The 72,089-nt window shown below is 43.5% G+C and overlaps 2 protein-coding genes across 6 annotated transcripts; one reads left to right on the top strand and one right to left on the bottom strand.

The window, feature by feature from the left end:
* Window positions 1-17,099: 17,099 nt before the first annotated feature.
* Window positions 17,100-18,261, top strand: LOC127332996 (uncharacterized). The gene is made up of 3 exons (XM_071822976.1): window positions 17,100-17,245; window positions 17,391-17,820; window positions 17,911-18,261. The coding sequence occupies exons 1-3, from the start codon at window positions 17,100-17,102 to the stop codon at window positions 18,259-18,261; spliced, it is 927 nt and encodes a 308-aa protein (XP_071679077.1).
* Window positions 18,262-40,993: 22,732 nt separating this feature from the next.
* LOC127300419 (uncharacterized) lies at window positions 40,994-55,369 on the bottom strand. 5 transcript variants are annotated; one of them, XR_007851237.2, is made up of 33 exons: window positions 55,066-55,369; window positions 54,048-54,135; window positions 52,987-53,095; window positions 52,797-52,895; window positions 52,161-52,203; window positions 51,556-51,627; window positions 51,373-51,468; window positions 51,042-51,275; window positions 50,789-50,972; window positions 50,527-50,638; window positions 50,350-50,436; window positions 50,002-50,140; window positions 49,129-49,219; window positions 48,940-49,002; window positions 48,738-48,847; window positions 48,522-48,629; window positions 48,203-48,276; window positions 47,276-47,351; window positions 46,742-46,960; window positions 46,201-46,272; window positions 45,269-45,340; window positions 45,114-45,178; window positions 44,930-45,032; window positions 44,734-44,865; window positions 44,467-44,610; window positions 43,778-43,885; window positions 43,643-43,693; window positions 43,026-43,103; window positions 42,830-42,943; window positions 42,037-42,233; window positions 41,838-41,907; window positions 41,409-41,715; window positions 40,994-41,331 (listed from the first exon to the last, which is right to left on the bottom strand). XR_007851237.2 is itself a non-coding variant. In XM_051330535.2 (32 exons), exons 1-32 carry the CDS (start codon window positions 55,150-55,152, stop codon window positions 41,527-41,529), a joined length of 3,483 nt encoding a protein of 1,160 aa, XP_051186495.1. In that variant the 5' UTR covers window positions 55,153-55,369; the 3' UTR covers window positions 40,994-41,526. The 5 variants fall into 5 exon arrangements, 4 of the variants coding, with proteins under 4 accessions (XP_051186495.1, XP_051186487.1, XP_051186502.1 ...); XM_051330535.2 differs by having other exon boundaries at window positions 40,994-41,715; window positions 48,522-48,626; XM_051330527.2 differs by having other exon boundaries at window positions 40,994-41,715; window positions 55,066-55,359.
* Window positions 55,370-72,089: the final 16,720 nt, after the last annotated feature.

Here is a 72,089-nt window from a genome sequence, read left to right as displayed (position 1 = left end):
CACGCCAAAGACGCACTTCAGCGGATTCAACATCATCTTGTACCTGCGGAGGTTGTCGAAGGTTTCTGTGAGGTCGTTGATCAAGTCGGATCCTTTCCGGGTCATGACCGCGATGTCGTCGACGTAAGCGTGCACGTTCCGGCCGATTTGGTCCTTCAGGCACCGCTGCATCGTACGTTGGTAGGTGGCACCTGCATTTTTCAAACCAAAGGGCATGGTGACATAACAGTAAGTGCCGAAGGGGTGATGAACGAAGTTGCCTTTTGGTCAGACTCCTTCATCCGGATCTGATGATACCCGGAATACGCATCAAGAAAACACAGAAGTTCCGCCCCCGCCGTCGAATCAATGACTTGGTCAATGCGCGGCAAGGGGAACGGATCCTTCGGGCAATGCTTGTTCAAGCCGGAGTAATCGATGCACATTCTTAGTATTTCAGTGTTCTTTTTGGGTACAAGGACGGGATTTGCAACCCAATCGGTGTGGATAACTTCTATTACAAAACCTGCCTCTAGTAACTTAGCTAGTTCCATTCCTATGGCGCGGCGCTTCTTATCTCCAAAGCGTCGCATAGCTTGCTTCACCGGTTTAGCCCCCGGATTTATGTTGAGGTAGTGCTCGGCGAGTTCCCTAGGTACTTCGGACATGTCAGAAGGTTGCCATGCGAAGATATCCATGTTAGCACGGAGGAACTCAACGAGCGCGTCTTCCTATTTGGGGTCCATGTTGGCTCCGACTGAAACCTGCTTGGAAGGGTCGCCTATGATGAGGTCGTGCTTCTTGGTTTCTATCGCGGCCTTGAAGGAGGTCTTCTGTTCAGAGATCTGCTTCTTGGTGGTCTGCATCTCGATCGGATCCACCGCGGCTCGCAGCCTTGCAGCTCCTCTCCAGGATATCACAGGACTACTGCGAAGGCGGCTTCGCCTAACTCGCACTCATGAGCCTTTTTGTAGTCTCCGGATACGGTAATCATACCCTTAGGACCCGGAATCTTGAGCTTGTTGTAGATGTAGCATGCTCTTGCGTGGAACTTGTGGTAGGTGGGCCTGCCGAAGATGACGTGGTAGGAGCTCTTGAAGGGCACAACTTCAAACGTGATCTTCTCTTCGCGGAAATTGTGAACATCGCCAAAAGCCACGGGAAGTGTGATGCTGCCGAGGGAATTCGCCTTCTTACCCGGAACCACGCCATGAAACTCAGTGTTGCTGTGTTTGAGCTGTTCCTTGGTGAGGTTCATCCGCTCTAGAGTCTCCAGGTACATGATGTTCAAGCTGGCTCCACCATCCATGAGGCACTTGGAGAAGTCATACCCGTCTATGCGGGGACTTACAACCAAGGCGTAGCATTCTTTTGGCACAATGGCAAGGTGATCCTCCCTATCAAATGTGCACGGGACTTCCGACCACACGACATCTTGCGGCACGGCCGGGCATGGCGTTCAGGATCCAGGTAGCTGACTTGGCCGCGCGGACTGTTGGGGTTCTGAGGAAAGTGTGGTAAGCCCCCACGCTCTTTTTCTCGAATGGGTTGGATTTACCTGCGGATCCTACCTTGGGATCCGGCGAGTTATCATCCTCATCCATCGCCTTGGAACTATCTTCCTCTTTGTCCTTGTTCTTGCCCTTGCCTCCCTTGCCGCGTGGGCGGTGCTTCCGGGCTCGCTTGTATCCTGCCTCCGGGTCGTTCTTTAGATCATTGACCCACTTGCAGTTGCGGTTGGTGTGAGTGGACTTCCCTGTAACCGGGTCCAAGTGGGCCAGGCAGGGCATGTCTCTGTACTCCTCGTAGGTTTGCGGGGCGCGGGATCCGCTAGCTGTGACCTCAGTGGCATGCTGCTGACCCCTGCCGGCTCCGCCTCCACGGCCGCGTCCTCTTCCGCCTCCTGAACCTCCGCGTTGAAACGCCATGGCGACCATCTCGGAGCCGCCACTCTTCTGGTCATAAGGGTTCTTGCGCTTATGGCTGCTGCTGTTGCCGTTATCACGGTTCTTCTTTTGTTGATGTAGGGGGATTGTTGTAGCTGCGAGATCACCGCCTGCGTCATCATCGGCGGCAGTATGATCACTGGCAATGGAGATCATTTCATCCAAAGTCAGTTTGTTTGAGTTAGCCAAACGAGTGAGCGTATGCCTCAGCAATCCTCCCCTCTGCAGTCCACCAATGAAAGCGTACATGGCGGTGGTGTGGTCGACGTTTTTGCACTCGTTCCTGCATGCCAACCATCGTGTGAGGTAGTGTCTTGAGGTTTCTCCCTTCTTCTGGATGCAGGCTTGCAAGTTGCTTGCCGTGGCAGGTCTTTTGTAGGTGCCTCTGAAGTGTTTCTCGAAAGCGGTCTTCAGGTCGAACCAGCAAAAGATGGAGTTCTTCTCGAGGTCACTGAGCCAGATCCGGGCTGGACCTACAAGGTACAACTGGAGCATGCGGCAGGCGATGTTAGGGGTTCCTCCGGCAAAGGTTACTGCATTATAGTAATCCTCAATCCAGGTATCCGGCCTTTCGGTGCCATCATAATGCTTCAGGTTTCCGGGTAGCTTGAGGTTCATCCTTGGCTTTGGTTCCTCTCGAATCATCCTCCCAAAGCACTTCGGACCAATGTAGTCGGTTCTGTATTCGTTAAGGCGTTCCCGCGCGTCGCGCGGGCCGTGGCGAGGAGATTGTGAGCGAGAGCGAGATCTCCGACCATCGCCTCCGCCTCCACCTCCGCCGTCACCGCTAGGTGGTGGTGAGGGAGACCTGCGAGGTGGTCGATCCGACTTCTTGCCTCCGCCTTCCGATTCTCCTCGACCTTCCCGGTGCTGGCTCCGGCTTCTGTGGCTGCCTTTGCCATGGCGCTGGCTGCCCTGGTCGTTCCGGCTCCGGCGAGGCTCCGGGTCGCGGCTCCGGCGAGGCTCTGGGTCGCGCTCCTCATTCCGACTCCTCCTGGGCTCGGGCTCACGATCGTTGTTCTGGTTCCGGCGAGGTTCCGGCGAGCGCTCCCTGTTTCTGTTTCTTGGCTGCACGTTGTCGCGGATAACAATCCCACCATGCCCTGGGGGCCTGGTGTTTCCGGCTGGACTACGGCGGCGAGGGGGTCGCGGGTAACCATTAGGCGGAGGAGAGGGGTTGCGGTACTTGTCTCGTCCAGAGTACATTGCATCCTTTCCCTTTCTTGGATCTGACGAAGGCATTTTTGACGGCACGGGGATCGGATTTGGGTATTCCCTGGCTTTTCTTCTGCGCTCCGAGGATCCGGTGTGTGATTCATCGTCGGGATGTCGATTGGCGCGAGCGTCCTTCTGCGCGGTAGATACACAGTTATCCGGATTGGATTCTAACCTGCGCGAGGTATCCGCCTTGCTTTGCTGCTGCATTGCTGAAGCGACAAGTTTGCGGAGGTAGTTGATATCAACTTCTTCGTCTTTCTTTTTCAATAGCTCCGCAGCTTTTAGCATGTTATCCTTTGGGGTTTCAGGCTGCTGCTTCCGCGGCGTGGCGAAATTGATTCTGCGGGGCGGAATTGCTTCTCTAACGATTCGATCGGCCTCCGCCTGCGCATAGGTCATCTTTACTTCCCACTCTTGCCTCATGCTCTTGACATGCTTGAGTGTGTCGGCAATTTCGCGATCCTGTCTTTCGAAGTGGTCCATCAAATTTGCAGCTTCTGCCCTTTCATCCCTTATTGCGGCTGCGGTATTGGCGAGCTTCTTGGCTGTGGCCAGCATTTCCTTTCTCGTGGCCTCTAGAGCCTCCGGATCTGCGGCGTCGCCCGAGGTTATAGGTTTGTTAAGAACTGCTCGTGCAACCATCTCTTCAGGTGACAGGAGTTCCTCCGAGGAAGAATCCCTTCGGGGTCGCTCCCGTGACATTGGAGATCCTTGGCGGGATGGCTGAGGGTCGGATTGGTTGGTTGCCTCTTCTGATCCAGGTTGTCCCAGCGCTGCTACGGTTGCGAGAACCTGCTTAGGCTGGGCGGATTCAACTTCAGGCTGGTCACCGTATCCATATTCCCTTATCTTGCGATCGAACTCTTCAGTATCCATTGAGGGGGTATCTCCCAAAATTGGGCTTAGATTGCCCAAGATCGACTCTTCAACCGGAGTTTCGCTTTCTCCGACAGGCTCAGCCTGATCCGGATCCGCGTCGTTTTCCGGTGCCTCTACCTGCTCAGGACCAGCTCCGTCTCCTTGAGGGGCGGTTCCGGCGGTATGGGCCAAGAAGTGTACGAAGTGGCACCTCTGCTTTTCTAACACCTGGGAGACCCAGGCGGATCTGCATTGGTCTTCCACCGTTGTTTCTTGCTCAGGGGCGGATTGGGTGGGCTTTGAAAATTCCAGATCCGAGGCGGAATCTTCCTTGGGAAGCTCCTGCATCTCAGATCGGATCTTCGCGACAGCGTCCAGCTCTGCGGCGGTCGCGTCTGCGTTACTTAACAGTGGGTTTCCGTCGGAATCGACGGTTTCCCCGATGAAGATGTGTATGCCGCCAACTGGGACGATGGAGAGCTTGACGGGGTTTGTCCTAGCCGGAATCCAACACTCGTCCGGAGGGACGATCGGCAGATTTCCGGCGTAGAGGACGCGCCCCACAGCGATGGTGTCGTCGTAGCCTCCCATGGCGGAACCCTCCCGGTTCCGGCCTCCAGACGCCACAGGCCCCACGATGGGCGCCAACTGTCGTTGCCTAATCGACGGTACCCCGGAGGAGGGATCCTCACGAGGGGGAGAAGAAGTAGGGGCCATAGGGCGGAGTGCATTCGGGACGTTGGTACGCGATTTACCCAGCTTCGGAACACCTGCACGATGACAGGGCCTACTGTTGCTTGTCTGGAATTATCTGGGCGCTTTCGCGTTGTTACAATGAGTTGTGGTTATGCCTCTAGGGCTCCCAGGATCCGGCTTATATAGGCGCACGGATCTAGGGTTTACATGGAGAGTCCTAGCCGGAATACAAGTTACATAACTACGGTACAATATCTTGCCGTGTACATCAAGGATCCGCCTTCCTTCTAGGCCGTGCTGGATCCGGATACTTTATGGGCCTCCACGGATCCGGCCTCCTTCGTAGGTCGGTAAAGATCCGGCTCCTCGTTCCTGGACTGGACTTCATCCTTCACGATCAACAACAACTGGGCCGCCCGATGGGCCACATGCCACCATCACCGTCGGTGGGCCACCCGGGCTTGCCGGATCCAGGCCATGTCGTCGATATACCCATAAAGTATACCCACAACAAAGACCATCAGAATTCAACATAGGCAAATCTGGATCCTTATGGTTTCATAAAAGGATTTGTGTACTAGATGTCGCTGAAATCAAGGAATTAATACTTCGAGAAGCACATGAAACACCATACTCAATCCACCCTGGTAGTACAAAGATGTACATGGATTTGAAAGAGTTGTTCTGGTGGAACAACATGAAAAGAGAAATTGCCAAGTACGTGTCGTCATACTTGCCAACGAGTAAAAGCAGAACATCAGAGTCCTGCTGGTCCTTTGCAACGATTAAAGATTCCGGAATGGAAATGGGAAGAGATTGGAATGGATTTTATCACAAGATTACCCATGACCAACAAGAAGAATGATATGATTTGGGTAATAGTGGATCGATTGACTAAGAGTGCCCATTTCATAGCAGTAAATCAAATGGATAAATGTGAGAAACTTATTGACATATATATCAAGGAGATCGTGAGCAAACATGGAGTTCCAAAGAGAATAGTATCAGATCGAGGATCTGTGTTCACATATGCCTTTTGGAAACAGCTAGCTACAGGAAGCTTTAGGATCCAAGTTAGACTATAGCACATCATATCACCCTCAGACCGAAGGACAAACCGAAAGATCCAATCAAATTCTTGAAGATATGCTAAGAGCTTGTGCATTAGACTTCGGAGGATCATGGGAAGCACATCTTCCTTTGGCAGATTTCTCATATAACAACAGTTATCATAGTAGCATCAAGATGGCACCATTTGAAGCCATGTATGGAAGGAAATGTAGATCACCCATCTATTGGTATGAACCAGGATCAAGCAAGGAATTTAACCCTAACTACATCAAGGAGAAACAACAGGTAATAGATGTCATCACAGATAGGCTTAAGATAGCTCAGAGCCGACAAAAGAACTATGCGGATCAAAAGAGGAGGACATGGCAGCCAAAAGTAGGAGAAATGGTATATTTGAAGGTAAGCCCAATGAAAGGACTGCAACGCTTCGGAGTTAAAGGAAAGTTGAGCTCGAGATATATGGGACCTTTCAAGATCTTAAGCCAGAATCGAGGGTTAGCACTTGAATTGGCCCTAGAGAGATTGGCGTTAGTTCACAATATCTTCCATGTTTCACAGCTTCGACAATGTCCGAAAGCACCCGATGAACCTGTGTCACATGAAGAGTTAGATCTTCAATCAGATTTAACATATGGTGAAAGATTGGCTAAGATTATGGAGGAAAATTGGAAACAACTTTGAAACAAAGCAATAAAGTATTGCAAAATACAATGGAAACACCATCCCGAGAGAGAAGCCACTTGGGAAAAAGAAGAAGACCTGATGAAGGCATACCCAGAGCTATTCAGGTACATTAACCCCAACTTCGGGACGAAGTTTTCATTAAGGGGGAAAGACTGTAACATCCAAGGATTTCAGACAAGTGCGGGGTAGAATTTAGAAAGGGATGTGCATTGCATCATAAAATCTGGGGAAATTTCGCGCTTATTTGCATATTACATCATAGAGGGGTCAATTTTCTCTCTCGACACTTGTAGGATAACGTTGCATAGAAAACAAAAATTTTCCTACCGCGAACACGCAATCCAAGCCAAGATGCAATCTAGAAGACGGTAGCAACGAGGGGGTATCGAGTCTCACCCTTGAAGAGATTCCAAAGCCTACAAGAGGAGGCTCTTGTTGCTGCGGTAGACGTTCACTTGCCGCTTGCAAAAGCACGTAGAAGATCTTGATCACGATCGGTTCCGGCGCCACGAACGGGCAGCACCTCCGTACTCGATCACACGTTCGGTTGTTGATGAAGACGACGTCCACCTCCCGTTCCAGCGGGCAGCGGAAGTAGTAGCTCCTCTTGAATCCGACAGCACGACGGCGTGGTGTCGGTGGCGGTGGAGAACTCCGGCGGAGCTTCGCTAAAGCTACGCGGAAGATATGGAGGAGAGGGGGGCGGCTAGGGTTTGGGAGGGGGTGGCCGACCACTTCAATGGGGCGGCCAGCTTGTGGTCTTGGGGTGGCCGGCCCCCTCCCTTGGCCCCTCATTATATAGGTGGAACCCCAAGTGTTGGACTCCAAGTCTTCGAATAAGACCCGAAACCAAAACCTTCCATATGGAGGGGAAACCTAGCCAAGCTAGGACTCCCACTAGAGGTGGGAGTTCCACCTCCCATATGGGGGAAGTCGACCCCCTAAGGGGGAGTCCACTTGGGACTCCTCCCCCACTAGGGTTGGCCGGCCATGGAGGTGGAGTCCCATGTGGACTCCACCTTCCTTGGTGGTTTCTTCCGGACTTTTCTAGAACCTTCTAGAACCTTCCATAGAACCTTCCGCGACATTTTAATTCACATAAAATGACATCCTATATATGAATCTTATTCTCCGGACCATTCCGGAACTCCTCGTGATGTCCGGGATCTCATCCGGGACTCCGAACAAATATTCGAACTCCATTCCATATTCAAGTACTACCATTTCAACATCCAACTTTAAGTGTGTCACCCTACGGTTCGTGAACTATGTGGACATGGTTGAGTACTCACTCCGACCAATAACCAATAGCGGGATCTGGAGATCCATAATGGCTCCCACATATTCAACGATGACTTTAGTGATCGAATGAACCATTCACATACAATACCAATTCCCTTTGTCACGCGATATTTTACTTGTCCGAGGTTTGATCTTCGGTATCACTCTATACCTTGTTCAACCTCGTCTCCTGACAAGTACTCTTTACTCGTACCGTGGTATGTGGTCTCTTATGAACTCATTCATATGCTTGCAAGACATTAGATGACATTCCACCGAGAGGGCCCAAAGTATATCTATCCGTCATCGGGATGGACAAATCCCACTGTTGATCCATATGCCTCAACTCATACTTTCCGGATACTTAATCCCACCTTTATAGCCACCCATTTACGCAGTGGTGTTTGGTGTAATCAAAGTACCTTTCTGGTATAAGTGATTTACATGATCTCATGGTCATAAGGACTAGGTAACTATGTATCGAAAGCTTATAGCAAATAACTTAATGACGAGATCTTATGCTACGCTTAATTGGGTGTGTCCATTACATCATTCATATAATGATATAACCTTGTTATTAATAACATCCAATGTTCATGATTATGAAACTAATCATCCATTAATCAACAAGCTAGTTTAAGAGGCATACTAGGGACTTCTTGTTGTCTACATATCACACATGTACTAATGTTTCAGTTAATACAATTATAGCATGATATATAAACATTTATCATAAACATAAAGATACAAATAATAACCACTTTATTATTGCCTCTAGGGCATATCTCCTTCAGTCTCCCACTTGCACTAGAGTCAATAATCTAGATTACATTGTAATATACCTAACACCCATGGCATCCTGGTGTTGGTCATGCTTTGCCCTAGGGAGAGCTTTAGTCAACGGATCTGCTACATTCAGATCAGTGTGTACTTTGCAAATCTTTACTTCTCCATCTTCGATGTACTCGCGAATCGAGTGGTAACGCAGCTTAATATGCTTTAGCCTCTTGTGTGACCTTGGCTCTTGTGCATTGGCGATGGCACCCATGTTATCACAGTAAATGATTAATGGGTCCAATGCACTAGGAACCACACCGAGCTCTACAATGAACCTCTTCATCCATACCGCTTCTGATGAAGCCTCTGAAGCCGCTATGTACTCTGATTCTGTTGAAGACTTCGCCACCGTGCACTGCTTCGAGCTTGCCCAGCTTACTGCAGCACCATTCAATATAAACACGTACCCAGATTGTGAATCAGTGTTCCAACTTGCATCGGTGTAACCACTTACAACGAGCTCTTGGTCACCTCCATAACAAAGAAACATATCCTTAGTTCTTTTCAAGTACTTTAGGATATTCTTGACCGCTGTCCAGTGTTCCATTCCTGGATCACTTTGATATCTGCTAGTCAAACTAACAGCATGTGCTATATCCGGTCTAGTACATAGCATGTCATACATGATAGATCCTACTGCCGAGGCATAGGGGATTTTACTCATCCTTTCTCTTTCTTCTGCCGTAGCCGGTCCTTGAGTCTTACTCAAGACTTTGCCTGGTAACATAGGTAAGAACCCTTTCTTACTTTCGTCCATTCTAAACTTCTTTAGAATCTTGTCCAGATATGTACTCTGTGATAGCCCTATTAGGCGTCTTGATCTATCTCTATAGATCTTGATGCCTAATATATATGATGCTTCACCAAGGTCTTTCATTGAAAAACTATTATTCAAATAACCTTTAACACTTCTTAATAGTTCTATATCATTCCCGATCAATAATATGTCATCTACATATAATATCAGGAATGCTACAGAGCTCCCACTCACTTTCTTGTAAATACAGACCTCTCCATGACACTGTATAAACCCGAAGTCTTTGATCACCTTATCAAAGCGTCGGTTCCAACTTCTTGATGCTTGCTTCAGTCCATAGATTGAACGCTGAAGTTTGCATACTTTGTCAGCATTTTTAGGATCGACAAAACCTTTGGGTTGTACCATATACAACTCTTCCTCAATGTCTCCATTAAGGAACGCCGTTTTGACATCCATCTGCCAAATCTCATAATCGAAAAATGCAGCTATTGCTAACAAAATCCTCACAGATTTTAGCTTCGCTACAGGTGAGAAAGTCTCATCGTAGTCAACTCCTTGAATTTGTCGGAAACCCTTTGCGACAAGTCGAGCTTTATAGACATTAATATTACCATCAGCATCTGTTTTTCTCTTGAAGATCCATTTATTTTCGACAGCCTTTCGGCTATCAGGTAAGTCTACCAAAGTCCATACTTTGTTATCATACATGGATCCCATTTCGGATTTCATGGCTTCTTGCCATTTGTTGGAATCTGGGCTCATCATCGCTTCTTCATACGTCAGCAGGTCCTCATCATTGTTATCCACAATCATGACATTTAGACAAGGATCATACCAATCAGGAGTGGTACGTTCCCTTGTCGATCTGCGAGGTTCAGTAGTTTCCTCGTTCGAAGTTTCATGATCATTATCATTAGCTTCCTCTGTTGCCGGTGTAGGCGGTACTGGTACAACTTCCGATACTGCGCTACTCTGATCAACGAGTATAGATTCATCAATCTCATCGAGTTCTACTTTTCTTCCAGTCACTTCTTTAGTGATAAATTCTTTCTCAAGAAAGGTTCCGTTCTTAGCAACAAAGATTTTGCCTTCGGATTTGTGATAGAAAGTATACCCTATAGTTTCCTTAGGGTATCCTATGAAGACGCATTTCTCCGCTTTGGGTTCTAGCTTGTCCGGTTGTAACTTCTTTACATAGGCTTCGCAACCCCAAACTTTCAGGAACGACATCTTAGGTTTCTTATTAAACCATAATTCATACGGTGTCGTTTCTACGGATTTTGATGGTGCTCTATTTAAAGTGAATGCGGCTGTCTCTAATGCATAACTCCAAAATGATAATGGCAAATCAGTAAGAGACATCATAGAACGAACCATATCTAAGAGAGTTCGATTACGACGTTCGGACACACCGTTTCGTTGTGGTGTTCCCGGCGGTGTCAATTGTGAAAGTATTCCGCATTTCTTTAAATGCATGCCAAACTCATAACTCAGATATTCACCTCCACGATCAGATCGTAGAAATTTGATCTTCTTGTTACGTTGATTTTCTACTTCACTTTGGAATTCCTTAAACTTCTCGAAAGTTTCGGATTTATGTTTCATGAAATAGATATACCCATATCTACTCAGATCATCTGTGAAGGTTAGAACATAACGATAACCACCGCGCGATGCTACGCTCATTGGTCCACATACATCGGTATGTATGATTTCCAATAAGTCAGTAGCTCGCTCCATCATACCAGAAAATGGAGTCTTTGTCATTTTTCCCATTAGACATGCTTCGCATCTATCAAGTGACTCAAAGTCAAGTGATTCAAGTAATCCATCAGTATGGAGTTTCTTCATGCGTTTCACTCCAATATGACCAAGACGATAGTGCCACATATAAGTAGAATTATCATTCAATTTAATTCGCTTAGCATCAATGTTATGTATATGCGTATCACTACTATCGAGATCTAACAGAAATAAGCCATTCTTTTGTGGTGCTCGACCATAAAAGATATTATTCATAAAAATAAAACAACCATTATTCTCAGACTTGAATGAATAACCGTCTTGCATTAAACAAGATCCAGATATAATGTTCATGCTCAACGCAGGTACATAATAGCAATTATTTAGGCTTAAAACTAATCCCGAAGGTAGATGTAGAGGAAGTGTGCCGACTGCGATCACATTGACCTTGGATCCATTTCCAACGCGCATCGTCACTTCATCTTTCAACAGTTGTCGTTTATTCTTTAGTTCCTGTTTCGAGTTACAAATATGAGCAACCGAACCAGTATCAAATACCCAGGTACTAGAACGAGAACCAGTGAAATGAACATCTATAACATGTATATCAGATATACCTTCTTTCTTCTTCTTGACAAGGCCGCTCTTCAGATCAGCCGGATACTTGGAGCAATTACGCTTCCAGTGTCCCTTCTCCTTGCGATAATAGCACTCAGCATCGTGCTTAGGGCCGTTCTTAGGTTTCACAGGAGGCGTGGCAGCTTTCTTGCCACCCTTCTTGAATTTTCCCTTAGACTTGCCCTGTTTCTTGAAACTGGTGGTCTTGTTGACCATCAACACTTGGTGCTCTTTCTTGATCTCAATCTCAGCAGCTTTTAGCATGCCAAAAAGTTCAGGTAACTCCTTGTTCATGTTCTGCATATTGTAGTTCATCACAAAGTTCTTGTAACTTGGTGGCAATGATTGAAGGACACGATTAATCCCCAGTCTGTTAGGAATCACTATTCCCAAGTCACTGAGTTTCTTCGCATGCCCGGTCATGGCGAGCATGTGCTCACTAACGGAGCTGCCTTCTTCCATCATGCAGCTGAAGAATTGTTTCGATGCTTCATAGCATTCCACGGCCGCATGAGTCTCAAAAATAGCTTTCGGCTCTTTCATCAACTCATGAGGATCGTGGTGCTCAAAACGTTTTTGAAGATCGGATTCCAGACTGCATAGGATGGCACACTGAACTTGAGACTACCGTATTTTCCGAGTCTCGTAAACAGCTTTTACTTCATCGGTTTCAGTTTCTGCAGGAGGGTCACCTAGCGGTGCATCAAGCACATATTGCAGATTTCCGCCAGAGAGGAAGATCCTCACATGACGGAACCAGTCGGTGAAGTTGCTACCGTTGCTCTTAAGTTTCTCTTTCTCTAGGAACTGATTAAAATTGATTGGGGACGCCATCTCTACAACATATATTTGCAAAAGTTTAGACTAAGTTTATGACAAATTGAGTTCAAATTTTAATTCAACATAATTAAAAATCTAAGTGAACTCCCACTCAAAACAATATCCCTTGCATTGTCTTAGTGATCACACGAACCAAATCCACTGCACCTAAACCCGATCATCACGAGAAAAGGTGTGATTTCAATGGCGAACACTCAAAGTGTTCATCATATCAACCATATGATTCATTCTCTACCTTTCGGTATCACGTGTTCCGAGACCATGTCTATACATGCTAGGCTCGTCAAGGCCACCTTAGTATCCGCATGTGCAAAACTGTCTTGCACCCGTTGTATGTACTTATTGAATCTATCACACCCGATCATCACGAGATGCTTCGAAACGACAAGACTTGGTAACGGTGCTACTAAGGATGAACACTTTATTATCTTGAGATTTTAGTGAGGGATCATCTTATAATGCTACCGTCGCGATCTAAGCAAAATAAGATGCATAAAAGGATTAACATCACATGCAGTTCATATGTGATATGATATGGCCCTTTTGTCTTTGCACCTTTGATCTTCATCTCCAAAGCACGGACATGATCTCCATCATCTTCGGGCATGATCTCCATCATCGTCGGCGTAGCGTCAAGGTCAATGGCGCCGTCTTCATGATTGTCCTCCATGTAGCAACTATTACAACTACTTTGAAATACTACTCAACATGAAATTTAAAGACAACCATAAGGCTCCTGCCGGTTGCCACAATACAATAATGATCATCTCATACATATTCATCATCACATTATGACCATATCACATCACCAAACCCTGCAAAAACAAGTTAGACGTCTCTAATTTGGTTTGCATATTTTACGTGGTTTAGGGTTTTCGAGAGAGATCTAATCTACCTAGTAACATGAACCACAACGTTGATACTAATGTTTTCAATAGAAGAGTAAATTGAATCTTCACTATAGTAGGAGAGACAGACACCCGCAAAGCCTCTTATGCAGTACAAGTTGTATGTCGAACGAGGAACAAGTATCATGAACGCGGTCATGTAAAGTTAGTCCGAGCCGCTTCATCCCACTATGCCACAAAGATGCAAAGTACTCAAACTAAAGATAACAAGAGCATCAACGCCCACAAAACCATTGTGTTCTACTCGTGCAACCATCTATGCATAGACACGGCTCTGATACCACTGTAGGATAACGTTGCATAGAAAACAAAAAATTTCCTACTGCGAACACGCAATCCAAGCCAAGATGCAATCTAGAAGACGGTAGCAACGAGGGGGTATCGAGTCTCACCCTTGAAGAGATTCCAAAGCCTACAAGAGGAGGCTCTTGTTGCTGCGGTAGACGTTCACTTGCCGCTTGCAAAAGCGTGTAGAAGATCTTGATCACGATCGGTTCCGGCGCCACGAACGGGCAGCACCTCCGTACTCGATCACACGTTCGGTTGTTGATGAAGACGACGTCCACCTCCCGTTCCAGCGGGCAGCGGAAGTAGTAGCTCCTCTTGAATCCGACAGCACGACGGCGTGGTGTCGGTGGCGGTGGAGAACTCCGGCGGAGCTTCGCTAAAGCTACGCGGAAGATATGGAGGAGAGGGGGGCGGCTAGGGTTTGGGAGGGGGTGGCCGGCCACTTCAATGGGGCGGCCAGCTTGTGGTCTTGGGGTGGCCGGCCCCCTCCCTTGGCCCCTCATTATATAGGTGGAACCCCAAGTGTTGGACTCCAAGTCTTCGAATAAGACCCGAAACCAAAACCTTCCATATGGAGGGGAAACCTAGCCAAGCTAGGACTCCCACTAGAGGTGGGAGTTCCACCTCCCATATGGGGGGGTGGCCGGCCCCCTAAGGGGGAGTCCACTTGGGACTCCTCCCCCACTAGGGTTGGCCGGCCATGGAGGTGGAGTCCCATGTGGACTCCACCTTCCTTGGTGGTTTCTTCCGGACTTTTCTAGAACCTTCTAGAACCTTCCATAGAACCTTCCGCGACATTTTAATTCACATAAAATGACATCCTATATATGAATCTTATTCTCCGGACCATTCCGGAACTCCTCGTGATGTCCGGGATCTCATCCGGGACTCCGAACAAATATTCGAACTCCATTCCATATTCAAGTACTACCATTTCAACATCCAACTTTAAGTGTGTCACCCTACGGTTCGTGAACTATGTGGACATGGTTGAGTACTCACTCCGACCAATAACCAATAGCGGGATCTGGAGATCCATAATGGCTCCCACATATTCAACGATGACTTTAGTGATCGAATGAACCATTCACATACAATACCAATTCCCTTTGTCACGCGATATTTTACTTGTCCGAGGTTTGATCTTCGGTATCACTCTATACCTTGTTCAACCTCGTCTCCTGACAAGTACTCTTTACTCGTACCGTGGTATGTGGTCTCTTATGAACTCATTCATATGCTTGCAAGACATTAGACGACATTCCACCGAGAGGGCCCAGAGTATATCTATCCGTCATCGGGATGGACAAATCCCACTGTTGATCCATATGCCTCAACTCATACTTTCCGGATACTTAATCCCACCTTTATAGCCACCCATTTACGCAGTGGTGTTTGGTGTAATCAAAGTACCTTTCCGGTATAAGTGATTTACATGATCTCATGGTCATAAGGACTAGGTAACTATGTATCGAAAGCTTATAGCAAATAACTTAATGACGAGATCTTATGCTACGCTTAATTGGGTGTGTCCATTACATCATTCATATAATGATATAACCTTGTTATTAATAACATCCAATGTTCATGATTATGAAACTAATCATCCATTAATCAACAAGCTAGTTTAAGAGGCATACTAGGGACTTCTTGTTGTCTACATATCACACATGTACTAATGTTTCGGTTAATACAATTATAGCATGATATATAAACATTTATCATAAACATAAAGATACAAATAATAACCACTTTATTATTGCCTCTAGGGCATATCTCCTTCAATACTATCTAGGGTTTAGGGTTTCGAGAGTGTTATAAACTTTGACATGACCTCTTTGCATTTAGAGTGCATATAAGTTAAGTATCACTTGTGTGATTCAAACATGAGATAAGAATTAAGTTTGAGTTTAAATTCAAACTTAAACAATTCAAATATAATTCAAATCATAAAGCAATAATATTGGATAATTCACTTAACAATATATAATGAATAGAAATAAACAATATAAAGCTCAATTAAGAAAAACCTTGAGCTTTATTTATTAACACACAAATTATAATGTCAATTACAATATTCTTATGAATATTACAATATAACAAATAATAGAAAAGGGAAACAATATAAAAAGGAAAATTACGTGATTCTATGACTAGAGCCCTAACTACTAAAATTGATCTTGATCTTGAACAAGCTTTGGATGAATTGATCTTGTTCCAAACCTGAAATCAAAGAAACACAAATTGACCACATTGAACCAAAGCCACTTGGCAGATTAGAGAAAAGAGGAATTCAGAGGGATAAGCTTGCACAGCTGAGCTGATCCACCTCACAGGGAACAAGTTCCAACCCAGTGAAGCACACAGCTCACAGGGATACTTGCATGGCCACCAACACACAACCACTCTGGCTAGTCACCAAACCAGAGAGCCTTGTTGTCGACCAAGGAGCAGAGCACAAGGGAGTATAAAGGCTTTTCAGCCTCAAACCCTAGCTACTCACCGCCACAAGCATCAGGAGGTAAGAACAGCAAGCAAGAACACCACCATAGCCAAAACCATCCAGCATCTCTTCCACAAGAACAGATAGTTGTTGATCAAGGATGAAGTAAAGAGCTCACGGTAGATCACCAACCAGAGGAGGAGAAGGACAAGCACCAATCCCACACAAACAGAAGCAAAACCTCTACAACAACAAATTTCTAGGAGCTGGAGTGAGGTATACCAAAAATTCATGAGCAAGCAATGGTTTTGCTCATAATACCAATCATGTGCATAATCCACACAAGCCATAGGGTAAGGCTACCCTGATTGTATCATCACTTGGCAACTAGCCATATGGTGCAAGCAAAATAGGGAGTGTCTAGTATAAATTCATCCAAGGGAACACTGGTTAAGTCAAAATAAACATCATTGAGTTAACCAAAGCAATCCAGCAAGGATTTGATCCTTAACTAACCAACCAGACTCACTTAGCACCCTATAGCTAGCTAGACCATCAGATTATAGACATTCATATGTCTATTTTCATTTCAACATCAGTTATACTGGATTCATATGAATGACTACCAGTAATATTGCACATAAGCATACAGTAGAGGTAGGAGCAACCATATCTAGCAAGCAGGCCCGGCCCAAGGGGGGGGGGGGGGGGAGGGGCGGCCGCCCTGGGCCCAAGAAAATCAGGGGCCCTCCAGATATAGGTTTATACTACTAGGCCCATACAGGGTTGGTTCCAGGCTGGAGAAGAAAGCTCAGCTGGGCCTTTTTTGTCACGAACGGAAAGAATTCCATCGAGCGAGGCGTCGCGTCGAGTCCGGCCCTCGCACGTATACGTATACGATTCGGTCCGATCCGATCCTATTTTACCCGATGCCCCGGCTGAGGCTGTTCGTGAACTCGTTCGATTCGATCGCTCCCAATTCTCTAAGCTCCAACTCGCTTGGCCGGCCGGCCGGCCGGCCGCTCGCTGCCTCGCTGATTCCTTCAGACTTGCTTGCTGAACGTAATCAGCCCAGGCAGGACTGCAGGAGACAACAAACCTGATTACAACCGGTATAGTCATCTAATATCTGAAATTCTGATTCTTGATGCTCTGGCTATACGTAGTCTATATGGCCCTATGCCCTAATTTCTGTTACAATTTGTCTTTTCTATTTTCAGCCGCGTTATGTCTTCTAAAAAGCCTTTGTCTGGTTCCGCCAAAAGGAGGCTGAGAGAGGAAAAGGGCAAGTTTATTGAATCGCAGAGAGGATCTATTCATAAATTTTTGAAGAACAACACGAGCGCATCGAGAAATCCAGATCAGTTGGCACTAGTTCTTGCGGCCGATGAAAATAATGTCGATCCAGAAAATGAGGTCCCTCAAGACAACACTAATGTCGACGCGGATGATAACAATGCGAGTGATCATGAGGAACCGGTTAGTGTTGATATTTATGACCCGGCAAATTGGACTAGTCTTGATAACAAAGCAAGGGACACATTAGTGGAGAAGGGGCCTATTAGGGAAGAAAAAATTACTTATCACCGAGATGAAAATTCAAGGCATTTTTCGTATGCACATTACTCAAGAACTATGAACAATGGAGAGGTACGTGATTGAAAATGGTTAGTTTATTCAAGAAGTGTTGACAAAGTGTTTTGTTTTTCCTGTAAGTTGTTCAATCCTATCAACTGCAAGAGTAGTTTGGGACATGATGGGTTTAGAGATTGGAAACATGTCAGTGAGAGACTCAAAGAACATGAAGCTAGTGTTGAGCATATTACCGGCATGGTCCGTTGGAAGGAACTGAGAACTAGACTGAGCAAACATGAAACAATTGATAAGGAGTTGCAGCATGAGATCACAAAGGAGAAGGAGCGCATAAGGCAAGTTTTACTAAGAATAGTTGCTGTTGTGAAGTTTCTTGGTAAACGTAATTTGGCTTTTAGAGGATCCAATGAGCAGCTTTACAATGATCAAAATGGTAATTTCTTAGCTTGTGTTGAGATGATTGCAGAATTTGACATGGTAATTGAAAGACCATCTTAGACGGTTTCAACACAAAGAGATTCATCGTCATTATCTCAGTCATAAAATTCAGAATGAGTTGATTTCTCTTATGGCGTCTAGCATTACACACACTATTCTAAAGGTGGTTAAAGAGGCAAAATATTTCTCGGTTATTCTTGATTGTACCCCAGATGTTAGTCACCAAGAGCAAATGAGTTTGTTGGTTCGATGTGTTGATATGTCGAATGCCCAAATAAATATTGAGGAGTACTTTCTAGGTTTTTTGGTGGTGAATGACACATCTGGTGAAGGGCTTTTCAATGTGTTGTTGAATCCATCAAAGCACGTGGTCTTCTTATTGATGACATCAGGGGTCAAGGTTATGATAATGGCTCCAATATGAAAGGTAAACACAAGGGAGTGCAAACAAGGTTGCTTAAAGTAAATCCAAGGGCGTTGTATATGCCATGTGCTTGCCATAGTCTTAATCTCACTCTCTGTGATATGGCTAAATCTTGTGGTAAAGCCATTTCTTTCTTTGGAATTGTGCAACGGATCTATGTTTTATTTTCTGGGTCTACAAAAAGATAGAAAGTTTTGCTTGAGCACGTGGAAGGATTAACTGTGAAGTTGATACGCGTACAGCACGCGTCCGTTGGGAACCCCAAGAGGAAGGTGTGTGATACGTCTCCGACGTATCGATAATTTCTTATGTTCCATGCCACATTATTGATGATATCTACATGTTTTATGTACACTTTATGTCATATTCGTGCATTTTCTGGAACTAACCTATTAACAAGATGCCGAAGTGCCAGTTGCTGTTTTCTGCTGTTTTTGGTTTCAGAAATCCTAGTAAGGAAATACTCTCGGAATTGGACGAAATCAACGCCCAGGGTCCTATTTTGCCACGAAGCTTCCAGAAGACCGAAGAGTCAACGAAGTGGGGCCACGAGGTGGCCAAACCATAGGGCGGCGCGGCCCAAGCCCTGGCCGCGCCGACCTATGGTGTGGGCCTCGTGACGCCCTGACCTGCCCTTCCGCCTACAAATAGCCTTCGTCGCGAAACCCCCAGTACCGAGAGCCACGATACGGAAAACCTTCCAGAGACGCCGCCGCCGCCAATCCCATCTCGGGGGATTCAGGAGATCGCCTCCGGCACCCTGCCGGAGAGGGGAATCATCTCCCGGAGGACTCTACGCCGCCATGGTCGCCTCCGGAGTGATGTGTGAGTAGTCTACCCCTGGACTATGGTCCATAGCAGTAGCTAGATGGTTGTCTTCTCCCCATTGTGCTTAATTGTCGGGTCTTGTGAGCTGCCGAACATGATCAAGATCATCTATCTGTAATTCTATATGTTGTGTTTGTTGGGATCCGATGAATAGAGAATACTATGTTATGTTGATTATCAATTTATATCTATGTGTTGTTTATGATCTTGCATGCTCTCCGTTACTAGTAGATGCTCTGGCCAAGTAGATGCTTGTAACTCCAAGAGGGGGTATTTATGCTCGATAGTGGGTTCATGTCTCCGTGAATCTGGGGAAGTGACAGAAATCTCTAAGATTATGGATGTGCTGTTGCCACTAGGGATAAAACATTGGTGCTATGTTCGAGGATGTAGTTACTGATTACATTACGCGCAATACTTAATGCAATTGTCTGTTGTTAGCAACTTAATACGGAGGGTTCGGATGATAACCTGAAGGTGGACTTTTTAGGCATAGATGCATGCTGGATAGCGGTCTATGTACTTTGTCGTAATGCCCAATTAAATCTCACAATACTCATCATAATATGTATGTGCATGGTCATGCCCTCTTTATTTGTCAATTGCCCAACTGTAATTTGTTCACCCAACATGCTGTTTATCTTATGGGAGAGACACCTATAGTGAACTGTGGACCCCGGTCCAATTCTCTTTACTGAAATACAATCTACTGCAATACTGTTCTACTGTTTTCTGCAAACAATCATCATCCACACTATACATCTAATCCTTTGTTACAGCAAGCCGGTGAGATTGACAACCTCGCTGTTTCGTTGGGGCAAAGTACTTGGTTTGTGTTGTGCAGGTTCCACGTTGGCGCCGGAATCCCTGGTGTTACGCCGCACTACATCTCGCCGCCATCAACCTTCAACGTGCTTCTTGACTCCTACTGGTTCGATAAACCTTGGTTTCTAACTGAGGGAAACTTACTGCTGTACGCATCACACCTTTCACTTGGGGTTCCCAACGGTCGCGTGTTGTACGCGTATCAAGCTAAATTTCTGGCGCCGTTGCCGGGGAGATCAAGACACGCTGCAAGGGGAGTCTCCACATCCCAATCTCTTTACTTTGTTTTTGTCTTGCTTAGTTTTATTTACTACTTTGTTTGCTGCACTAAATCAAAATACAAAAAAATTAGTTGCAAGTTTTACTCTATTTACTATCTTGCACTCTATATCAAAAACACAAAAAAAATAGTTACTTGCATTTACTTTATCTAGTTTGTTTTATTTACTATTGCTAAAATGAGTAATCCGGAAGTTGAAGTTCGTTCGTTTAAGAAACAAGGGGGAGAATGTTTAAGAGATGCTTGGTATAGAATTAGTAATGCCCATAATAGGTGCACTAAGAAACACTCCACCACTATTTTACTCAGGAATTTTTATGTTGGTATCTCTAGCTGGAATAGGTATGTTCTTGATTGTCTCGCGGGAGGTAACTTCCTAAGTACTCCTGCATTAGAAGCTAGCTGCATTATTGAGAGTCTATTTGGAATACCCCCTGTTGATGAAGTTAAAATTGAAATATCTCTTGAAGATGTTATGAAAAAATTGGAAACCATAGAGAAAAAATTTCCAAGTATTGAAACTAAATTGGAAATGTTACTTGATAAAACTGATGAACTCGATAAATCCTTAGGAGGAATTTATGAAAGAATTAGTGTCCTAGGAACTTGTGTTGTGCATGATAATCAAACCAATAGGATTGGCGAACTTGAAAAAGCTATGGGAACCTTGAGTTCAACTTTTTCCTCTCTTAAATATAAGGAGAAAGCTTATGTGGGTAAGGAGCAAAAGTTTATGTATGTCTCTAAAGTGCCTAAACCAAAGAAGTATTATTATAGGCCTAAAATTGACAAAGCCCTTAGTACCACTACGGATGGGGGAGCTTATGATAACGATGCTCCATCTCTTGATAACACTTGATACACACTTTCTGCGCCTAGCTGAAAGGCGTTAAAGAAAAGCGCTTATGGGAGACAACCCATGTTTTTTTTTACTACAGTACTTTGTTTTTATTTTGTGTCTTGGAAGTTGTTTACTACTGTAGCAACCTCTCCTTATCTTAGTTTTGTGTTTTGTTGTGCCAAGTAAAGTCGTTGATAGTAAAGTTCATACTAGATTTGGATTACTGCGCAGAAACAGATTTCTTTGCTGTCACGAATCTGGGCAAAATTCTCTGTAGGTAACTCAGAAAATTATGCCAATTTACGTGAGTGATCCTCAGATATGTACGCAACTTTCATTCAATTTGAGTATTTTCATTTGAGCAAGTCTGGTGCCTCAATAAAATTCGTCAATACGAACTATTCTGTTTTGACAGATTCTGCCTTTTATTTCGCATTGCCTGTTTTGTTATGTTCGATGGATTTTTCGATTCCATTGACTTTTAGTAGCTTTGTGCAATGTACAGAAGTGTTAAGAATGATTATGTCACCTCTGAACATGTATATTTTGATTGTGCACTAACCCTCTAATGAGTTGTTCTAAGTTTGGTGTGGAGGAAGTTTTCAAGGATCAAGAGAGGGAGATGATACAACATGATCAAGGAGAGTGAAAGCTCTAAGCTTGGGGATGCCCCGGTGGTTCACCCCTGCATATATCAAGAAGACTCAAGCGTCTAAGCTTGGGGATTCCCAAGGCATCCCCTTCTTCATCGACAACATTATCAGGTTCCTCCCCTGAAACTATATTTTTATTCCATCACATCTTATGTGCTTTGCTTGGAGCGTCGATTTGTTTTTGTTTTTTGTTTTGTTTGAATAAAATGGATCCTAGCATTCATTGTATGGGAGAGAGACACGCTCCGCTGTAGCATATGGACAAGTATGTCCTTAGGCTCTACTCATAATATTCATGGCGAAGTTTCTTCTTCGTTAAATTGTTATATGGTTGGAATTGGAAAATGATACATGTAGTAATTTGCTAAAATGTCTTGGATAATGTGATACTTGGCAATTGTTGTGCTCATGTTTAAGCTCTTGCATCATATACTTTGCACCCATTAATGAAGAAATACATAGAGCATGCTAAAATTTGGTTTGCATATTTGGTCTCTCTAAGGTCTAGATATTTTCTAGTATTGAGTTTGAACAACAAGGAAGACGGTGTAGAGTCTTATAATGTTTACAATATGTCTTTTATGTGAGTTTTGCTGCACCGCTTCATCCTTGTGTTTTTTTCAAATAGCCTTGCTAGCCTAAACCTTGTATCGAGAGGGAATACTTCTCATGCATCCAAAATACTTGAGCCAACCACTATGCCATTTGTGTCCACCATACCTACCTACTACATGGTATTTCTCCGCCATTCCAAAGTAAATTGCTTGAGTGCTACCTTTAAATTTCCATTCTCCACCTTTACAATATATAGCTCATGGGACAAATAGCTTAAAAACTATTGTGGTATTGAATATGTACTTATGCACTTCATCTCTTATTAAGTTGCTCGTTGTGCGATAACCATGTTCCTGGGGACGCCATCAACTACTCTTTGTTGAATATCATGTGAGTTGCTATGCATGTTCGTCTTGTCTGAAGTAAGGGAGATCTACCACCTTATGGTTAGAGCGTGCATATTGTTAGAGAAGAACATTGGGCCGCTAACTAAAGCCATGATCCATGGTGGAAGTTTCAGTTTTCGACATATATCCTCAATCTCAAATGAGAAAATTAATTGTTGCTACATGCTTATGCATAAAAGAGGAGTCCATTATCTGTTGTCTATGTTGTCCCGGTATGGATGTCTAAGTTGAGAATAATCAATAGCGAGAAATCCAATGCGAGCTTTCTCCTTAGACCTTTGTACAGGCGGCATAGAGGTACCCCTTTGTGACACTTGGTTAAAACATGTGCATTGCGATAATCCCGGTAGTCCAAGCTAATTAGGACAAGGTGCGGGCACTATTAGTATACTATGCATGAGGCTTGCAACTTGTAGGATATAATTTACATGATACATATGCTTTATTACTACCGTTGATAAAATTGTTTCTTGTTTTCAAAATCAAAGCTCTAGCACAAATATAGCAATCGATGCTTTCCTCTTTGAAGGACCATTCTTTTACTTTTATTGTTGAGTCAGTTCACCTATCTCTCTCTACCTCAAGAAACAAACACTTGTGTGAACTGTGCATTGATTCCTACATACTTGCATATTGCACTTATTATATTACTTTACATTGACAATATCCATGAGATATACATGTTATAAGTTGAAAGCAACCGCTGAAACTTAATCTTCCTTTGTGTTGCTTCAATGCCTTTACTTTGAATTATTGCTTTATGAGTTAACTCTTATGCAAGACTTATTGATGCTTGTCTTGAAGTACTATTCATGAAAAGTCTTTGCTATATGATTCATTTGTTTACTCATGTCATATACATTGTTTTGATCGCTGCATTCACTACATATGCTTACAAATAGTATGATCAAGGTTATGATGGCATGTCACTCCAGAAATTATCTTTGTTTATCGTTTACCTGCTCGGGACGAGCAGGAACTAAGCTTGGGGATGCTGATACGTCTCCGACGTATCGATAATTTCTTATGTTCCATGCCACATTATTGATGATATCTACATGTTTTATGCACACTTTATGTCATATTTATGCGTTTTCCGGAACTAATCTATTGACGAGATGCCGAAGGGCCAGTTGCTGTTTTCTGCTGTTTTTGGTTTCAGAAATCCTAGTAAGGAAATATTCTCGGAATTGGACGAAATCAACGCCCAGGGTCTTATTTTGCCATGAAGCTTCCAGAAGACCGAAGAGTCAACGAAGTGGGGCCACGAGGTGGCCAAACCATAGGGCGGCGCGGCCCAAGCCCTGGCCGCGCCGACCTATGGTGTGGGCCCCTCGTGACGCCCCTTGACCTGCCCTTCCGCCTACAAATAGCCTTCGTCGCGAAACCCCGATGCAGAGAGCCACGATACGGAAAACCTTCCAGAGACGCCGCCGCCGCCAATCCCATCTCGGGGGATTCAGGAGATCGCCTCCGGCACCCTGCCGGAGAGGGGAATCATCTCCCGGAGGACTCTACGCCGCCATGGTCGCCTCCGGAGTGATGTGTGAGTAGTCTACCCCTAGACTATGGGTCCATAGCAGTAGCTAGATGGTTGTCTTCTCCCCATTGTGCTTAATTGTCGGGTCTTGTGAGCTGCCGAACATGATCAAGACCATCTATCTGTAATTCTATATGTTGTGTTTGTTGGGATCCGATGAATAGAGAATACTATGTTATGTTGATTATCAATTTATATCTATGTGTTGTTTATGATCTTGCATGCTCTCCGTTACTAGTAGATGCTCTGGCCAAGTAGATGCTTGTAACTCCAAGAGGGGGTATTTATGCTCGATAGTGGGTTCATGTCTCCGTGAATGCAGGAAGTGACAGAAATCTCTAAGATTATGGATGTCTTGTTGCCACTAGGGATAAAACATTGGTGCTATGTTCGAGGATGTAGTTACTGATTACATTACGCGCAATACTTAATGCAATTGTCTGTTGTTAGCAACTTAATACTGGAGGGGGTTCGGATGATAACCTGAAGGTGGACTTTTTAGGCATAGATGCATGCTGGATAGTGGTTTATGTACTTTGTCGTAATGCCCAATTAAATCTCACAATACTCATCATAATATGTATGTGCATGGTCATGCCCTCTTTATTTGTCAATTGCCCAACTGTAATTTGTTCACCCAACATGCTGTTTATCTTATGGGAGAGACACCTCTAGTGAACTGTGGATCCCGATCCAATTCTCTTTACTGAAATACAATCTACTGCAATATTGTTCTACTGTTTTCTGCAAACAATCATCATCCACACTATACATCTAATCCTTTGTTACAGCAAGCCGGTGAGATTGACAACCTCGCTGTTTCGTTGGGGCAAAGTACTTGGTTTGTGTTGTGTAGGTTCCACGTTGGCGCCGGAATCCCTGGTGTTGCGCCGCACTACATCTCGCCGCCATCAACCTTCAACGTGCTTCTTGACTCCTACTGGTTCGATAAAACTTGGTTTCTAACTGAGGGAAACTTACTGCTGTACGCATCACACCTTCCACTTGGGGTTCCCAACGGTCGCGTGCTGTACGCGTGTCAGTGTGATGCGTACAGCGGCAAGTTTTCCCTCAGTAAGAAACCAAGGTTTATCGAACCAGTAGGAGCCAAGAAGCACGTTGAAGGTTGATGGCGGCGAGATGTAGTGCGGCGCAACACCAGGGATTCCGGCGCCAACGTGGAACCTGCACAACACAACCAAAGTACTTTGCCCCAATGAAACAGTGAGGTTGTCAATCTCACCGGCTTGCTGTAATAAAGGATTAGATGTATAATGTGGATGATGATTGTTTGCAGAGAACAGTAGAACAAGTATTGCAGTAGATTGTATTCGATGTAAAAGAATGGACCGGGGTCCACAGTTCACTAGTGGTGTCTCTCCCATAAGATAAATAGCATGTTGGGTGAACAAATTACAGTTGGGCAATTGACAAATAGAGAGGGCATGACCATGCACATACATGATATGATGAGTATAGTGAGATTTGGTGGGCATGACGACAAAGTACATAGACCGCTATCCAGCATGCATCTATGCCTAAAAAGTCCACCTTCAGGTTATCATCCGAACCCCTTCCAGTATTAAGTTGCAAACAACAGACAATTGCATTAAGTATGGTGCGTAATGTAATCAATAACTACATCCTCGGACATAGCATCAATGTTTTATCCCTAGTGGCAACAGCACATCCATAACCTTAGGGGCTTCTGCCACTCCCCAGATTCACGGAGACATGAACCCACTATCGAGCATAAATACTCCCTCTTGGAGTTACAAGCATCAACTTGGCCAAAGTATCTACTAGTAACGGAGAGCATGCAAGATCATAAACAACACATAGATTGATAATCAACATAACATAGTATTCTCTATCCATCGGATCCCAACAAACACAACATATAGCATTACAGATAGATGATCTTGATCATGTTAGGCAGCTCACAAGACCCGACAATGAAGCATAATGAGGAGAAGACAACCATCTAGCTACTGCTATGGACCCATAGTCCAGGGGTGAACTACTCACTCATCACTCCGGAGGCGACCATGGTGGTGTAGAGTCCTCCGGGAGATGAATCCCCTCTCCGGCAGGGTGCCGGAGGCGATCTCCTGAATCCCCCGAGATGGGATTGGCGGCGGCGGCGACTCTGGAAGGTTTTCCGTATCGTGGCTCTCGGTACTGGGGGTTTCGCGACGAAGGCTATTTGTAGGCGGAAGGGCAGAGTCGGGAGAGTCACGAGGGGCCCACACGCTAGGGCCGCGCGGCCAGCACCTGGGCCGCGCCGCCCTACTGTGGCGCTGCCTCGTGGCCCCGCCGTCTTCTCCTCGGTCTTGGAAGCTCCGTGGCAAAATAGGCCCACAGGCGTTGATTTCGTCCAATTCGAGAATATTTCCTTACTAGGATTTCTGAAACCAAAAACAGCAGAAAACAAAGAATCGCTCTTCGGCATCTCCTTAATAGGTTAGTGCCGGAAAATGCATAAATATGACATAAAGTATGCATAAAACATGTAGATATCATCAATAATGTGGCATGGAACATAAGAAATTATCGATACGTCGGAGACGTATCAGCATCCCCAAGCTTAGTTCCTGCTCGTCCCGAGCAGGTAAACGATAACAAAGATAATTTCTGGAGTGACATGCCATCATAACCTCGATCATACTATTGTAAGCATATGTAATGAATGCAGCGATCAAAACAATGTAAATGACATGAGTAAACAAATGAATCATATAGCAAATACTTTTCATGAATAGTACTTCAAGACAAGCATCAATAAGTCTTGCATAAGAGTTAACTCATAAAGCAATAATTCGTAGTAGAGGTATTGAAGCAACACAAAGGAAGATTAAGTTTCAGCGGTTGCTTTCAACTTATAACATGTATATCTCATGGATATTGTCGACATAGAGTAATATAACAAGTGCAATATGCAAGTATGTAGGAATCAATGCACAGTTCACACAAGTGTTTGCTTCTTGAGATGGAGAGGGATAGGTGAACTGACTCAACATAAAAGTAAAAGAAAGGCCCTTCGCAGAGGGAAGCATCGATTGCTATATTTGTGCTAGAGCTTTGGTTTTGAAAACAAGAAACAATTTTGTCAACGGTAGTAATAAAGCATATGTGTTATGTAAATTATATCTTACAAGTTGCAAGTCTCATGCATAGTATACTAATAGTGCCCGCACCTTGTCCTAATTAGCTTGGATTACCGGGATTATCATCGCAATGCACATGTTTCAACCAAGTGTCACAAAGGGGTACCTCTATGCCGCATGTACAAAGGTCTAAGGAGAAAGCTCGCATTGAATTTCTCGCTATTGATTATTCTCAACTTAGACATCCATACCGGGACAACATAGACAACAGATAATGGACTCCTCTTTTATGCATAAGCATGTAGCAACAATTAATGTTCTCATATGAGATTGAGGATATTTGTCCAAAACTGAAACTTCCACCATGGATCATGGCTTTAGTTAGCGGCCCAATGTTCTTCTCTAACAATATGCATGCTCTAACCATTAAATAAGTGGTAAATCGCCCTTACTTCAGACAAGACGGACATGCATAGCAACTCACATGATATTCAACAAAGAGTAATTGATGGCGTCCCCAGGAACATGGTTATCGCACAACAAGCAACTTAATAAGAGATAAAGTGCATAAGTACATATTCAATACCACAATAGTTTTTAGGCTATTTGTCCCATGAGCTATATATTGCAAAGGTAGAGGATAGAAATTTAAAGGTAGCACTCAAGCAATTTACTTTGGAATGGCGGAGAAATACCATGTAGTAGGTAGGTATGGTGGACACAAATGGCATAGTGGTTGGCTCAAGTATTTTGGATGCATGAGAAGTATTCCCTCTCGATACAAGGTTTAGGCTAGCAAGGTTTATTTGAAACAAACACAAGGATGAAGCGGTGCAGCAAAACTCACATAAAAGACATATTTTAAACATTATAAGACTCTATACCGTCTTCCTTGTTGTTCAAACTCAATAATAGAAATTATCTAGACCTTAGAGAGACCAATTATGCAAACCAAATTTAGCAAGCTCTATGTATTTCTTCATTAATAGGTGCAAAGTATATGATGCAAGAGCTTAAACATGAGCACAACAATTGCCAAGTATCACATTATCCAAGACATTTTACCAATTACTACATGTAGCATTTCCTGATTCCAACCATATAACAATTTAACGAAGAAGATTCAACCTTCGCCATGAACATTATGAGTAAAGCCTAAGGACATATTTGTCCATATGCAACAGCGGAGCGTGTCTCTCTCCCACACAAAGAATGCTAGGATCCATTTTATTCAAACAAAACAAAAACACAAACAAACCGACGCTCCAAGCAAAGCACATAAGATGTGACGGAATAAAAATATAGTTTCAGGGGAGGAACCTGATAATGTTGTCGATGAAGAAGGGGATGCCTTGGGCATCCCCAAGCTTAGAAGCTTGAGTCTTCTTGATATATGCAGGGGTGAACCACCGGGGCATCCCCAAGCTTAGAGCTTTCACTCTCCTTGATCATATTGTATCATCTCCCTCTCTTGATCCCTGAAAACTTCCTCCACACCAAACTCAAAACAACTCATTAGAGGGTTAGTGCACAATTAAAATTCACATGTTCAGAGGTGACATAATCATTCTTAACACTTCTGGACATTGCACAAAGCTACTGAAAGTCAATGGAATCGAAAAATCCATCAAGCATAGCAAAACAGGCAATGCGAAATAAAAGACAGAATCTGTCAAAACAGAACAGTTTATAAAGACGAATTTTATTGAGGCACCAGACTTGCTCAAATGAAAATGCTCAAATTGAATGAAAGTTGCGTACATATCTGTGGATCACTCACGTAAATTGGCATAATTTTCTGAGTTACCTACAGAGAATTAGGCCCAGATTCGTGACAGCAAAGAAATCTGTTTCTGCGCAGTAATCCAAATCTAGTATGAACCTTACTATCAACGACTTTACTTGGCACAACAATGCACAAAACTAAGATAAGTAGAGGTTGCTACAGTAGTAACAACTTCCAAGACTCAAATATAAAATAAAAGTACTGTAGTAAAAACATGGGTTGTCTCCCATAAGCGCTTTTCTTTAACGCCTTTCAGCTAGGCGCAAAAAAGTGTATATCAAGAATTATCAAGAGACGAAGTGTCAACATCATAATTTGTTCTAATAATAGAATGAAAAGGTGACTTCATTCTCTTTCTAGGGAAGTGTTCCATACCTTTCTTGAGAGGAAATTGATATTTAATATTACCTTCCTTCATATCAATGATAGCACCAACAGTTCGAAGAAAAGGTCTTCCCAATATAATTGGACAAGATGCATTGCATTCAATATCCAAGACAACAAAATCAACGGGGACAAGGTTATTGTTAACGGTAATGCGAACATTATCAACTCTCCCCAAAGGCTTCTTTGTAGATTTATCAGCAAGATTAACATCCAAATAACAATTTTTCAATGGTGGCAAGTCAAGCATATTATAAATTTTCTTAGGCATAACAGAAATACTTGCACTGAGATCACATAAAGCATTACAATCAAAGTCATTGACCTTCATCTTAATGATGGGCTCCCAACCATCCTCTAGCTTCCTAGGAATAGAAGTTTCGCGTTCTAGTTTCTCTTCTCTAGCTTTTATGAGAGCATTTGTAATATGTTTTGTGAAAGCCAAGTTTATAGCACTAGCATTAGGACTCTTAGCAAGTTTTTGTAAGAATTTTATAACTTCAGAGATGTGGCAATCATCAAAATCTAAACCATTATAATCTAAAGCAATGGGATCATCATCCCCAATGTTGGAAAAAAATTCAGCAGTTTTATCACAGGCAGTTTCAGCAGTTTTAGCAGTTTCAGGCAGTTATTCGCGCTTTGCATTAGAAGTGGAAACATTGCCAACACCAATTCTTTTACCATTATTAGTAGGAGGTGCTGCAACATGTGTAGCATTAGCATTACTAGTGGTGGTAATAGTCCAAACTTTAGCTATATTATCTTCTTTAGCATTTTCTTCTCTTTCCCACCTAGCACGCAATTCGGCCATCAATCTTATATTTTCATTAATTCTAACTTGGATGGCATTTGCTGTAGTAACAATTTTATTATTATGATTTTCATTAGGCATAACTTTCGATTTCAAAAGATCAACATCAGTAGCAAGACTATCGACTTTAGAAGCAAGTATATCAATTTTCCCAAGCTTTTCTTCAACAGATTTGTTAAAAGCAGTTTGTGTACTAATAAATTCTTTAAGCATGGCTTCAAGTCCAGGGGGTGTGTTCCTATTATTGTTGTAAGAATTCCCATAAGAATTACCATAACCGTTGCCATTATTATAAGGATATGGCCTATAGTTGTTACTAGAATTGTTGCGATAAGCATTGTATTATTTTTAATGTAGTTTACATCAACATGTTCTTCTTGAGCAACCAATGAAGCTAACGGAACATTATTAGGATCAACATTAGTCCTATCATTCACAAGCATAGACATAATAGCATCAATCTTATCACTCAAGGAAGATGTTTCTTCAACAGAATTTACCTTCTTACCTCGTGGAGCTCTTTCCGTGTGCCATTCGGAGTAATTAATCATCATATTATCAAGAAGATTTGTTGCTTCACCAAGAGTGATGGACATAAAGGTACCTCCAGCAGCTGAATCCAATAGGTTCCGCGAAGAAAAATTCAGTCCTGCATAAAAGGTTTGGATGATCATCCAAGTAGTCAGTCCATGGGTTGGGCAGTTTTTAACCAAAGATTTCATTCTTTCGCATGCTTGTGCAACATGCTCATTATCCAATTGTTTAAAATTCATTATGCTACTCCTCAAAGATATAATTTTAGCAGGGGGATAATATCTACCAATAAAAGCATCCTTGCATTTAGTCCATGAATCAATACTATTCTTAGGCAGAGATAGCAACCAATCTTTAGCTCTTCCTCTTAATGAGAAAGGAAACAATTTTAATTTTATAATGTCACCATCTACATCTTTATACTTTTGCATTTCACACAATTCAACAAAATTATTGAGATGGGCAGCAGCATCATCAGAACTAACACCAGAAAATTGCTCTCGCATAACAAGATTCAGTAAAGCAGGTTTAATTTCAAAGAATTCTGCTGTAGTAGCAGGTGGAGCAATAGGTGTGCATAAGAAATCATTATTATTTGTGGTTGTGAAGTCACACAACTTAGTATTTTCAGGAGTACCCATTTTAGCAATAGTAAATAAAATAAACTAGATAAAATAAATGCAAGTAACTATTTTTTTTGTGTTTTTGATATAGAGTGCAAAACAGTAAATAAAGTAAAGCTAGCAACTAATTTTTTTGTATTTTGATTTAGTGCAGCAAACAAAATAGTAAATAAAGTAAAGCAAGACAAAAACAAAGTAAAGAGATTGGGATGTGGAGACTCCCCTTGCAGCGTGTCTTGATCTCCCCGGCAACGGCGCCAGAAAATCTGCTTGCTGGCGTGTAGTTGACGTGGGAGTTAGAAGTCTTCTTTTCTTCAGTTCCCCGGCAACGGCGCCAGAAAATCTGCTTGATACGCGTACAACACGCGTCCGTTGGGAACCCCAAGAGGAAGGTGTGATGCGTACAGCGGCAAGTTTTCCCTCAGTAAGAAACCAAGGTTTATCGAACCAGTAGGAGCTAAGAAGCACGTTGAAGGTTGATGGCGGCGAGATGTAGTGCGGCGCAACACCAGGGATTCCGGTGCCAACGTGGAACCTGCACAACACAACCAAAGTACTTTGCCCCAACGAAACAGTGAGGTTGTTAATCTCACTGGCTTGCTGTAACAAAGGATTAGATGTATAGTGTGGATGATGATTGTTTGCAGAGAACAGTAGAACAAGTATTGCAGTAGATTGTATTCGATGTAAAAGAATGGACCGGGGTCCACAGTTCACTAGTGGTGTCTCTCCCATAAGATAAATAGCATGTTGGGTGAACAAATTACAGTTGGGCAATTGACAAATAGAGAGGGCATGACCATGCACATACATGATATGATGAGTATAGTGAGATTTAATTGGGCATTACGACAAAGTACATAGACCGCTATCCAGCATGCATCTATGCCTAAAAAGTCCACCTTCAGGTTATCATCCGAACCCCTTCCAGTATTAAGTTGCAAACAACAGACAATTGCATTAAGTATGGTGCGTAATGTAATCAATAACTACATCCTCGGACATAGCATCAATGTTTTATCCCTAGTGGCAACAGCACATCCATAACCTTAGGGGCTTCTGTCACTCCCCCAGATTCACGGAGACATGAACCCACTATCGAGCATAAATACTCCCTCTTGGAGTTACAAGCATCAACTTGGCCAAAGCATCTACTAGTAACGGAGAGCATGCAAGATCATAAACAACACATAGATTGATAATCAACATAACATAGTATTCTCTATCCATCGGATCCCAACAAACACAACATATAGCATTACAGATAGATGATCTTGATCATGTTAGGCAGCTCACAAGATCCGACAATGAAGCATAATGAGGAGAAGACAACCATCTAGCTACTGCTATGGACCCATAGTCCAGGGGTGAACTACTCACTCATCACTCTGGAGGCGACCATGGCGGTGTAGAGTCCTCCGGGAGATGAATCCCCTCTCCGGCAGGGTGCCGGAGGCGATCTCCTGAATCCCCCGAGATGGGATTGGCGGCGGCGGCATCTCTGGAAGGTTTTCCATATCGTGGCTCTCGGTACTGGGGGTTTCGCGACGAAGGCTATTTGTAGGCGGAAGGGCAGAGTCGGGAGAGTCACGAGGGGCCCACACGCTAGGGCCGCGCGGCCAGCACCTGGGCCGCGCCGCCCTAGTGTGGCGCCGCCTCGTGGCCCCACTTCGTCTTCTCTTCGGTCTTCTGGAAGCTCCGTGGCAAAATAGGCCCCTGGGCGTTGATTTCGTCCAATTCCGAGAATATTTCCTTACTAGGATTTCTGAAACCAAAAACATCAGAAAATAGCAACTGGCTCTTCGGCATCTCGTTAATAGGTTAGTGCCGGAAAATGCATAAATATGACATAAAGTATGCATAAAACATGTAGATATCATCAATAATGTGGCATGGAACATAAAAAATTATCGATACGTCGGAGACGTATCAGAAGTCATTGTCCAATACTCGTTGGGAGAGTCGAATCAAAAGTGTCCAAGCAATAAGATTTCAAGCTCCTCAGCTAAGGTCTGCTCTTCTTGAGTTAAGTGAAGATGGTGATACAGAAGCTAAGGATAGGAGTGATGCAAAAAAAAAAATTTGAGGTCCTTGGTAGCTTTGAATTTATATTTGGTATGGTTATTTGGCATGAAATTTTACTCAAGGTAATCACAGTGAGCAAGAACCTGCAGTCACCATCCATGGGCCTTGAATCTACAATACTGCAAATAGAAGGTATACGCACTTTCTTTGACAACTACAGAAATCAAGGGTTTGCTTCTAGTTTGAATATTGCCAAGGAAATTGCATCTGAATTAGGTGTAGAGCCATCATTCCCAGTAAAGCATCGTGTTTCTAGGACAAACCAATTTGATGAAGCAGATTGTGAGGAAGCAATCTTTCAAGCCGAGGAGGATTTTAAAGTTAACTACTTCCTGGTCATGGTTGATATGGCAATCACATCTTTGAAGAATAGATTCGAAGAACTGAAATCATTCAAAAATATATTTGGGTTTCTATTGAGTTCAACAGATTTGAAGGCATTGGATGGTTCTCAGCTAAAAGATCGATGTAGTACATTTGCAGAAACTTTCACTCGACCTCGTTCAGGTGATGAGGCCCCTACATGCGATATTGAGTTAAATGATCTAATTTCTTAGTTAAGTGTTATACAATTGACGTTGCCAAATATAAGAATGTCTGCTATGGAGATTTTTGAGTTTGTTAGAGAAGCGGATTGTTATCCTAATACTTCCATTGCTTATCGGATATTATTTACTATGCCCGTGACCGTTGCGTCGGCTGAGAGAAGCTTTTCAAAGTTGAAACTATTGAAGAATTATTTGAGATCTACAATGTCCCAGGAGAGGTTAAATGGTTTGGCGACTCTATGCATCGAGAAGGGATTATTGGACGGGATTGATATTGATTACATCATCACTGATTTCGCGTCCAGGAATGTAACGAGAAAGTTTTAGGGTAAGATGTATACAATATTATTGTTATATGAATAACATTGCAATCAGTACATTTTAAGTCTTTTCGTATTTTTTGTACATACATTTTCGGAAAAAAATATATTAGGGGCCCTAAAATCTAGTCTCGCCCCAGACCCTCGAAAGTTCAGGACCGGGCCTGCTAGCAAGAAAAGCATGCTAGGGTCACAACAGCTACCAAGCAACACCCACAAGCCAGCCATAAAGAATTATCATTACTCCTGAGAGTTCAATCACAAGTGGAGGTGCCAACAAGTGTTGGTTTCCATCCAAAACTTGCATAGATGCATATGAAATCATCACTGCATCAAGCAGTTCATTCCATTTTGTCAGAAATAGGAAGCAAAGCTTCACTGACAATCAAAAGCAACCACGAAAGAATACACAGATGCTACCAGGAGCATCAGACAGACCACAAAGCCACATACATGCTTTTACAAGCAACAGCAACCACCAACACTTGGTGAGAAGCATCAGAGATAAGTAGAGCATCATATAAACAAAATATACATGAATACAGTAAGCATCCGATGATCATATGATCATCCAAGATCACCAGCATAAGCAGTAGCAACTGCAAGCAACAACAGATAATAATACAACACCTAATCCACCTTTTATAATTGTATCCAGAAGCAGATCAAAGAATTGATGTACCACTGAATCAAGCAACATAAGAATGGCACAGCAGCGCCCAACCTACATCACTGGCACTTGCATAAGCAAGAATTTCCCAAAGCAATTAGCCAGAGACCAACAGTAAAGATAAATAGGAAGGTATAGAGGCACAACAACAACTGGAGAAGCATGGCAAGGCCATGAGCATCACTGCAGCAGCAAGAGCATGAGCATAAGCATTACAGTAGGAGCAGAACACATACATGAACATGAACACATCAAGAGCAGCAGCTCGAATGGCGCAGCATGAGCAAGAGCATAGCAGTAACAGTAGCTAGGATAGAATAGCACACACAGCAGCAGTAGCAAAACATGGCTAGCAGCAGCGGCAACTCTAGCCATGGCATAGATAGCCAGGAGCACACGCACAACAGCAGGAGCACTACTGCTGATGTATTGGCAAGTCCAGTACATTAGGGCGATGGATGCCAGGGCGTCCAGAGGAGGAAGACGAAGTAGAGCAGAGAAGAGAGAAGGGGAACAGCACATACCAGGCGAAGGAGGCAGCAGACGCGGCCATGGCGGCCACGGCGGCACGTGCTAGACCACGGCAGCGCCAAGCCAGGCCAGGCCATGCCACGGCAAGACCCGCAGCGCCCAGCACGGCTTGACACGCCCCTGAACATCACCAGGGCAAGCCTGGAACACCGCCGGTGTGCAGCGACGGTGGCGACCGTAACCCTAGGCGCCACGGGAGGGTCGCGGACGAGCAGAAGAAGGCGAATCCGCCAGATCGGCACGGCTGAGTCGACGCGCCGTCGCAAGATGCGTCGAACGCTCCCCACGGCGAGGGCAGCGACAGCCGGGGCTGGCCAGAATCAGCTGGCGACGGCGGAGGCGACACAGAGGCACGGGAGAGCTAGGGTTAGGGTTCGAGCGTGCGGGAGAGAGGAGAGGAGTGAGTGAGGCCGAATGGGCCGGACCAGGTGAGCTGGTCCAGCCTAACCCATTGGGTTCGCCTGACAGGTGGGCCCAATGGCAAAATGGTCCTTTCACAATTATTAAAAAAACAGAAACTTTGCTATAATTTAATAAATCATAAATAACTCTAATAAAATAAAATAAAATATGAAACCACTTAGAATTTTATTCTCTATCATAATAAAATATTACTTAGCATTTTTTGGAACAAAGTAAAAAAATAATAATTATAAACCAAAGAAAATGCATTAATATAAGCAATTAAATATTGATCTCATGTTTCTAATAATTAAATAAGTCCATAAAATACTTGGTCTCAACTTTGTCTTGGAAAAACCTCAATACAATATTTTACTCTTAAGGAGGAAAATTAAATTGTTCTTATCTCAAAATCTCCGAGAATTAAATTTAAAACACCAGGTGGGGGGGGGGGGGGCAACTTAAAAACACCAAAAGCATGCATCATTTGAATCTTTAACCATTGCCCTTATCGGACAATGATGCTATCTTTCAGAAACCGAGTACAAGGGTCAGTCCACAGCATCCAACTGCAATACCTTGCAGTCTTCAGGCAAGTTCATCGCTTGTTCATGTCATTTGAGTATTTCTACCAAATTACTTGCAAAGTACTATACTTATCACCCTTGCATCAAAAACAAAAGGCTAGTTTCATAAGTATGAATATGACTAAGTGGTTGGCAATGGAACCATGGTATGAGTCCGGTGGAGGTTCCATTGCAATGGGTTATAATCACATAGGATTAACAACAAATGTCGTTCAGTGATTCTTGCGCCGTAATCATCGTGTTTACCATAAGGTCTGGAGTGGGACAAAATAGTTAGCTGTTCTTTTCCCTCTCACATATCAACGGGTACAACCGTAGGTGGCCAGCTGGGATATGCTTAGGTAGGGAGGAAGCCCCAGAGGACAAAGCTCATTGCTTCTACTACGGGTTGTACCTATGATGGTTGTAATGGGCTGGCCCAGGGATTGATCGTATGAGCAATCGAGGCCAGTGGATTACATAAGGGTGGGTATGCGAGGTCGCGGGAAGGCCCAGTGATTGGCTATGACTTATACCTGGCCTCACACCAAGGAAGTGTGAACGAGAACTAGACTCGGTTGGTAACAAGGTTAAGTTCTCTTATGGGTAAAGTAACACACCTCTGCGGAGTGTATCAAAATTGTGACATGTCACTCCCTGTTCCGGGAACTGGAACTGCGAACGCGGCTGGAAAGGAACTCCATGAAGTTCTATCAACCGGTGAAGGCTGGCGAACATAGCTCTTAAGAATAAAAGCAGCCTTTTGAAGAAATGTTTATCAAAACCTGCATGGCCTTGGACTTTCTGGTTCATGGTCGTAGCTAGTGCATAAAACACTTCTTTCATATAATGAACTTGTGGAGTACGCTCGTACTCATACCTCTTTAAACCCCATGCTTAGATTGCCAGAACAGCGGTGAGGGGAACCCCGAGGAGGCAAACTACGTGGATGACGTCTACTACGAGGAGCCAAACCTCTCCGTAGGCGTAGAAGGGGTGGACTACCTGATCGAGTTTGGCACCAACGAAGCGGAGGAGGAGGCATAAACTAATAGGGTTCTATAGTAGTAGTCGTGCAACACGCTGCTCGAGTAACCATGGTACTTAGTCTAGTCCTACCCATAATGCGTAGGCTTAGAGAAGTTCGACTAGAACTTCCGAGTTATCCTCTGCGGACTCAAGAGGAGCTCACTTGTAATGTACATTTATGGCTTGTAATAATAATAAGTGAGTAAGTTTGGACCAGCTATGTTTTTGTTGTACCACTTTGAGGGATGTGATATTTGCGGATTGGTACTTCGCACATATTATATCCACGACCAGCATACTACAACATGCAGTGGTATGCAGGGTCACTACATGCACCCTGTAGAATTTGCCGTGATCACATACACGACACCTGACATGTCCACCATTAAGATCTTTGCTTCTTGCATCATCTTGGCGATTGCAATGTGTGATGCTTCATTCATGACCTTCATCATGCCGGATTGGGCTTCCATTTTGGCGGCTTCCACCTTGTCCCTCTCAAGCCCCAACTTTACATCTTGCTTGTGCAACATGGCCCTCCACATGGCGGCGCCCCACTCATCCATCTCTTTGTTTTTGGAGGAAAAAGATCTAACCATATTATCAACGGTGGCATAAAAGTCGGCCAATGAGGACGCTCCATTCCTCTCGGTCTTGGCCTTCTTGTTTCCGATTGGGTGACAGGCCAAGGCTGTTGTGGAGGGGAGCGACCCATTTTCCTCATCGTCGGCTCCTTTGAGAGTGAGCCAGACCTTGTCCCATTTCTTCACACCTTGCAGCTTCTTGAAGCAATGCATGAACATTGAATCCTTGTCCTTGTTGTCATCCTTCTACGTGTCGAGCGCGTCATAAATCTAGCAAAGAAGATGGCAGCGCATCAATATGCGAATATCGAATTGACATGTTCACAAGATGGGCGAGGCACTTACGTAGTCCACCATTGTCTTGCCACTCTCCTTCCTCGCCGTGACCTTCTCATAGTGGCCATGAAATTTGTTGCATGTTGCCTTGATGAGCCCCCAAGGATGCAACATAGTCGACTCGTTCGAATCATGTGGATCGAAGCATTATCTCCAAATTGGTTTCTCTCATTGAATTGGTCGTAGATGCGCTTGTCTTGTGGAGTTTTGGTTGGTGTCGGTGATGGGGGTCAACATTGCCTGCCTTCCAATCTTCGATGTGGCACTCATCCTCCAATGAATTCCACCTTGGACCATGTGTGTCGGTCCGGCGTTTTCTTGTCTTGGTAATGGCGTCGAACCACGTCGGCTTCTTCTTCCTCGTCGCCCTCCTTAGCCATCATCTAGGATGGGCTCAGCCTGTCGGCCGCCTCAGATTAGGTCACCCAAGATTTTGGCCTCCAAGGACCTGCACACACGCAAATTTTCAACATTTTGGCGCCCATTCATTGCATTATACATGTGTCTTAGCCCGCGATGTGGCCTTATACCTTGTCGGAGTCGTAGCGCGTGCCAGACGTATTGTCAAACAAGCAGTGGGCGTTGCTACTCTTGTCGAAGAGGCAGCGAGGAAAGATGGTGTCGTCGGTCATGTGCCCGCCTTCACTGCCACTACCAGTTCCTCGCGCGCATAGCAAGCAAGTCGGTGTAGGAACTGTTGAGGTCGAGGAGGAAGCCCCCGCTTCACGGCTCTGTCACATGCGAGAACGTGGAGGTGTGATCGACTGTCACATCGATGTCACCGAACTCGGGGGTGAAGAGCATCTGCGACAACAACGGCTCGGTGAAGAAGGTCGGAGACGAGGAGGATGTGCTCCTTCTGAAGACGTCGGCTTGGCCCCCGCGACTGCGTCCGGTGATGGGAAAGCATCTGCGGCCAAGCGACGCCTCCGCCGGTCCGCCGTCACAATCCGACACCGGTAATGGTGGGTCCGCCATTCCTCCTCCGACATGATCGTCACCTTCTCCTTCAATGGTGCCTTATGGGGCTTCGGCAACGTCGTGGCCTTCTTTTTCAGAGGCATGCCGGAAGCAGCGGTGAGGGGCGAGGGCACACTCTGGGCAAACGGACGCGCGGTAAAAAACGATCATTTTCATATCCAGGGGCAACGTAAACGGACGTGTGTGATCACTTTCGGCGTTTAATATAAGTCGCCAGTTGGAGATGCCCTTAAACCTCGTAGGTTTGGTTCGCAACCCACCAAAGCAAGGCTTAGATCGCCTCGGATATTTTCTTAAACTAGCAAGCAGTACTACTGTAGATGATTAACGTTGGGAATTTAGAGGAGGGATCTCTGTCGGCGTCGGCCCAATGGAGGGGATTATAATGTTGTTTTCTCTCTTCGTACGATGTCCTGCTGGCAGCGCCGATGCGCCCATGACCAATCAGCTTTGTCACGTGAGTCTTCCTTCTCTTCTATGCTTTTTTTTGGGTTTTTTTTCAGAGTTCTTCGCCATATTTTGAACAAAAATACTGAGGATTTTTTTGGAAGAGAGTTTATCGAGCGTGCTTGGCATGCACAGATGTTTACAGCAGAAGAAGATGGAATTTCTGAGCGAGCCAGACAAAATACTCGCCTTCTAAACTAGGCCTCAAATGATTTCCCTGCCAGCGATGCTAATTAACCGGGAAACCTGAATTCGAATCGAGAGCCTGATTTGGGTTTTCCACATAGGACGTATAACCTGAGTTCGATCGAATCGAGAGCGTCGTTCAGAGTGCTTCGCACAGAATGTTCGACCGACGATCTATCTATCTATCCAGCCACGGCAATAGCAGGGAATGCATCCACCGACACGCGACAGCTTGTTAGCTATAGACAGTGAGCGCCACTAAAGTCCAGGGATCCACACAGCAAATGGGCTCACAATCCACAAATGCCAGCGACACATGGGGCCCCTGCGGCAGTTTTGGCATGATTATATCCAAGGAGTTATGGCGCGTACATAAAGACCAGCCAAATCTGGTGCAGAACGCTGAAGATCTTTAGCGATGACACTGCTCATCATTTCGCTCTTTAGTTCCAGGCGAAGGATACCTGTGGGAATCCTAGGATTACAGCGATGCGAAGAGGTTGCCCTGGACACAGTAATTTACACAACTCGTTTTCAAAAGGAACCTGAACAAATGAGCATTGTAAAGGCAGGCCTAACATTTTAATCTTCTGACACTAGGGAGCTGGATATAGTTTGAAGGGGACGGGCACAAGTTACGGACACACACACCAGCTGGTGCAGAATCGTTTCCTCCAAAGTTGTAGTCCTATGTGGGGGAAATGCGAAAGCTGAGCAAAAGTACAGGATGCAACAAAATGCCCACCTTTTCTACATGACATCGACTCCCAACAAAATTTACACGACGAATCTCATGTGCGGCCATCCAATTCTTCACCACCGAATGCAGCCACGGACGCTGATCCTGGAACATTTCAACATGTTCCAGTCATTTCTGTTTCAACTATCCCTTCAACAAATGATGAGACTGCATTTCTCTACCTCGTGCCAGCACTCCTGCCACTATGTTCAGCCGCAATATGCACACATGCACTCCTGCCACAATGGCGAAAGATCTTCCATGTATCGACCAGACATCACTGTTTTCCTATCGTCACGGTTACTTTATCTGCATGAAGCTTGAGACCTCGCCTAAGAAAGTACGGAGATTTTTCCTGAATTTCTGCCGATTTGGACGGTCAAGCGTGCTTGAGAGATTGTTAGAGCTTGTAAGATTATGGAAAGCAACTGCCAGCCTTGATTTCACAGTCGGATTCTGCTGTTTCTCAAGCAACTCATGGACCAGCCTCTGCAGGGGGGAGAGAGAGAGAGAGATATGATGAGAACACATGGCAAATAACAAGAACTAAGCCTCAGTATTGTACTTGATCTGATAACTGTTAGCCTATTAGAAACATGTTAAGAATGGACCTGATATAACTCCTGTTCACAGAAAAGCAAAGGAAGCAAAGCATCTGCAGCAGACCCTGCTAATTCCATTCTGCAACAGTCACACAAGATATCAGACATGTACATAGACCTGGATCAACTAAAAAGTAACTGAAACAGTAAGAAAAAAAATGAAGTTATGATATCCTAAATCTGCTGAATGTCGAGATGTGGAGCTCACCTGAAATCTTCAAACAGAAGTAATTGCAGGAGAAGCCTCAAGAAGTGGCTTGATATGCTTTCCTGTAGCTTGCCATTTGATCCTTCAGATTCCATAAGCTGTGAACTAAGTCCTCCTCTCCCTCCAATTCTTTCTTTGAAATGGTATGAAGCAAGAGCATTTACTGCTGCCAGGCACCTCTCAACAACATCGCTATCCTGCAACATGGACAAAACAAACCTAGCTATGTCAGCTGAAGAATAAAGGATGTACTTCTTTATAGAATGTACAACAATTGCAAGTGCTTCACATATTATAGATCGGACGAGATTTATAGACAAGTGACAGACCAGCATACATCTGATTATTCATTGTAATTCCCCAATTATACCTCATTTCACAAAACAGAACCATCTTATATTATGCATCATATTTTTCATGATTTTAAACACTGAAGGTTTGCTCAGATCACCTTATATCAGTTCAAGAGTGATTGCACATTTAGGTTTTCGTCATAGCAAATTAGAAAGATATAGAAAGTTGAACATAGATTCATAGAGAAACCGAATGCAAGAGTCATTTGGTAGAAGAAGGTAATGTAGGGATGCCATGTAACCAAGCAAGGTTCATTTGGTACCAACTCCTCAGTAGCTCACTGCAAACAGTGTGGCTGCTATTTGAAACATTAAGCAGAAGTAAGACAAGCTTGTAGTTTCACTCGGCTAAAACGAAATTTAGCTAGCCCAAAATGAATTATGCCGATTGACTGATAACACAACAGCGTAGTAAATGCAGCCATGTGAGATGTTCTTGCCTGATTGCGCAGGCCAAATTCAAGACTGCCAATAATTCTTCCAAAAGCATCCCTGTTTAAGTGAGCAACCTTCTCAGGGTACACTTCCAACAAGTGTGACATCAGTATAAAATACTGCGGAGGAACCAACTAACTGTTAGCATATTTGATTGCCATTATATTTTACTAGAAGAAAAATGAAACAAAAGCCACTTACATCACGACTGAGTTTAGGGTACTTAAGAAGGTCCAAAGATATCAAGGGAGTCACAATATCAAGACCAACATAGATGACCTGCAAAAGTAATAAACAAACTAGTAAATGCAGTTAACTCTTCCATGTCCTGATAACATAACACTCTTCTAGTCTTTTTCCTCCAGAAACTTTCCTTCTATAAACCTCATGTATGGCAACCGTATGTCCTATTGGGGGTTAGGCCACAAATAAGTATGCACTGAATATAAAAAGGGCTTATTCAAGGCCATATCTCTGGCTCAAGTCCAGCTGCGCCATTTCTGGTCAAACAAAAGCTTGCAGATAGGCCAGTATATGAAGGACTTAAAACTTGGCAAAGCTCCAATTGTATAACTACAAATCGAGGTTAATCAGTATATTTTTGCCTATCTGACCAAAGTTTTCTTGTGGTTTTGAGGTCATGAGAGACCAGTACAAAATAGTACGCTACCAATGACAGAGGATGAAAATTATGCTTATTGAATTTCCTATTGGTGGCCACAAGTGCTAACAGTTAAGAATTGATTCTCGATAGATATAGGTACGGTTCAAGTTAATTAAGAAAACAAAAGATATTGGAAAAACATCAAGCAACATACCTCTGCAATATCTGGGGAGCCCTCAATGTTGCTATCAGATAGGAAACCCACCTGCATTTGCCAACATCCAACTTAGTCATCTGGGGATCTTCCGATAGACACAACGCACATCAGTGTGTAAGGACGAAGGTTTACCAAATCCTTGGAGCATATATTTGTTAAAAGCCGAAGCAAAGCACGCAGATCCTTATATTTTTCAGATTGTGACTCACTGCGCAGAGTTGAAGACAGGGAGAGCATTACCTAGGCAAAATAGATAAACAATAAGGGTCAGGTTGTGAACAACATTCTCTGCAACTTCACCCAAGATGGTAACTTTACAGTCAGGAAGTACTCCACAACAATTACAACTAGAAAAGTTGCAAAACAGAAGTTCATTTGCTTTTCTCCATATTGCATCTGTTGCGCCAAGTTTTTTTTTGTCAGTTCTCATTTATAAACTTGATGAGAGCAACTTATTATCTCCAATAGCACAATAATCAGTGACGCTCTGTTCCCTTTAACAGTTTAACAACATCCCAAAAGCCCAAAGAAATTCCCCTCATCCAAACATTCCCCAAGGGCTTGTCTGGATTAGAGCCAATCCCTTTGTATACTGGTTTTCAGAAGCAAAAGCCCTGTAGCACATAAAACACACCACCATGATAATGGGCTCACACCTCATGACTCATGTACCATGCAAACATGGAAAAATGTATGGAGCGGGCGTGTGAACACAAAACGCTCATGTGCACGTGTTTTTCAGAGCAAGAATCGTTAGCAGCATCAATTGGAGAAAATTTTCTGATACGGAATAACGCAGTAATAAGGATTCCTGTTCTTACCTTTCCAATATTATGCGAGGAGTATATCTGGAGCAGTCGTAAGCAAAAGCTCATCAAGACTGATGTCTCCTTACCATCCAGGAATACAGCTTGACCATCAATGAAGTCAACCACGAACTTGAGTATCATGTATATGACTTCAGGCTAAAAAACAAGGAACGTTATTGTATGATCTTCAAGGTTTACATGTATATAAGCATGAAGTGATTCTATGTAAAAAAAAATGAAGAGTGATAGGATGCATGACAGGCAGATGAGTTACAATACCTGATTTTTGTACACTTCCAGAAGAGTCAAGAGTGAGTTCATCACGGTATGACCCATCTCAAACAGAACCTTTTGAGTGCGAGGCTGAGTAGCTCTAGCAGCTCCTCTTAGCCTTTCCAATAGGCAACAGACCTACAGTTGTTTCACATTATATATTGGCCTTAAAGAGCTTAAAGGAAAGAACATGCAGACTCACCATGTAGATAACATCTGGTTGATGTGCAACAGATTTGAGATCACTCCTGCTAGCATTTTCTACTAGGCATCCTGCGACTGGTCCCATGAGGTCTCTCAAATACCTTTTGAAACCAACACAGGCACTGTAAAATTTATTGCATCTATTCCTTAAGATAACAGACATCACTTGAAAATGGGCTTACTGCACAGATGCCTCAGGATCCTTGATGCAGGAAGCTGCACATGCAAGTGTTTCTGCTAGAGATCTCTGTATGTGGCAACAAAAGCATAAGGTCTTCACAACATGAAAGCACAAGATAAAAAAAACAGTATGATGAGTGCATGCAATAACAGTTACCTGTAAACGTCCACTCAATGAAAATAAAGAACGCCCACTCGCAAAAGCTGTTGTAAGATCACGCCATGAATCCTAAGAAAGCACATAGTGTTATGAAACATTCAATAAGAAAAAACAGGGAAAATCAATGATGGTAATGAAAGGAAAATCATGTTGTATTTCATTGCATAAATATTTTATACTCCCTCTATCCCAATGAATAAGGCTTATATTTCTTTCCAAAAGTCAAGCCAATTAAAGTTTGAACAAACTTGTAAATAAATCTTATCAACAAATATGTTATTCTACAGATATCATATGAAAATATGTACTCCCTCCGTCCCACCAAAAGTATCTCAATTTTGTCAAAATTTGGATGTATCTACCTACTAGATAGTGTCTAGATACATCCATATTTTGACAAAGTTGAGACACTTTTGGTGGGACAGAGGGAGTATTTTGCATGTTAATATTTTTTGTAAAAACTTGGTTGAACTTATATGGTTTGACTTATCAAAATAATATAATCCTTATTTATTAGAACGGAGGTAGTAGTGTTTATTAAACCATCATTGGTATCATAATGTTCATACATAATTTCTGTTGGCAAGTAGCTTCAGGTGTATCCACTTTTCCTGTTATTTTCAAGTTCACTACAACAGAACAAATTCAGCTCAGTGTGTGCAACTAGTGCTGACTGCATTTATATTTCAAAACAAGTACACAAATGGAAAGAAATTTCTGGTCTACCTCATTACCGAACATTAATATAGTCTTGGCTATTACTATGGAAACCTGGTGTGCTTGTACTGGTGGTGCAAACATTACCTAAGATGATAGAAGTGCTACAAAAAAAAACTTAACACATGCAAAGTAAAATGCATAGCATATTATTAAAGAACATGCGACAATTAGCATGATAACATCGGTTGTAACCGCTGATCTGGACTTACCAACTGCACAACATAAGCACATGTGTGTTTCCGTCGAACAACTGTGGCAAGTAGCTTTTGGCATGTGAGTGTCTGATAAAATCAAAGCAAATGATTAGGGATAACCTTCACACTGAGCAACCAGAAAGATGCCTTTGTCATGTGAACTATCAATAACAAATGCTCCATCTACTCACAAATTCTTGCCACTGTTGAAAGTATGTTCTAATTAAACCTTTTGGCAATTGATAACTTATATATTCTAAGTATTTGGTATTTAGCAAGCATGAAAAAAAATGAACAGCCTCCTACACTTATCTAATACTCCGTATTAAAGTTGTGCTTCTTTATAGAACTACATTGTGATAGAAGCTAAAGGTCAAAACTGCATCACGGAGACCATGATAAGCCTAAAACATTATGAACTCTTAAACTTTGCATAGGCTGGTCATTACTCATTAGCAATAACTAGCATGGCAAAACATAGAAACACAAGCATACGTTCACAGGTAGATGCAAAATTAATGCATTCTTGCAGATTTATTAGTAAAGTACAGGTTACCTGCAGCTCAATTTCGCCCTGATATGTAGTAAGTGCTACCATTGAGATGAGAACAACAAAATCAAGAACAAGCTCTCCTTGGTTATTCTCCCACGCAAAACTGTTCAGCAGTTTTCTAGAATGTTGGGATCCATGTTTACCCATACTATCGATTTCTCTACTAACATCAAGCGGTACTAAATAGGTTGCAACCCATCTGGCCAAGAACCAAATCACTGCCTGCCAACAGTCACAAAGAACTTAGGGAAAGACCATTATCTTAATAAATGACAAGTCCAAAAATGTATAAAAAGGTGATCTAAAAGATAAAAAGTTGAAGGGGGTGAATGGGATAAAGAAAAGCTAGATACTTGTACTCTCGTAAGTAAAACATATAATATCCCCAACTAGGTAACAGAAAAACTTGGGACATTTGGGGATGGAAAAAAAAATCCAAATAACTCTGTGCATAGCAAACTATTGGTATATTCTCATCCAGAGCAAAAGAATTAATAGAAGATAAAGGTGTCCGTTGATAGTAGTACAAAAAAGTACCTCCATCAGCCGGGGACTGAAGTACCTTCCTCTAATTCCTGAGTCCAGACATTGTCTTGAAAAGTTTATTATAGACCTGCATAACAAAGAGAGTCAACAAATCACGTTGTATCGCAATCCCAGTAGCTTAAAACTTGGATGGATAGGCCTAAATTTACATTATCCATGAAGTGGATGAAAATTCAGGCTAGAAACCTATAACATAAAGTTGCGTGACATCAGATAAAATATTTACTATGAGGCCTTGGTAAATAAAAATATGTTTCTGGATACCATAGATGGCTTGGGTCAACTTGGGGCATGCTTGTGTAACTTATTTCTGAATACTGAATTTAATTAGATGATATACATAGTTGCATAATAGGGAAAGCATTTAGCCAGCGATAAATTGTGAGAACAGGAAAAATAGGCAGGGACTAGTAGTGTCAAATAAATCTATGCCATGCTAAAAGTAGAAGTTGCCTGTTATGACCGGTTTGGCCTGTAGCAGGAGGAAGCCCATTAGTGGGCCTAAATTAGGGGCTTAGCCCATTTATCCTTTTCATTAGCTTATTTATACTGCTGTAAAACGTACGTGAGAAACCAGGCAATAAACTGATCTTATAGATCGTTACTGCCGACTCCTTGAGGAGTCGGTCTTCCCTGCCCTAGCCGCCGCTTCTTCCCCTTGCGCCGCCTTCCTCCAACCTCGCGACGGCGGCCAACCGCCGGCGCCGCCTTCCTCTCCCTCGTCCAGCACACTTCCACCCCTACAATCTACGCCCTAGACCAGGTAGACTAGCTGATTCTACCATTGCCATAAATTAAAACTGGTTTTCCGAAATATTTATGTTAATGCCAAATACAGAAACAGGTATAAGATCAACGATGAATGCATTATCCAGAATAGAAAGCTCTGCTAAGTAACCAAAACGCAAAAGCTATTACCATGATAATGTAACTACAGGATGCTGTGCTACTTCAACTACATTGGGGAATCCAGCCTGTAAAGCTTCAGGAATCTGTCAAACATATAACCAATAGTGAGAGTTTTGAGAGTAAAGATATGCATCTTAGCTGATGGGCATAAATGCAACAGCAAATTGCAAAAACACAGTGCATCCAGTGCAGCATTTAAGCCTCTGAACAAGTTGGAATTGAAGATTGCAGGCACTATGCCAGCAGATCGAAAGTGCAAATACAATATTCAGGATAACTTGTAAAATTTGGAAACATTAGTAAAAGAAGGGAGCTTCAAATTATTTACAAGCAGTGTTTCTCCTTCGCCTGAATCAGTTAGGACATGACTGGTAATCAGCAGCAGCCAATACAGCTCCTCCAATGTTCGTGTGGGGTCATTCTGGACATCTGCCTGCTAAGAATAGTGTGAAGTTCCGGTCAAATAGAGAACAGTGTGAACTGTATCGTAGCAGGGACATATACGTATCTAAGATAAAGCACAAGATCTAGCTAACAAGGAGACCTGACTTAGCCGTGCAAACCGCTCAGAAAATAATTGCTCAAGAAAGGGTATGGCGGTGTCAGCAGCTGCTCGTGCAATCAGAGCATACAAGGCCAACTGCTCATCACGCTCTGGACCAAGCAGTTACTTCATTAGTATAAAGGTACCCCAAACAGGAGGGGCACAGAATAGTAAATATTTTAGAAGGAATTTGTTAACATACTTGAAACAGAAACATGAAAGTATTCAGCGTCATCATTATCTTCAAATGCAGAATCAGCAGCAGCTATGCCAAAGAAAAGAAGGGCAGTCAATATGCATCAGCCGGACATGAGAACAGCAGACAAAGTACTTTGTATTCATAATTATCAATATCGTCAACAGTAAGTTTAAATGGAAAAAAGTAGCAAACCCTTCAAATGTGACTCTGCAATGATCTTAAACAAATTTGAAGCTGCGAGTGCTCCATCAGCTGACATAGGACTTTTATCAGCATCAGCTTCCTGTGTATAGACAGGATTGAAATGAATCATAAGCAGTAATTAATGGTTTACAGTCAATAAAATGGCAGGATGAGCTATTTTAACCAACATAAGTACACTAATATTAGTTAGGTATATGGACAGCGTGTAACAAAAATCATGTCATATTTAACTCCGTTTTCCATGTACCAAATAAGATAAGCCAAGCACTTCCATGCTGCCAAGGAAAACGGCGATAACAATTAGACAGTTTTTCCCTATTGGAAGGGAATATGGTGTTAGGGTTGATGGTGGGGATTTGTTAGGTACATGCTCTGCAAAGTCAAGTAAACTCTAAAAGCACATAGAATTACCAACTTTTTTAAGAGAAGAGATGCTACGCTTTCCATAAAAATAAAGATGTAATAAGCATGTTAACATGCATATACAACTCATCAAGCAATTCTGCTAAGTGATAAACACTTGATAACCAATCACAGAGGTCAAATCCTCTGCTCTAATGTCCAGATTGAACAAAGGGATTTACATTACATTTTAACATGTAAAGTTGTGTTTAACCAGGAAAGACTTAGGGCCAATGATGTCCGAGACACAGTAAAAAAATCTAGTGTAAACCTAGAGACAGTGCCATATACTTCACTGGAATAAAACATATACAACTAACAAGAAGTAGAGAAATGTCAACAATAGCCAACAAATATTATCACATACAAGTTTTGGACAGGAATTAGGAATAAGCACTGATAAAGAGAGTTGAATAAAAACATAAATGCATAATGTTAAGCACAGATCAATGACAATACCCCCAGAATAACATTCCATGTTTCTAACAATATATCTAGAGCATCTGAACCCCAGGTTTCTTCTTCATTCTGGTTATCCAGAACAGACTTGACAGCTTCGGATGTCAAAGCGGAAAGCAGGTTAATTGTGCCATATTGCCTGCAAGCATGTTCATATTACAATAAAACAGTAAGTCAAACCTTAGCTGGTAAACAAATGGTATAAACAGAATCCTGAAGGTACTAAAAGTGGTGACTTATCAGTTTAGCATGTGTTTATTAATATAGTATACAACCAATTAACTTATACTGCCTTATAGAAAAGAAAAAGCAAGTAAGAACGGAAAAAAATGAGGTGCAATAACTAACCTTATCGATTTCAGGAGGTTGTCAAAAAGTGAGCTGTTAGTCAAAGATGCCACTGAAAGCAGGGCATGGCAACCATCTATGAACTCACTGCACAGAGAGTAAATCATAATGCCCATCAGTATTTTTTTAATGTTTGCTCAGATTGAAGGAAGATTGTGATCATGGTTGCTGCACAACCTTTCGCTTCCGCCATTTCTAATTGATTCCGCAATGACATTTGGAGGTTCAATCCACATGATAACAGCAGAAAGTATGTGCATAAAGTGTTCAATCTGTGCATCACCATTATCTGAAAATAGAGAGCAAATATGTCATATAGACACGATTGCTAACATATTCTCATTTTCTGGTTGATATAATATTAAGAAGCTTTTCATGAACATCAAATTTGTAAATCACGGAAGTAAACAAACAAAGGATGTTTAAAATGGGCATATACCATTAGGAAAAACAGCGCCTGCCAAGGAGCATAATTGCACTATGACCTGTCTGCAAGAAACAGCAATAGGAGAATCGCCCCATAGTGTATCATAAGAGTACTTCTGGCGCAGGGTAGTGTAGAAGTTCAAAACCCAGGTAGTATGTGCACTTGATATTAGAACATCAGTCCACGAAGACCCTGGCTACAATAGAAAATGTAACCATTTATCAGGTGAACAGAGCAAAGATGTAAATAACTAAAAAGCCTTTACCTTGACCAATGAACGTTCAAATTTCTTCAGATTTATGGCATCGCTCCTCAAACCAGACTTTATCTTAGCATCTGAATTCTCATGTTCCAAAGTTGGCTTGAAGCTCCAGCTTAATATTTGAAGCATTAGGCGCAATGCCGCTGAACATGCTTTCTCCTCAGGTATAGTTACATTTGAATTCAAGATTTTGTCTGCGGTATTGAATACAGCAGCTTGTGCCCAGACATAGAAGTCCTTTGCAACAGGAAATGGCATGTCAGAACCATAATAATAGCAGTTTCAGAAGGCATGGCATGGACGATATTATTCTGAAAAAAAAGTATGCTGCAACCTTCAGAAACTTCACTTCAAGTGACCATTGGCATTGTTCATGGAACTCCTTAGGCAGGCCCATAGAAGAAGCAGTTGAAGGGGAAAACTCTGAAACCTAGCTCAAACATGAAATTTAAGGGTCAGTTGGGGCAACAGAAAACATGGGTAGCAAGCATATGAGCCTACATGAACAGTAGCTTACCAAGGTTTCTAAGAAATTGATCCCAGCAAACTGTCGATTAGGCCCATGCATGCCCCGGATGGACTGCTCAACCTGAAAAGGATATCAAACAGTACGTTCAGAAATAAAATAAATGGGAAATTTAAGTGATCAAAATTATAAAATAAAGGATAAATACAGAGCACAATTATGAAAATAAAACATAGATTTGGGAACCTATAAGTGGGTTTGGACATGTTTGCTCATAAGGGTGGAGAAGAATGACAAGGAAAAACTATCTCAATCATCCATCGGCCCATTTATGAATTCTACCAATTTGTTTTCTTCCTGTACATATATATTTCAGTCTAGTATTGCCAATTTAAGAAAAAACTGGATGCCTCGCTTGTAGAAAGATGCATGGCCGTTAAAAGGCCAAAATGGCTTAGGCCATACATCATTGCCAATTTAGTGGGCCCATTTATAAGCTAAACCAATTTCGATTTCTTCAAATATTTCAGTCCAGCATAGCAAGTTTGTGAAAAATGCAATTTGGATATCCCGTGTGTACACCATTAAAAGCCAAAAAGCTTAAGCGTCATCACTGATGAAGTTGTAGCAGTCTAACTGTTGAGAGAAATTTGTACCTCAAAGAAGATAGCGCCTTTTTCTTGGTCCGGAAACTCAAGCCTGCAAATATGTATTCCACATCAACACATATACATTTTGATCAAATATTCAAACAGTCAATTGCCTTGAAGCACACTAGAGGGCAAAAAAAAAATTAAAATCAAATAATTATTTATATGCACCATAAACATACAATTAGGAGATATCCTCCTGCATCACCACCTTTTGTGCATCTAATCATCATGGAGGATATCCTACAACCCAATCACCCAAATACCATAACCAATCTTTGTCCTGCACGAGATGGTGCAGGGATAAGCTAAGTAACTAACTTTTTTACTACCAGAAATAGATAACTAATCTATCCCTTATTGCAACAGTTCATCTTTATGAAAGTTGCATCAATCTAAAAACAATACCTGCAGTAAATCAAACCCAACCTGGTAACCCAACAAATGTAACAATATGCACCAATAAACATATATTCAGCAACCTAATGAATCCTCTTTGACAGTAAACAGGGAAAGAACAGTAAATAAAAACCATGCTTTCTGTAAACGGAAGCTAAGAACATGCTAATACGAAGAGGCAAAGTGCCATAAGCAAAAGATACATTCAACTACACTGGAGTAAGCAGAAAAATAAAAACGAACCAGCCTCTTTTTAGTAATCTAGCTGACACGGCAGAAACTTTTGATTGCACATAGCCATCAGGGGAACCTGCATGCTCCATCACGTAGTTCAGGCAATATCTACAACATTGGGTGAATTATATTAAACACAAGCTTCTTTTGTTGCATCACACAATAAGTACAAGCTTAAAATTTCCCATAAAAAACTCACAGTATTAGGCTTCTTTTGTTCTCGTCTGTTAGAATTCCCCACTCCCTTATAGCAGCATCACCAATTGCTCCAGCAGCTTGGAATCTCGCATTTGGCATTAGGGATGTCTCTGGGAGAACCGGAGAAGGAAATTCTTAGTTTCAACTCATCAGTGTTTTCACATGGCATAACAGAAATATATGTCGCTATGTTCCCCCGTAATAGTTATGCTTATGCATAGTTCTTAAAGATTGGACAAGATATAAACAGATTCGTTTGACCTGGCATTTGAACAAACAATGCATATGACGTCCTTCGTTGAGGAAGTAAATTTTGCACGCAAGGACAATTACATCCCAGCTTGTTCATGTTAGTTCTACATTACTGTTGAGTTCATACGACACTTCAAGGCAACTAAGCCCACACTTAACTTGTATCTTTCTTAGCAAGCATGCATCAAATAGTAGATCACTACATTTATGCAAACAGCTATGTTCCCCTGTAATAGTTATGCATAGTTCTTAAAGATTTGGACAAGATATAAACAGATTCGTTTGATCTGGCATTTGAACAAACAATGCATATGACGCCCTTCATTGAGGAAGTAAATTTTGCACGCAAGGACAATTACATCCCAGCTTGTTCATGTTAGTTCTACATTACTGTTGAGTTCATACGACACTTCAAGGCAACTAAGCCCCCACTTAACTTTATCTTTCTTAGCAAGCGTGCATCAAATAGTAGATCACTACATTTATGCAAACAGTGAAGTACAAGTACAACTGGCATAGGCTTACAAGAAAAATAACTAACAAATGAATTGAGTTGGCCTACAAACTGAATTTGGAGAAATAAGATGAGGGCATTTTACAACAGTTGATTCTTGTTTCGAAATCAAAGGAAAGGAAAGAAAAATTGCACAGTACAAAGTTTACAAGTTGGGCAATTCTGCTGATAAAAGAAGTCCTAGCTCCTACAGTACTAAGAAATCCACATCAAAACTGAAAATATCTTAAGCCTTGTCGAAAAAATCGACTCCAGTCATTGTAGAGGCGCAGCTGTGCAGATGTACAACAACATACCAAGAATAAACCTGCAAGCTTGATAAGGCATCAGAGATGAATGGAGTGAACATAGAACTTTTTCCGCTTCAGACGGATTCATGTGCACCTGAAAAACCATGCAAAATCGAAAGGTTATGTACTTATCTCCTAAGTAAAGTTCGTAGTAAATGGATGAAACATCTATAGAAAGGAAAATGGCTCGATGTTCATTAAATCAATGTCCCGATGCGACATTAGGTGAACCAACCAAGGTTATCACATTGACAGTTATCATATCATTGAGATAACTTGGTCAGTTACAGAAAATCAAACAATGCATATCCAAGTGTCAAAACAAAAACAAGATGATCAATATAAAATCAGCATCGTGCAGACTCTTACATAAGCAAATGACAAACCAAACCACAGTAAGCTTAGTAGAGTGCGTACAAATTTACTTGAAATACAAAACCGCAAACTCATTGATCGATAGAAATTGCTAGCCCAATCACTAGATGGAAATTGTAAAACGTTCAAACTAAGGAACTTGTGACCAGGCAATGAACAAGTAGATCAAGATTAATTATCAGTAAATCTTCCTTGCACCTGACAGGAGTGACAGGAAAATATCCCCTAGCATAGAAATCGCATACTTAGAATCTGTGATGCCAATTTCAAAAAAATGTCCCCAGAGACCAGTATAATTTTCCATGCCAACAGAACTGTGTCTTTTCCTTTAGTCGATGAGGAATCGGAGTACCTCACCTGACCAAATTTTATAGACACCGAGACACCTAAATTACGAAACCAACTCAAAAGCGCCCAATCCGTCGTTAAACCTCAACGCAATCAAAATGCCACAGCATCTGAACAACATAAGCTCTTCCTCCGTCAGAACACGGCAGAGTCGGGGCAGAAGCCACTGCCCACATGAGGACCAAATCTACACGGAGACACAGAAGAAATACAGAGCGCTAGCTAGCCGCGCCAAGGGACGGAAGTAGTGAATTAAGCAGGGTGAAAACGTGGGCGGCAGCGGGCTGTAAAGGGCCCCAACCTGGATGAGGGAGCAGGCCTGCTCGATGGCGAGCATGGTGGCATGGAGCTGTTGCGCATCGGGGGTGCCGCCAGGGAAGCCCTCCATGGCGGCGGCGGGCGGCGGCTGCTGCTTGGGATCGCGGCGGCTGTATGCGTGCGTGCGCTCCCGGCGGCGCTGGCTTAGGGCTTGAAGCCGCCGCCGCCGGGGTGTAGGAGTTTGGGGAGGGAGCGAGGCGGAGGCGGAGGCGGACAGCCTGATGGTTTTCTTCAGGTTTGGGGGCGGAACACAGGGAGTGCCTCGATGTCGATGGCTCCGGGGTGGAAATGTGGAATTACCTAATTAATTAATTGGAATCGGTATTGAAATGTTTGGGCCACGCTATGGACTTTTTTTTAAAAAAAAACTCATCATATATTAAGCTAGCAAGCCGCCTCATTAAAAACCTTCCAATCCCCTTAGGTACCCTGGTAAGGAAAAGAGTGCGTCTGAAACTTGCCGCCACAAATCAAAGTTTGGTTACATCATTTAACAGCTTATCTAAGAGGAACCTAGGGGGATCATCGTCCCAAGTACAAGAGCTTTTACTATCAAAACTATGACGAGCTAACTCATGAGCCACTTGATTTGCTTCTCTTGGACAGAACTTGAAGGAAACTTCACCGATGGATACCACTTTGTCAACACAATCAGCAAATATAGCTGAACACTCATTCCACCAGCGTTGTTCCCCCGAGCAGGCTTGGATTGTTTCTAGGGAATCCGATTCTGCAATTAGCCGAGCACATCCCAAAGATTCTGCAAGACTTAAACCCTCACGCATAGCCACCGCCTCCCCCATTGCAGCTGACGCCACATGTGATAATAACATAGTTTTTGCTGCTACAAATCTTCCTTCATAGTCACGAATCACCGCCCCTATCGCTCCCGCTTTTTCTTCCACATGAAATGATGCATCAACATTAAGCTTCATAGTACGGGCTTCTGGTCTCGACCAAGTAGCTTCCCCGCCTTGGCCTAACCTTGACTGTCGAGTACCTGCGTGGGCAGTAATGGAAAGTATGGATAACTTACACTTGTATGTCGGTGGAACCGCTTCATTGTGCGTTCGTCTCCTTCTAATCCACCACAAATACCAGGCTGTAACCATGATGGTCTCCTTGAGTTTAACTATATTTACTCCTGGAACGTTGGCATCGGAACGCTATGGACTTGTTTGGTTGCAAGGGGTAATAAGAACAACAGAACCAAACCTAAGTACGTGTGGTAGGTATTTGGTTTGACACAAGTCTTTTTTTTCAGAGTACGCCAAGGACTTACCATATCTTTATATATAGAAGGCAGAGGTTTGAGTACAAGAACACGTTACCACAAGTAGCACACACACCACACCGGCTAGTCGAGAGAGGGGCACGACACCCGCGGGCGCCGTCGCCGCCGGCCCAACGAGTTGGGCAAGACCTTCGTCCGCATCGTCGCACGACTCCGAGCCTCCGAGATTTGGGGCAAACCTGTCCATGGAGAGACACACCGCCGCCACCGCAGCTCCTCCACATCATGGTCACAAAAAGCCGTGGTCTCCAGCACGACGGCCCAAGCCACCAGCTTCAGCCTAGACGAAAATAGCGCAGCACTCCCCACCACCTCCGGGGAAGGCCAGGTCGTCTCCGGCACACCCGCTCCAGGCACTGCCAACATCTGGCCCGAGAAGCGCAGACCGAGCCCGCTCCAACCACCAGCTCCCACGCCGGCACCACCGAGAGGCATCGCAGCCCGACCCCAACACCGGGGCGGACGACCGACGCACCAGGGCACTCCGCCCTGGCAAGGCGTCCTCCGCTCCGCCGCCCCCAAGATTGGGTCTTGCGCCTCCGACTCCTTGAAGCCCCGCCGCGCCACGCCGCAACCGCCGGGGAGCCCCGCTGCTCGACCCCAGCACAGGGAAGGCGGCTGATGCGCCCGGGCACTCCGCCCTGGCCACGCATCCTCCCGCCTCGCCGTCCCCTGGATGGGATCTAGCCGCGCCGCCACCTGACCGCTCCGCCGCGTCCTCCCTCTCCTCTCCTTGCTGCTTGCCCAGTCGAGGACCTCCGCTCGTCTGTGGGCTTCGTCGTGCGTCGGCGACGACCTCCAGACCCGCGCCGCCGACCTCCCACCGCCACCACCTCGCAGCCCTTGTGGCGTCTCCCTCCGCGCCAGGGAACCCGCCTGGCGCGCCGAGCCCTGCCCGCCGCCTTCGACGGCCGGTGCCGCCGCCACCGCCGGCGCCGGCGCCGGCAGCGGCCGGGAGGAGGAGGAGATTTGGGGCCTTTTTCTGTTTAGGGTTGGGGCTCTCCGGAGCCGCTCGCGCGAGAGCGACCCGGGAGAGGAATGACCAAGTGCTTTTCTTAGTACTATAATTGTTTGAGACAAGTCTTAGAGCATGTCTAACAGGCCCCTTACTTTTCTGCCCCGTAAAACGCGAGTATTTCACCCCGTATAAAAAAGTGCTCCTAGATAGATCGTTCCGTCTAGCAGACCCCGTATCTCACCCCGTAAATTCGTAAATTTAAAACCCCGGGAAACTTGTTCATAGTCATAGTTCATAGATAGTCGATCATACATACGGATCAACATATATGCATATTGAATTGATCCTAAATGGATCGCGACTTCTAGTCGGAGAGGTCGACGATGTATGCGTCCGCCTCCGCCTCCCGCGCCTGCGCCTCCTTCACGGCGGCGATGGCCGCCGCCTTCTCTTCTTCCTCCGCCCTCTTCTTGTCGGCGTCGTCCTTGAGGAACGTTGCTATCGCCTGCAAGAAGAGGGGATCTTCCTCCTCCTCCTCCTCGCCGACGAGCGGAGCTCCTCCGCCGCTGGTGCTCCCGATGCGTGCGTCCCATGCCACCTTCGCCCAGCGGTTGCGCTCCCACTCAGCGCGCCACTTGTCGAAGTCGGGGCCGCTCATCGGCTTGAGCGGCGGATCCTCCTTGTACCAGCGCCCGCCTGTGGCGAACTCACGGAGCTTCGGCGGGACGTACAGGGCACCGGCGTACCTGCACGCCGCACGGCGGCTCCTGGCGGCGGACCGCTTATATTGGAGACGCCACGCCTCCTCGACGGTGTCCGGCGAGCGGGATCGCTTCGATCCGCTCGTCGGCGACGCGGTACTGCTTCGGCGTGCGTACATGCCGACCGGCGGTTGAAATGCGGAGCTAGGGTGCGCGGGATTTCTCGCCGGAGCTAACTGGGGAGGCGGCGGTGCACGATGGAGCTAGGGTTGCGAGTGAGGGGTTAACCCCTCACTCGCACCTTCGCCCTGTATAAGTAGGGGCGGTGGTGCGGATATCCTGGGCCCCGTATTTCGCCGAAACGGCCCGGACCGAATACGGGGCATGCTAGACGGCCCAAACCGCGCCTGCCCTGTATCCCGCCGGAATTTTACGGGGTGGACGGGTTTTAAGGGGCCTGTTAGACATGCTCTTAATGAGCTTGTTTTGGGAATCTTGGGGCTAGCAAAAATATCAAGAAGCATGTCATAGTGTCAATAATGTTAGATGGTTGAAACGTTGGGACTTCGAGTGCAGAGTGTGTAGTCTAGGAAGCAATTTTCCCTCAAGGGTGACTCTAGGGTTATATCGAGCTCTCGGGGAACTGCGCAAAGAGGTATCTCTCCCTCTCTTTTTCTAGCAATCCTGCAAAGTATAATAAAGCCTTGTGTCCCCAACACCACCGTGTGGTATTTCAAACACACGGTTTCACGTAAGTAAATAAAACACAAGTAGTAATAAAACGAGTAAAACTAGATAAAATAAAGTAACTAAGTAAAAATAGTAAAAGGGTTGGTTGTTTTGGGGGTTTTGGATGCAAATAGGAAAAGTAAATATTTTTGTATTTTTGGATTAAAATAGTACAACAAATAGAACGATAAGATAAAAGCAATATAAAAGTGTTTCTACGATAAAAAGTGGACCGGGGGTTCATGAGTTCACTTGACTATTCTCTTTTTTAAGTTGTGGTGGACAATAACAATTCTTCAATGCGATATGAAGATGCAAAATAATAACATGTGAAAGATACGCATTCATATGGGCATCACATCCTAACATATAGATGATGCAACACATCTTTCTTATATTCCACAAGAAAGGGAAAACTCCATGCAATCTTGTATTGAGAACTAACAGAGCATATCCATAAGTACTTTGACATGATGTTTGAATATCAAATATGCTACCTTCAGCTAACAAGATCATCACTTTTGTCACGTGACGAACATAGCACATGCATTCACTTTGTCCTTAGTGAGGTAGCAAAAGAAAAGGCAAAACCATAATAGATCATGAATTTGTTGTTACTATTCAATCACCAAAACCATGCTACTACATCTAATACACACATCACACCACACACGCTCTTGCATATAAGTTGGATCAGTACAAATACTTAAGAACGGGGTACATAATATGCATCTCTCAATACATCTTGCACATAATATGATAAGATCTCATAGCACAATATTATAGAATAAGGATCCACCTCATAGGTCATAATCATGTAGGACAGCTCATATGGCACTAAGAACTATGAAGAACATGAGAGAAATAGATCAAGCTACTGCCACAAACCCGTAGTCCCGAGGTGGACTACTCCCTCTTGGGCATGGTGATGATGATGAAGACGTTTGAGAAGGTGGAGATCCCTCCGGCGACGATCTCGGTGCACCTCCCAGACATCCTCAATCTTTTCCTCACTCTCTTCCTCTCTCGATCCTGGCCTAGACGTTGCCAAGATAACTTCTCTAGCTCTCTCTCTCTCTCCTTTCTCTCTCGGCTTCCAACTCTTCTTTCAACATAAACCCTCACAATGTCTGAACGTCGCAGCGTCTGAACCTTTCTGCAATGTCCCAATCCTCGCAACACCCCCCTCCTTTGCAACGCGTGAATCTTCGGCTTATATATCTCCAGGGATGGTCACAATGGCTCGCCGGGGCACCGCCCAAGAGCGTTCCCGAGCTCAATCGGATGGAGCCACGCATGCGACGTGCAAGTGGGTGGTGTGCGCGGCCTATGGATGTCCACGAGCGGTGCGCTGACGCGCTTGATGACGGCGTGACAACTCGGCTAGCGAGTTGTCACTCCTGTCCACAGCGTAGGCCTCTGTCGGTCTGCGCCATGATGGCGCCCAGGGGTGCAAGCGCCTCGCCTGTTCCCCACGCAAGTCCTGATGCGTCCCATCGATCCCAGTTGTCCCCTGCTCCTTGGCCTCGCCTGCCCAAGGAGAGGAGGCTTCCGAGCCCTTCTCGGGGCCGTCTGAGCCACGCCTTGGCTCAAAGGCTCCGCTTCCGAGCCCTTAGTCTCTCCCCAGGGAACGCTCCCGGGAGGAGGCGAAGGGCAGCTCTTGGCTCCGTTTGTCCTATTCTTCCCGTCATGTCTGCTCTCACAGACTCACCTTTGTCTGGGAGCTCTTGTTCTCCATTGGTTGTCCTATGTAACAAGGTAAATTTTAGCAGTGTTGCACGGGTTTTACCACAAGTCATACCTGCATATCTTGCCATAGAAGTATCGTGGAGGTCGTGGGCTGGGGCCCGCGCGCACCGCGGCGTAATCGTGTGGGCCCTGGGTCCCATCACGCCGACAGAAGCCCCCGGGCGAGGGCCGGCATCGCCACAGAGTAGCCTACGAACAATCTTGGTCTTGAGTTCTTCGGAGGATTTCGTTGTTGGGCTTCGCCCAACAGCGGCGTGCGGGCCCAGCCTGTCGTGGGGCGCGACGGGACTGTGCGCCAAGTCTTTGACATGTGCATGCGTCACTACTCGAGTGTGAGCGCAGGCGACGCGCCTTGCCTTGTCTTCCGCGGTGAGTCTTCATTAACAGTCGCTGCTTCAAAATCCTACTAAAAGTGCATGGAGCCCCCATGTGTGGTTTTGGTAATTAATGACAATCCATATGGACTAATGTTTGCATTGAGTTATATTTGTAGGAGTTGTCCATAGGCAATGCTTGAACCATATGTTGGCTTCAAGGTTGCAATAAGAAGAAATTGATGAAGGATATCAAGTGTCAAGTATGTCTTGAAGATGAAGATAAAGTGAGCCCTCAAGTTACTTCAAGACATCAACATGTTTGTATTAGGTTGCAATAAGAAAAAATTGATGAAGGATATCAAGTGTCAAGTATGTCTTGAAGATGAAGATGAAGTGAGCCCTCAAGTTACTTCAAGACATCAACATAATGAAGTGCAAGTTCAAGATGAGCCAACTCGAAGAGATCATAAGCTTGAAGCTTGCCATGAAGAAATGAAGTGCTAGTTCAAGATGAGCCATCTCGAAGAGATCCTTTGATTGACTCTTGCCATCAATATGGTGATCATGGATATGTGAAGTTGCGTCGAAGAAGAAGCTCTCCCGTGGTGGTTTATGGGGGAGCAATCTACAAGACTTCGTTAAAAAAGCACAATCAAGGAAGGCGTTTCATCTTGTTGCGGTCAAGACCATCATCATAAAGCTCAAGTGGAATGCGCAAGGTTAAGGTTTTCTCTTGATAGGGTTTCTTTCTCACCGGTCTCATGGTGTAGTTGGAGACCGGTTTATAGTTTAGTTGTCGTACTATCAAGAGGGCTCTCGAGTGAGTAACTCGATCGTATCGTTCGGAGAGAGCTCAAACCTTTGCATCCTTGCATCATCTTTCTTGGTTGTTATTTAGATCTTATCCATGTGATGTTTTAGAGCTTGTGCTTATTCTCATGACAAGCTCTAGTTCATCGAAAATGGATTTCGCATAGATCACTTGTTGAGTTTTCGAGTTTGGTTCATCATCATCTTTCTTGGTTGTTATTTGGATATTATCCATGAGGTGATTTAGAGCTTGTGGTTATTTCCATAGCAAGCTCTAGTTCTTCGAAAACGGATTCCGCATGAATCACTTGTTGCATTTTCGACATTGGAGTTTTTCTCGGTTTTTCGTACTGAGATGTTTCGCTCTAAAATAAATAGTAAAATCTACCCCACTTGTTATTAATCTTTTCACTCTTTGTGGGGTAGCCTTTTTCATCCTCTTTACAACAAAATTGGTTTCACCTAAATCCAAGTCTCCTATCTCAAGTTGTTGCATTTTCCATATTGGAGGTTTTACCGGTTTGTCTTTTATAGATAGGTAAAACCTTTATTCATTTATTTCTATCCTACCTTACTAGACTATGATGGTTCCCTACATGATCTTGTAAAGCTTTTTACTAGCTTCGAAACGAGCCCGAGATCATCAAAATCGGAGTCCGGATGCAAAAGTTATTCAAGTTTTTGTGAAGCAGTTTTTTGGCCGGAAGTTGGCTGGAAGTTCCGGTGGCCGGAACTTCCGCCCTACTTCCGGTGAACTTCCAGAAATGACGATTCTGCACACAGAAGTATGCTGTAAGCATTCCGGGGACGCCATTCTTCACCCGGATGTTGGCCGGTACTTCGGGGGGGGCGGAAGTTCCGCCCCAAGTGACCGGAAGTTCCGGTTTTGACGAGTTTTGTGCATAACGGACAGATTTCTCTTGCCCTATTTAAGGGGGTCTTCTTCCCCAAAGTTTTCTCATACTAGATTTGGATTACTGCGCAGAAACAGATTTCTTGCTGTCACGAATCTGGGCAAAATTCTCTGTAAGTAACTCAGAAAATTATGCCAATTTACGTGAGTGATCCTCAGATATGTACGCAACTTTCATTCAATTTGAGCATTTTCATTTGAGCAAGTCTGGTGCCTCAATAAAATTCGTCTTTACGGACTGTTCTGTTTTGACAGATTCTGCCTTTTATTTCGCATTGCTTCTTTTGCTATGTGGGATGGATTTCTTTGTTCCATTGACTTCCAGTAGCTTTGAGCAATGTCCAGAAGTGTTAAGAATGATTGTGTCACCTCTGAACATGTGAATTTTGATTATGCACTAACCCTCTAATGAGTTTGTTTCGAGTTTGGTGTAGAGGAAGTTTTCAAGGGTCAAGAGAGGAGGATGATACAATATGATCAAGAAGAGTGAAAGCTCTAAGCTTGGGGATGCCTCGGTGGTTCACCCCTGCATATATCAAGAAGACTCAAGCGTCTAAGCTTGGGCATCCCCTTCTTCATCGACAAATTATCAGGTTCCTTCTCTTGAAACTATATTTTTATTCGGTCACATCTTATGTACTTTACTTGGAGCGTCTGTTTGTTTTTGTTTTTGTTTTTGTTTGAATAAATGCTTGCTTGTGTGGGAGAGAGACACGCGCCGCTGGTTCATATGAACACATGTGTTCTTAGCTTTTAATTTTCATGGCGAAGGTTGAAACTGCTTCGTTAATTGTTATATGGTTGGAAACGGGAAATGCTTCATGTAGTAATTGGTAAAATGTTCTGGATAATGTGATACTTGGCAATTGTTGTGCTCATGTTTAAGCTCTTGCATCATATACTTTGCACCTATTAATGAAGAAATACATAGAGCTTGCTAAAATTTGGTTTCCATAATTGGTCTCTCTAAGGTCTAGATAATTTCTAGTATTGAGTTTGAACAACAGGGAAGACGGTGTAGAGTCTTATAATGTTTACAATATGTCTTTTATGTGAGTTTTGCTGCACCGCTTCATCCTTGTGTTTGTTTCAAATAACCTTGCTAGTCTAAGTCTTGTATCGAGAGGGAATACTTCTCATGCACCCAAAATCCTTGAGCCAACCACTATGCCACTTGTGTCCACCATACCTACCTACTACATGGTATTTCTCCGCCATTCCAAAGTAAATTGCTTGAGTGCTACCTTTTAAACAATTCAAAATTTATTACCTCTGATTTGTGTCAATGTTTTATAGCTCATGAGGAAGTATGTGGTGTTTATCTTTCAATCTTGTTGGGCAACTTTCACCAATGGACTAGTGGCTTCATCCGCTTATCCAATAATTTTGCAAAAAGAGCTGGCAATGGGATTCCTAGTCCCAAATTAATTAACAAAAATAGACACTCCTCCATGGTATGTGATTGTTGGACGGCACCCGAAGGATTCGGTTAGCCATGGCTTGAGAAAGCAAAGGTGGGGAGGAGTGTCATCATAATAAAACTAAAATAAAAAGGCACTCCTTCATGGTATGAGATTGTTGGCAGGCACCCGAAGGATTCGGTTAGCCATGGTTTGTGAAAGAAAGGTTGGAAGGAGTGCCACACAAAAATAAAATAAAATGGGAGCCGCTCTTTGAAGGTTTGTCTGGCAAGGGGGTTAGAGTGCCCACTACCATTCGTTGACAACAACAAACACCCCTCAAAATTTTACTTTTATGCTCTCTATATGTTTTCAAAACCAAAGCTCTAGCACAAATATAGCAATCGATGCTTCCCTCTGCGAAGGGCCTTTCTTTTACCTTTTATGTTGAGTCAGTTCACCTATTTCTCTCCATCTCAAGAAGCAAACACTTGTGTGAACTGTGCATTGATTCCTACATACTTGCATATTGCACTTGTTATATTACTTTGCATTGACAACTATCCATGAGATATACATGTTACAAGTTGAAAGCAACCTCTGAAACTTAATCTTCCTTTCTGTTGCTTCAATGCCTTTACTTTGAATTATTGCTTTATGAGTTAACTCTTATGCAAGACTTATTGATGCTTGTCTTGAAGTACTATTCATGAAAAGTCTTTGCTATATGATTCATTTGTTTACTCATGTCATTTACATTGTTTGGATCGCTGCATTCATTACATATGCTTACAATAGTATGATCAAGGTTATGATGGCATGTCACTCCAGAAATTATCTTTGTTATCGTTTACCTGCTCGGGACGAGCAGAAACTAAGCTTGGGGATGCTGATACGTCTCCGACGTATCGATAATTTCTTATGTTCCATGCCACATTATTGATGATATCTACATGTTTTATGCACACTTTATGTCATATTTATGCGTTTTCAAGAAGTAACCTATTGACGAGATGCCGAAGGGCCAGTTGCTGTTTTCTGCTGTTTTTGGTTTCAGAAATCCTAGTAAGGAAATATTCTCGGAATCGGACGAAATCAACGCCCAGCATCCTATTTTTCCACGAAGCTTCCAGAACACCCGAGAGTCGCCAGAGGGGAGGCCTGGTGGGCCCAGGAGGGTGGCCGGCGCGGCCCAGGCCCTGGCCACGCCGCCATACCCCCTCACCGCCTCTTCGACCCTCTGACGCCGCCTCTTCGCCTATTTAAGGGTCCTCGACCTAAAACCTCAACACGGAAAAGCCACGGTACGAGAAACCTTCCAGAGCCGCCGCCATCGCGAAGCCAAGATCTGGGGGACAGGAGTCTCTGTTCCGGCACGCCGCCGGGATGGGGAAGTGCCCCCGGAAGGCTTCTCCATCAACACCACCGCCATCTTCATCAACGCTGCTGTCTCCCATGAGGAGGGAGTAGTTCTCCATCGAGGCTCGGGGCTGTACTGGTAGCTATGTGGTTAATCTCTCTCCTATGTACTTCAATACAATGATCTCATGAGCTGCCTTACATGATTGAGATTCATATGAGTTTTGTATCACAATTCATCTATGTGCTACTCTAGTGATGTTATTAAAGTAGTTTATTCCTCCTGCACGGTGTAATGGTGACAGTGTGTGCATCGTGTAGTACTTGGCGTAGGCTATGATTGTGATCTCTTGTAGATTATGAAGTTAACTATTGCTATGATGGTATTGATGTGATCTATGCCTCCTTTCGTAGCGTGAAGGTGACAGTGTGCATGCTATGTTAGTACTTGGTTTGGTTATGTTGATCTGTCATGCACTCTAAGGTTATTTAAATATGAACATCGAATATTGTGGAGCTTGTTAACTCCGGCATTGAGGGTTCGTGTAATCCTACACAGTTAGTGGTGTTCATCATCCAACAAGAGGGTGTAGAGTCTAGCATCTATCTATTTATTCTGTTATGTGATCAATGTTGAGAGTGTCCACTAGTGAAAGTATGATCCCTAGGCCTTGTTCCTAATTACTGCAATTATCGCTGCTTGTTTACTGTTTTACTGTATCTGTACTGCCTGCAATATCACCACCATCAACCACACGCCAGCAAGCACTTTTCTGGCGCTGTTACTACTGCTCATACTTATTCATACCACCTGTATTTCACTATCTCTTCGCCGAACTAGTGCACCTATTAGGTGTGTTGGGGACACAAGAGACTTCTTGCTTTGTGGTTGCAGGGTTGCATGAGAGGGATATCTTTGACCTCTTCCTCCCTGAGATCGATAAACCTTGGGTGATCCACTTAAGGGAAACTTGCTGTTGTTCTACAAACCTCTGCTCTTGGAGGCCCAACACTGTCTACAAGAATAGAAGCTCCCGTAGACATCAAGCACTTTTCTGGCGCCGTTGCCGGGGAGGAAAGGTAAAAGGCACTCATACTCCGGTCCCAGGTAAAGTACTTTTCTGGCGCCGTTGTGTGTGTGCTCGAAGCTATTTCCTTTAGATCCTGCAATTGCATCTTTTTGTTTCTTGTTTACAATAGTTAGGCATAATGGAAAACAACAAAAATATGAGAGATCTTTATGAACTTTATCTTGAATTAGGACATGATGTGTTTGAAGAGAGAATTAAAAAACCCATGGAACTTTATATGCATGATAATGGGAATGTTATTAATATGAATGCTTTGAACACTATTGTTGCTAATGCTATGGAAAATTCTAAGCTTGGGGAAGCTGGTTTTGATGAGCATGATATTTTTAGTCCCCCAAGCATTGAGGAGAAAATTTACTTTCATGATACTTTGCCTCCTATTTATGATGATTATAATGATAATAGTCTTATGGTGCCGCCTGTTATGGAGGATAAATTTGATTATGATTACAATATGCCTCCTATATTTGATGATGAGAATAATAATGATAGCTACTTCGTTGAATTTGCTCACACTACAACTAATAAAATTGATTATGCTTATGTGGAGAGTAATAATTTTATGCATGAGACTCATGATAAGAATGCTTTATGTGACAGTTATATTGTTGAGTTTGCTCATAATGCTACTGAAAGTTATTATGAGAGAGGAAAATATGGTAGAAATTTTCATGTTACTAAAACACCTCTCTATATGCTAAATTTTTTGAAGCTGCACTTGTTTTATCTTTCTATGCTTATTGCATTATGCCTACATAATTTGTTTATTTACAAGATTCCTTTTCATAGGAAGCATGTTAGGCTTAAATTTGTTTTGAATTTGCTTCTTGATGCTCTCTTTTGCTTCAAATACTATTTCTTGCGAGTGCGTCATTAAAACTGTTGAGCCCATCTTAATGGCTATAAAGAAAGAACTTCTTGGGAGATAACCCATGTGTTTATTTTGCTACAGTACTTTGTTTTATATTTGTGTCTTGGAAGTTGTTACTACTGTAGCAACCTCTCCTTATCTTAATTTTTTTGCATTTTTGTGCCAAGTAAAGTCTTTGATAGTAAGGTTCATACTAGATTTGGATTACTGCGCAGAAACAGATTTCTTGCTGTCACGAATCTGGGAAAAATTCTCTGTAGGTAACTCAGAAAATTATGCCAATTTACGTGAGTGATCCTCAGATATGTACGCAACTTTCATTCAATTTGAGCATTTTCATTTGAGCAAGTCTGGTGCCTCAATAAAATTCGTCTTTACGGACTGTTCTGTTTTGACAGATTCTGCCTTTTATTTCGCATTGCTTCTTTTGCTATGTGGGATGGATTTATTTATTCCATTGACTTCCAGTAGCTTTGAGCAATGTCCAGAAGTGTTAAGAATGATTGTGTCACCTCTGAACATGTGAATTTTGATTATGCACTAACCCTCTAATGAGTTTGTTTCGAGTTTGGTGTGGAGGAAGTTTTCAAGGGTCAAGAGAGGAGGATGATACAATATGATCAAGAAGAGTGAAAGATCTAAGCTTGGGGATGCCCCGGTGGTTCACCCCTGCATATATCAAGAAGACTCAAGCGTCTAAGCTTGGGGATGCCCAAGGCATCCCCTTCTTCATCGACAAATTATCAGGTTCCTTCTCTTGAAACTATATTTTTATTCGGTCACATCTTATGTACTTTACTTGGAGCGTCTGTTTGTTTTTGTTTTTGTTTTTGTTTGAATAAATGCATGCTTGTGTGGGAGAGAGACACGCTCCGCTGGTTCATATGAACACATGTGTTCTTAGCTTTTAATTTTCATGGCGAAGGTTGAAACTGCTTCATTAATTGTTATATGGTTGGAAACGGGAAATGCTTCATGTAGTAATTGGTAAAATGTTCTGGATAATGTGATACTTGGCAATTGTTGTGCTCATGTTTAAGCTCTTGCATCATATACTTTGCACCTATTAATGAAGAAATACATAGAGCTTGCTAAAATTTGGTTTGCATAATTGGTCTCTCTAAGGTCTAGATAATTTCTAGTATTGAGTTTGAACAACAGGGAAGATGGTGTAGAGTCTTATAATGTTTACAATATGTCTTTTATGTGAGTTTTGCTGCACCGCTTCATCCTTGTGTTTGTTTCAAATAACCTTGCTAGCCTAAGCCTTGTATCGAGAGGGAATACTTCTCATGCATCCAAAATCCTTGAGCCAACCACTATGCCATTTGTGTCCACCATACCTACCTACTACATGGTATTTCTCCGCCATTCCAAAGTAAATTGCTTGAGTGCTACCTTTTAAACAATTCAAAATTTATTACCTCTGATTTGTGTCAATGTTTTATAGCTCATGAGGAAGTATGTGGTGTTTATCTTTCAATCTTGTTGGGCAACTTTCACCAATGGACTAGTGGCTTCATCCGCTTATCCAATAATTTTGCAAAAAGAGCTGGCAATGGGATTCCCAGTCCCAAATTAATTAACAAAAATAGACACTCCTCCATGGTATGTGATTGTTGGACGGCACCCGAAGGATTCGGTTAGCCATGGCTTGAGAAAGCAAAGGTGGGGAGGAGTGTCATCATAATAAAACTAAAATAAAAAGGCACTCCTTCATGGTATGAGATTGTTGGCAGGCACCCGAAGGATTCGGTTAGCCATGGTTTGTGAAAGAAAGGTTGGAAGGAGTGCCACACAAAAATAAAATAAAATGGGAGCCGCTCTTTGAAGGTTTGTCTGGCAAGGGGGTTAGAGTGCCCACTACCATTCGTTGACAACAACAAACACCCCTCAAAATTTTACTTTTATGCTCTCTATATGTTTTCAAAACCAAAGCTCTAGCACAAATATAGCAATCGATGCTTCCCTCTGCGAAGGGCCTTTCTTTTACCTTTTATGTTGAGTCAGTTCACCTATTTCTCTCCATCTCAAGAAGCAAACACTTGTGTGAACTGTGCATTGATTCCTACATACTTGCATATTGCACTTGTTATATTACTTTGCATTGACAACTATCCATGAGATATACATGTTACAAGTTGAAAGCAACCGCTGAAACTTAATCTTCCTTTCTGTTGCTTCAATGCCTTTACTTTGAATTATTGCTTTATGAGTTAACTCTTATGCAAGACTTATTGATGCTTGTCTTGAAGTACTATTCATGAAAAGTCTTTGCTATATGATTCATTTGTTTACTCATGTCATTTACATTGTTTGGATCGCTGCATTCATTACATATGCTTACAATAGTATGATCAAGGTTATGATGGCATGTCACTCCAGAAATTATCTTTGTTATCGTTTACCTGCTCGGGACGAGCAGAAACTAAGCTTGGGGATGCTGATACGTCTCCGACGTATCGATAATTTCTTATGTTCCATGCCACATTATTGATAATATCTACATGTTTTATGCACACTTTATGTCATATTTATGCGTTTTTCGGAACTAATCTATTGACGAGATGCCGAAGGGCCAGTTGCTGTTTTCTGCTGTTTTTGGTTTCAGAAATCCTAGTAAGGAAATATTCTCGGAATCGGACGAAATCAACGCCCAGCATCCTATTTTTCCACGAAGCTTCCAGAACACCCGAGAGTCGCCAGAGGGGAGGCCTGGTGGGCCCAGGAGGGTGGCCGGCGCGGCCCAGGCCCTGGCCGCGCCGCCATACCCCCTCACCGCCTCTTCGACCCTCTGACGCCGCCTCTTCGCCTATTTAAGGGTCCTCGACCTAAAACCTCGACACAGAAAAGCCACGGTACGAGAAACCTTCCAGAGCCGCCGCCATCGCGAAGCCAAGATCTGGGGGACAGGAGTCTCTGTTCCGGCACGCCGCCGGGACGGGGAAGTGCCCCCGGAAGGCTTCTCCATCGACACCACCGCCATCTTCATCAACGCTGCTGTCTCCCATGAGGAGGGAGTAGTTCTCCATCGAGGCTCGGGGCTGTACCGGTAGCTATGTGGTTAATCTCTCTCCTATGTACTTCAATACAATGATCTCATGAGCTGCCTTACATGATTGAGATTCATATGAGTTTTGTATCACAATTCATCTATGTGCTACTCTAGTGATGTTATTAAAGTAGTTTATTCCTCCTGCACGGTGTAATGGTGACAGTGTGTGCATCGTGTAGTACTTGGCGTAGGCTATGATTGTGATCTCTTGTAGATTATGAAGTTAACTATTGCTATGATGGTATTGATGTGATCTATGCCTCCTTTCGTAGCGTGAAGGTGACAGTGTGCATGCTATGTTAGTACTTGATTTGGTTATGTTGATCTGTCATGCACTCTAAGGTTATTTAAATATGAACATCGAATATTGTGGAGCTTGTTAACTCCGGCATTGAGGGTTCGTGTAGTCCTACACAATTAGTGGTGTTCATCATCCAACAAGAGGGTGTAGAGTCTAGCATCTATCTATTTATTCTGTTATGTGATCAATGTTGAGAGTGTCCACTAGTGAAAGTATGATCCCTAGGCCTTGTTCCTAATTACTGCAATTATCGCTGCTTGTTTACTGTTTTACTGTATCGAGGCCTTTGTGGCGTTGGTGTGCATCGAGCAACCACACCTCAAGGTGAGCCTCTTGTGGCGTTCGGGAGCACTAAGCCACCGCACCTCTCCAACGGAGATTAGCACTCGCAAGAGTGTGAACTTTGGGATAAATCTTCATCTCCCGCGTGCCTCGGTTATCTCTATACCCGAGCTCTTTACTTATGCACTTTACCTTGTGATAGCCATCGTTCTTGAAGTTATATATCTTGCTATCACATAGTTGCTTGTATTGCTTGGCATAAGTTGTTGGTGCACATAGGTGAACCATAGTATATAGGCTTTGGGCTTGACAAAGTAAACGCTAGTTTTATTCCGCATTTGTTAAGCCCATCTCGTAAAAGTTTTAAATTGCCTATTCACCCCCCTCTCTAGGCGACATCCGTGTCCTTTCACCTACGAAAACATAGAAAATCGTGGGAGGTCCGGTTCCCACTAAGCGTCGAGGCGTCGTGACTGCCGCCACTATAACATCCCAGGTTTAGAGGCTACAAAAAGATATAATACAGATGTGTGTGCATTGCATTCATGCATAGAAAATCCCCTCAAGTTGTGTTCCTCATCATGGGGTTGAGTGAGAGACAAGATCTCATCTGCTTGTCTCCCACTCAAGCCTCTCCACCTCCTCAAGGAGTTCTTGTGATGCACCGGGTTGAGCCATGAGGGCCTCAACATGTTTCTTGGTCTCCCCTCGCATGTTAGAAAAAAGGGATTTCTATTTTCGTGCCCTCAGGTCCTTAGTTGTACTCAGTTTTCCCCAGCTCCTTAGTTTTTCCTCAGTTTTCCCCAAGCCCTTGTCTGAACCCGCAGAAGGAGCTCGGACGGAAGGAATCCGTTAAGTTGACCGTTCCGTGCTGACGAGTGGGGTCGTGTCGTTTGTGGGGTCGCATCGTGTGGGACCGCGTCGTGTGGGGCTGGTAGGAAGGGACCACGTGGGACAGGACGAGACCATGTTTGTGGGGCCGTAGCGTGTGGAGCCATGTGGGTCCGGGACGGGAGCACGAGTGGTTTCTGTCTCTTTCGCCCAGATTAGCAGTTTTCAATGTACCTTTTTCCTCTCTCTCGCTCGATCTCCTTCATATTTGATAGCCCAAATTGGTAGCAAATCTAGAGCAGCTTGTCCTTCTGTTTTTTAACGCCATTCATTTCTTTATGCCTTC

The sequence above is a fragment of the Lolium perenne genome, chromosome 1, assembly GCF_019359855.2.
Source record: "Lolium perenne isolate Kyuss_39 chromosome 1, Kyuss_2.0, whole genome shotgun sequence".
In the NCBI taxonomy this organism is placed as follows: domain Eukaryota; kingdom Viridiplantae; phylum Streptophyta; class Magnoliopsida; order Poales; family Poaceae; genus Lolium; species Lolium perenne.
The sequence above is the reverse complement of the archived record's forward strand: the minus strand, read 5'-3'. Positions and strand labels throughout refer to the sequence as shown.

Coding starts and splice junctions, on each gene's coding strand:
- LOC127332996 (XM_071822976.1), top strand. CDS start 17,100: ATGCCCCGGCTGAGGCTGTTCGTGAACTCGTTCGATTCGATCGCTCCC. Junction 17,246..17,390: donor GCTGAACGTAATCAGCCCAG/GCAGGACTGCAG, acceptor TTCTATTTTCAG/CCGCGTTATGTCTTCTAAAA. Junction 17,821..17,910: donor GAACTATGAACAATGGAGAG/GTACGTGATTGA, acceptor ATCAACTGCAAG/AGTAGTTTGGGACATGATGG.
- LOC127300419 (XM_051330527.2), bottom strand. CDS start 55,152: ATGGAGGGCTTCCCTGGCGGCACCCCCGATGCGCAACAGCTCCATGCC. Junction 45,033..45,113: donor GATCCTGAGGCATCTGTGCA/GTAAGCCCATTT, acceptor TGGTTTCAAAAG/GTATTTGAGAGACCTCATGG. Junction 43,694..43,777: donor ATATATGCTCCAAGGATTTG/GTAAACCTTCGT, acceptor TGGCAAATGCAG/GTGGGTTTCCTATCTGATAG.